This window comes from Triturus cristatus, chromosome 1_1 (assembly GCF_964204655.1).
Source record: "Triturus cristatus chromosome 1_1, aTriCri1.1, whole genome shotgun sequence".
Lineage (NCBI taxonomy): Eukaryota > Metazoa > Chordata > Amphibia > Caudata > Salamandridae > Triturus > Triturus cristatus.
In genome coordinates this window covers 117,648,460-117,720,548 of record NC_140579.1, presented here as the reverse complement: position 1 = coordinate 117,720,548, position 72,089 = coordinate 117,648,460, and the positions used below count along the sequence as shown (strand labels likewise).

Here is a 72,089-nt window from a genome sequence, read left to right as displayed (position 1 = left end):
ACCACTACAGCAGCAACAACAGCCACCACTACAGCTGCCACTACATCACCAACAACAGCAGCCACCACTGCAGCCACTACAGCAGCAACAAAAGATACAACATCAGCACCAACAACAGGAGACACAACTGCTGCCACTACAGCACCAACAACAGTAGCCACCACGGCAGCCACAACAGCAATAACAACAATAGCCACCACTGCAGCCACAACTGCAGCAACAACAGATACAACAACTGCACCAACAACAGTTGCCACAACAGCTGCCACTACAACACCAACAACAGTAACCGCCACTGAAGCCACAACAGCAATAACAACAATAGCTACCACTGCAGGCACAACAGCAGCAACAACAGTCGCCACAACAGCTGCCACTACAGCAGCAACAACAGTCGCCACAACAGCTGCCACTACAGCACCAACAACAGTAGCCACCACTGCAGCCACAACAGCAGCAACAACAGTTGCCACAACAGCTGCCAACACAGCACCAACAACAGTAGACACCACTGCAGCCACAACGGCAGCAACAACAGATACAACAACAGCGCCAACAACAGGTGACACTGCAGCTGCCACTATAGCAGCAACAATGGCTGGTACAACAGCAGCAACAACAGCCACAACTACAGCTGCCACTACAGCAGAAACAACAGTTGCCACTACAGCAGCAACAGTCGCTACAACAGCTGCCATGACAGCTGCCACTACAGCAGCAACAACAGTAGACACCACTGCAGCCACAACAGCAATAAAAACAATAGCCACAACAGCAGCAACAACAGATACAACAACAGCACGAACAACAGGTGCAACTACCGCTGCTACTACAGCAGCAACAACAGCTGCCACTACAGCTGACACTACAGCATCAACAACAGCAGCCACCACTGCAGCCACTACAGCTGACACTACAGCATCAACAACAGCAGCCACCACTGCAGCCACAACAGCAGCAACAACAGATACAACAACAGCACCAACAACAGTTGCCACAACAGCCACCACTACAGCTGCCACTACAGCTACCACTACATCACCAACAACAGCAGCCACCACTGCGGCCACTACTGCTGCAACAACAGATACAACAACAGCACCAACAACAGGAGACACAACTGCTGCCACTACAGCACCAACAACAGTAGCTGCCACTGCAGCCACAACAGCAATAACAACAATTGCCACCACTGCAGCCACAACAGCAGCAACAACAGATGCCACTACAGCTGCCACTACAGCACCAACAACAGCAGCCACCACTGCAGCCACACCAGCAGTAACAACAATAACCACAACTGCACCCACAACAGCAGCAACAACAGATACAACAACAGCACCAACAACAGTTGCCACAACTGTTGCCACTACAGCACCAACAACAGTAGACACCACTGCAGCCACAACAGCAGCAAAAACAGATACAACAACAGCGCCAACAACAGGTGACACTACAGCTGCCACTATAGCAGCAACAATGGCTGGTACAACAGCAGCAACAACAGCCACAACTACAGCTGCCACTACAGCAGAAACAACAGTTGCCACTACAGCAGCAACAGTCGCTACAACAGCTGCCACGACAGCTGCCACTACAGCAGCAACAACAGTAGACACCACTGCAGCCACAACAGCAATAAAAACAATAGCCAAAACAGCAGCAACAACAGATACAACAACAGCACCAACAACAGGTGACACTACCGCTGCCACTACAGCAACAACAACAGCTGCCACTACAGCTGCCACTACAGCATCAACAACAGCAGCCACCACTGCAGCCACTACAGCTGACACTACAGCATCAACAACAGCAGCCACCACTGCAGCCACAACAGCAGCAACAAGAGATACAACAACAGCACCAATAACAGTTGCCACAACAGCCACCACTACAGCTGCCACTACAGCTACCACTACATCACCAACAACAGCAGCCACCACTGTGGCTACTACTGCAGCAACAACAGATACAACAACAGCACCAACAACAGGAGACACAACTGCTGCCACTACAGCACCAACAGCAACAGCAACAATTGCCACCACTGCAGCCACAACAGCAGCAACAACAGATACAACAACAGCAGCCACCACTGCATCCACACCAGCAGTAACAACAATAACCACAACTGCAGCCACAACAGCAGCAACAACAGATACAACAGCTGCACCAACAACAGTTGCCACAACAGCTGCCACTACAGCACCAACAACAGTAACCGCCACTGCAGCCACAACAGCAATAACAACAATAGCCACCACTGCAGTGACTACAGCAGCAACAACAGATGCCACTACAGCTGCCACTACAGCACCAACAACAGCAGCCACCACTGCAGCCACTACAGCTGCCACTACAGCATCAACAGCAGCCATCTCTGCAGCCACAACAGCAGTAACAACAATAGCCACAACTGCAGCCACAACAGCAGCAACAACAGATACAACAACAGCACCAACAACAGGTAACACTTCCACTGCCACTACAGCAGCAACAACTGCTGCCACTACAGCTGCCACTACAACACCAACAACAGCAGCCACCACTGCAGCCACTACAGCTGCCACTACAGCATCGACAACTGCAGCCTCCACTGCAGCCACAACAGCAGCAACAACAGATACAACAACATCACCAACAACAGTTGCCAGAACAGCCACCACTACAGCTGCCACTACATCACCAACAACAGCAGCCATCACTGCAGCCACAACAGATACAACAACAGCACCAACAACAGGAGACACAACTGCTGCCACTACAGCACCAACAACAGTAGCCACCACGGCAGACACAACAGCAATAACAACAATAGCCACCACTGCAGCCACAACAGCAGCAACAACAGACACAACAACTGCACCAACAACAGTTGCCACAACAGCTGCCACCACAGCACCTACAACAGTAAAAGCCACTGCAGCCACAGCAGTAATAACAACAATAGCTACCACTGCAGCCGCAATAGCAGCAACAACAGATACAACAACTGCACCAACGACAGGTGACACTACAACTGCCACTACAGCAGCAGCAATGGCTGGAACAACAGCAGCAACAACAGCCGCCACTACAGCTGCCACTACAGCAGCAACAACAGTTGCCACAACAGCTGACACTACAGTAGCAACAACAGTCGCCACAACAGCTGCCACAACAGCTGCCACTAAAGCACCAACAACAGTAGCCACCACTGCAGACACAACAGCAATACCAACAGTAGCCACCACTGCAGTCACAACAGCTGCCACTACAGCTGCCACTACAGCCCCAACAACAGCAGCCACCACTGCAGCCACTACAGCGGCCACTACAGCATCAACAGCAGCCACCTCTGCAGCCACAACTGCAGTAACAGCAATAGCCACAACTGCAGCCACAACAGCAGCAACAACAGATACAACAACAGCACCAACAACAGTTGCCACAACAGCCGCCACTACAGCTGCCACTACATCACCATCAACAGCAGCCACCACTGCAGCCACTACAGCAGCAACAACAGATACAACATCAGCACCAACAACAGGAGACACAACTGCTACCACTACAGCACCAACAACAGAAGCCACCACGGCAGCCACAACAGCAATAACAACAATAGTCACCACTGCAGCCTCAACTGCAGCAACAACAGATACAACAACTGCACCAACAACAGTTGCCACAAAAGCTGCCACTACAACACCAACAACAGTAACCACCACTGAAGCCACAACAGCAATAACAACAATAGCTACCACTGCAGCCACAACAGCAATACCAACAGTAGCCACCACTGCAGTCACAACAGCTGCCACTACAGCTGCCACTACAGCCCCAACAACAGCAGCCACCACTGCAGCCACTACAGCGGCCACTACAGCATCAACAGCAGCCACCTCTGCAGCCACAACTGCAGTAACAGCAATAGCCACAACTGCAGCCACAACAGCAGCAACAACAGATACAACAACAGCACCAACAACAGTTGCCACAACAGCCACCACTACAGCTGCCACTACATCACCAACAACAGCAGCCACCACTGCAGCCACTACAGCAGCAACAACAGATACAACATCAGCACCAACAACAGGAGACACAACTGCTGCCACTACAGCACCAACATCAGTAGCCACCACGGCAGCCACAACAGCAATAACAACAATAGCCACCACTGCAGCCACAACTGCAGCAACAACAGATACAACAACTGCACCAACAACAGTTGCCACAACAGCTGCCACTACAACACCAACAACAGTAACCGCCACTGAAGCCACAACAGCAATAACAACAATAGCTACCACTGCAGGCACAACAGCAGCAACAACAGATACAACAACTGCACCAATGACAGTTGCCACAACAGCTGCCACTACAGTAGCAACAACAGTCGCCACAACAGCTGCCACAACAGCAATAACAACAGTAGCCACCACTGCAGCCATAACAGCACCAACAACAGCATCCACCACTGCAGCCACTACAGCTGCCACTACAGCATCAACAGCAGCCACCTCTACAGCCACAACAGCAGTAACAACAATAGCCACAAATGCAGCCACAACAGCGGCAACAGATACAACAACAGCACCAACCACAGTTGCCACAACAGCTGACACTACAGCACCAACAACAGTAACGGCCACTGCAGCCACAACAGCAATAACAACAATAGCCACCACTGCAGCGGCTACAGCAGCAACAACAGATGCCACTACAGCTGCCACTACAGCACCAACAACAGCAGCCACCACTGCAGCCCCTACAGCTGCCACTACAGCATCAACAGCAGCCATCTCTGAAGCCACAACAGCAGTAACAACAATAGCCACAACTGCAGCCACAACAGCAGCAACAACAGATACAACAACAGAACCAACAACAGTTGCCAAAACAGCTGCCACTACAGAACCAACAACAGTAGACACCACTGCAGCCACAACAGCAGCAACAACAGATACAACAATAGTGCCAACAACAGGTGACACAACTGCTGCCACTACAGCACCAACAACAGTAGCCGCCACGGCAGCCACAACAGCAATAACAACAATAGCCACCACTGCAGCCACAACTGCAGCAACAACAGATACAACAACTGCACCAACAACAGTTGCCACAACAGCTGCCACCACAGCACCTACAACAGTAAAAGCCACTGCAGCCACAACAGCAATACCAACAATAGCTACCACTGCAGCCACAATAGCAGCAACAACAGATACAACAACTGCACCAACGACAGGTGACACTACAACTGCCACTACAGCAGCAGCAATGGCTGGAAGAACAGCAGCAACAACAGCCGCCACTACAGCTGCCACTACAGCAGCAACAACAGTTGCCACAACAGCTGACACTACAGTAGCAACAACAGTCGCCACAACAGCTGCCACAACAGCTGCCACTACAGGACCAACAACAGTAGCCACCACTGCAGACACAACAGCAATACCAACAGTAGCCACCACTGTAGTCACAACAGCTCCCACTACAGCTGCCACTACAGCCCCAACAACAGCAGCCACCACTGCAGCCACTACAGCGGCCACTACAGCATCAACAGCATCCACCTCTGCAGCCACAACTGCAGTAACAGCAATAGCCACCACTGCAGCCACAACTGCAGCAACAACAGATACAACAACTGCACCAACAACAGTTGCCACAACAGCTGCCACTACAACACCAACAACAGTAACCACCACTGAAGCCACAACAGCAATAACAACAATAGCTACCACTGCAGCCACAACAGCAATACCAACAGTAGCCACCACTGCAGTCACAACAGCTGCCACTACAGCTGCCACTACAGCCCCAACAACAGCAGCCACCACTGCAGCCACTACAGCGGCCACTACAGCATCAACAGCAGCCACCTCTGTAGCCACAACTGCAGTAACAGCAATAGCCACAACTGCAGCCACAACAGCAGCAACAACAGATACAACAACAGCACCAACAACATTTGCCACAACAGCCACCACTGCAGCTGCCACTACATCACCAACAACAGCAGCCACCACTGCAGCCACTACAGCAGCAACAACAGATACAACATCAGCACCAGCAACAGGAGACACAACTGCTGCCACTACAGCACCAACAACAGTAGCCACCACGGCAGCCACAACAGCAATAACAACAATAGCCACCACTGCAGCCACAACTGCAGCAACAACAGATACAACAACTGCACCAACAACAGTTGCCACAACAGCTGCCACTACAACACCAACAACAGTAACCGCCACTGAAGCCACAACAGCAATACCAACAATAGCTACCACTGCAGGCACAACAGCAGCAACAACAGATACAACAACAGCAGCCACCACTGCATCCACACCAGCAGTAACAACAATAACCACAACTTCAGCCACAACAGCAGCAACAACAGATACAACAACTGCACCAACAGTTGCCACAACAGCTGCCACTACAGCACCAACAACAGTAACCGCCACTGCAGCCACAACAGCAATAACAGCAATATCCACCACTGCAGCGACTACAGCAGCAACAACAGATGCCACTACAGCTACCACTACAGCACCAACAACAGCAGCCATCTCTGCAGCCACAACAGCAGTAACAACAATAGCCACAACTGCAGCCACAACAGCAGCAACAACAGTTGCCACTACAGCAGCAACAGTCGCTACAACAGCTGCCACGACAGCTGCCACTACAGCAGCAACAACAGTAGACACCACTGCAGCCACAACAGCAATAAAAACAATAGCCAAAACAGCAGCAACAACAGTTGCCACAACAGCCACCACTGCAGCTGCCACTACATCACCAACAACAGCAGCCACCACTGCAGCCACTACAGCAGCAACAACAGATACAACATCAGCACCAGCAACAGGAGACACAACTGCTGCCACTACAGCACCAACAACAGTCGCCACAACAGCTGCCACTACAGCACCAACAACAGTAGCCACCACTGCAGCCACAACAGCAGCAACAACAGATACAACAACTGCACCAACAACAGTTGCCACAACAGCTGCCACTACAGCACCAACAACAGTAACCGTCACTGCAGCCACAACAGTATTAACAATAACAACAGCAGCAACAACAGATACAACAACAGCAGCAACCACAGTTGCCACAACAGCTGCCACTACAGCAGCCACTACACCGCCAACTACAGCAGCCAGAACAGCAGCCACAACAGCTGCCACTACAGCAGCAACAACAGTCGCCACAACAGCTGCCACTACAGCACCAACAACAGTAGCCACCACTGCAGCCTCAACAGCAGGAACAACAGATACAACAACAGCACCAACAACAGTTGCCACAACAGCAGCCACTACAGCTGCCACTACATCACCAACAACAGCAGCCACCACTGCAGCCACTACTGCAGCACAAACAGACACAACAACAGCACCAACAACAGGAGACACAACTGCTACCACTACAGCAGCAACACCAGCTGCCACTACAGCTGCCACTACAGCACCAACAACAGCAGCCACCACTGCAGCCACTACAGCTGCCACTATAGCATCAACAACAGCAGGCACTACTGCAGCCACAATAGCAGTAACAACAATAACCACAACTGCAGCCACAACAGCAGCAACAACTGATATAACAACAGCACCAACAACAGTTGCCACAACAGCCACCACTACAGCTGCCACTACAGGTGCAACTACATCCCCAACAACAGCATCCACTAATGCAGCACCAACAGATACAACAACAGCACCAACAACAGGAGACACAACTGCTGCCACTACAGCACCAACAACAATAGCCACCACTGCAGCCACAACAGCAATAACAACAATAGCCACCACTGCAGCCACAACAGCAGCAACAACAGATACAACAAATGCACCAACAACAGTTGCCACAACAGCTGCCACTACAGCAGCCACTACAGCAGCCACAACATCAGCCACAACAGCAGCCACAACAGCTGCCACTACAGCAGCAACAACAGTCGCCACAACAGCTACCACTACAGCACCAACAACAGTAGCCACCACTGCAGCCACAACAGCAGCAACAACAATTACAACAACAATAGCCCCAACAACAGGTGACACTACAGCTGCCACTACAGCAGCAACAACGGCTGGTACAACAGCAGCAACAACAGCCGCAATTACAGCTGCCACTACAGCAGAAACAACAGTTGCCAGTACAGCAGCAACAGTCACTACAACAGCTGCCACGACAGCTGCCATTACAGCACCAACAACAGTAGACACCACTGCAGCCACAACAGCAATAAAAACAATAGTCACAACAGCAGCAACAACAGATACAACAACAGCACCAACAACAAGTGACACTACCGCTGCCATGACAGCAGCAACAACAGCTGTCACTATAGCTGCCACTAAAGCCCCAACAACAGCAGCCACCACTGCAGCCACTACAGCTGCCACTATAGCATCAACAGCAACCACAACTGCAGCCACAACAGCAGTAACAACAATAACCACAACTGCAGCAACAACAGCAGCAACAACAGATACCACAACAGCACCAACAACAGTTGCCACAACAGCAGCCACTACAGCTGCCTCTATATCACCAACAACAGCAGCCACCACTGCAGCCACTACTGCAGCACCAACAGACACAACAACAGCACCAACAACAGGAGACACAACTGCTACCACTACAGCAGCAACAACAGCTGCCACTACAGCTGCCACTACAGCACCAACAACAGCAGCCACTATAGTATCAACAAGAGCAGCCACTACTGCAGCCACAACAGCAGTAACAACAATAACCACAACTGCAGCCACAACAGCAGCAACAACTGATATAACAACAGCACCAACAACAGTTGCCATAACAGCCGCCACTACAGCTGCCACTACAGGTGCAACTACATCACCAACAATAGCATCCACTACTGCAGCACCAACAGATACAACAACAGCACCAACAACAGGAGACACAACTGCTGCCACTACAGCACCAACAACAGTAGCCACCACTGCAGCCACAACAGCAATAACAACAATAGCCACCACTGCAGCCATAACAGCAGCAACAACAGATACAACAACTGCACCAACAACAGTTGCCACAACAGCTGCCACTACAGCACCAACAACAGTAACCGTCACTGCAGCCACAACAGCAATAACAATAACAACAGCAGCAACAACAGACACAACAACAGCACCAACCACAGTTGCCACAACAGCTGCCACTACAGCAGCCACTACAGCACCAACAACAACAGCCACAACAGCAGCCACAACAGCTGCCACTACAGCAGCAACAACAGATACAACAACAGCCCCAACAACAGTTGCCACAACAGCCGCCACTACAGCTGCCACTACATCACCAACAACAGCAGCCACCGCTGCTGCCACTACTGCAGCACCAACAGATACAACAACAGCACCAACTACAGGAGACACAACTGCTACCACTACAGCAGCAACAACAGCCACCACTACAGCTGCCACTACATCACCAACAACAGCAGCCATCACTGCAGCCACAACAGATACAACAACAGCACCAACAACAGGAGACACAACTGCTGCCACTACAGCACCAACAACAGTAGCCACCACGGCAGCCACAACAGCAATAACAACAATAGCCACCACTGCAGCCACAACAGCAGCAACAACAGACACAACAACTGCACCAACAACAGTTGCCACAACAGCTGCCACCACAGCACCTACAACAGTAAAAGCCACTGCAGCCACAGCAGTAATAACAACAATAGCTACCACTGCAGCCACAATAGCAGCAACAACAGATACAACAACTGCACCAACGACAGGTGACACTACAACTGCCACTACAGCAGCAGCAATGGCTGGAACAACAGCAGCAACAACAGCCACCACTACAGCTGCCACTACAGCAGCAACAACAGTTGCCACAACAGCTGACACTAAAGTAGCAACAACAGTCGCCACAACAGCTGCCACAACAGCTGCCACTAAAGCACCAACAACAGTAGCCACCACTGCAGACACAACAGCAATACCAACAGTAGCCACCACTGCAGTCACAACAGCTGCCACTACAGCTGCCACTACAGCCCCAACAACAGCAGCCACCACTGCAGCCACTACAGCGGCCACTACAGCATCAACAGCAGCCACCTCTGCAGCCACAACTGCAGTAACAGCAATAGCCACAACTGCAGCCACAACAGCAGCAACAACAGATACAACAACAGCACCAACAACAGTTGCCACAACAGCCGCCACTACAGCTGCCACTACATCACCATCAACAGCAGCCACCACTGCAGCCACTACAGCAGCAACAACAGATACAACATCAGCACCAACAACAGGAGACACAACTGCTACCACTACAGCACCAACAACAGAAGCCACCACGGCAGCCACAACAGCAATAACAACAATAGTCACCACTGCAGCCTCAACTGCAGCAACAACAGATACAACAACTGCACCAACAACAGTTGCCACAAAAGCTGCCACTACAACACCAACAACAGTAACCGCCACTGAAGCCACAACAGCAATAACAACAATAGCTACCACTGCAGCCACAACAGCAATACCAACAGTAGCCACCACTGCAGTCACAACAGCTGCCACTACAGCTGCCACTACAGCCCCAACAACAGCAGCCACCACTGCAGCCACTACAGCGGCCACTACAGCATCAACAGCAGCCACCTCTGCAGCCACAACTGCAGTAACAGCAATAGCCACAACTGCAGCCACAACAGCAGCAACAACAGATACAACAACAGCACCAACAACAGTTGCCACAACAGCCACCACTACAGCTGCCACTACATCACCAACAACAGCAGCCACCACTGCAGCCACTACAGCAGCAACAACAGATACAACATCAGCACCAACAACAGGAGACACAACTGCTGCCACTACAGCACCAACAACAGTAGCCACCACGGCAGCCACAACAGCAATAACAACAATAGCCACCACTGCAGCCACAACTGCAGCAACAACAGATACAACAACTGCACCAACAACAGTTGCCACAACAGCTGCCACTACAACACCAACAACAGTAACCGCCACTGAAGCCACAACAGCAATAACAACAATAGCTACCACTGCAGGCACAACAGCAGCAACAACAGATACAACAACTGCACCAATGACAGTTGCCACAACAGCTGCCACTACAGTAGCAACAACAGTCGCCACAACAGCTGCCACAACAGCAATAACAACAGTAGCCACCACTGCAGCCATAACAGCACCAACAACAGCATCCACCACTGCAGCCACTACAGCTGCCACTACAGCATCAACAGCAGCCACCTCTACAGCCACAACAGCAGTAACAACAATAGCCACAAATGCAGCCACAACAGCGGCAACAGATACAACAACAGCACCAACCACAGTTGCCACAACAGCTGACACTACAGCACCAACAACAGTAACGGCCACTGCAGCCACAACAGCAATAACAACAATAGCCACCACTGCAGCGGCTACAGCAGCAACAACAGATGCCACTACAGCTGCCACTACAGCACCAACAACAGCAGCCACCACTGCAGCCCCTACAGCTGCCACTACAGCATCAACAGCAGCCATCTCTGCAGCCACAACAGCAGTAACAACAATAGCCACAACTGCAGCCACAACAGCAGCAACAACAGATACAACAACAGAACCAACAACAGTTGCCAAAACAGCTGCCACTACAGAACCAACAACAGTAGACACCACTGCAGCCACAACAGCAGCAACAACAGATACAACAATAGTGCCAACAACAGGTGACACAACTGCTGCCACTACAGCACCAACAACAGTAGCCGCCACGGCAGCCACAACAGCAATAACAACAATAGCCACCACTGCAGCCACAACTGCAGCAACAACAGATACAACAACTGCACCAACAACAGTTGCCACAACAGCTGCCACCACAGCACCTACAACAGTAAAAGCCACTGCAGCCACAACAGCAATACCAACAATAGCTACCACTGCAGCCACAATAGCAGCAACAACAGATACAACAACTGCACCAACGACAGGTGACACTACAACTGCCACTACAGCAGCAGCAATGGCTGGAACAACAGCAGCAACAACAGCCGCCACTACAGCTGCCACTACAGCAGCAACAACAGTTGCCACAACAGCTGACACTACAGTAGCAACAACAGTCGCCACAACAGCTGCCACAACAGCTGCCACTACAGGACCAACAACAGTAGCCACCACTGCAGACACAACAGCAATACCAACAGTAGCCACCACTGTAGTCACAACAGCTCCCACTACAGCTGCCACTACAGCCCCAACAACAGCAGCCACCACTGCAGCCACTACAGCGGCCACTACAGCATCAACAGCATCCACCTCTGCAGCCACAACTGCAGTAACAGCAATAGCCACCACTGCAGCCACAACTGCAGCAACAACAGATACAACAACTGCACCAACAACAGTTGCCACAACAGCTGCCACTACAACACCAACAACAGTAACCACCACTGAAGCCACAACAGCAATAACAACAATAGCTACCACTGCAGCCACAACAGCAATACCAACAGTAGCCACCACTGCAGTCACAACAGCTGCCACTACAGCTGCCACTACAGCCCCAACAACAGCAGCCACCACTGCAGCCACTACAGCGGCCACTACAGCATCAACAGCAGCCACCTCTGTAGCCACAACTGCAGTAACAGCAATAGCCACAACTGCAGCCACAACAGCAGCAACAACAGATACAACAACAGCAACAACAACATTTGCCACAACAGCCACCACTGCAGCTGCCACTACATCACCAACAACAGCAGCCACCACTGCAGCCACTACAGCAGCAACAACAGATACAACATCAGCACCAGCAACAGGAGACACAACTGCTGCCACTACAGCACCAACAACAGTAGCCACCACGGCAGCCACAACAGCAATAACAACAATAGCCACCACTGCAGCCACAACTGCAGCAAGGCAACCTTTTTTGTAGAAAAGGTGGAGGCCATTTATCGCTCGTTCCCTGCTTCATCAGTATCTCTGGAGAAACTGGATTCTGGCCTGAAAACTACTCAGGCCTTACGCTCCTTTCCTGAACTCTCGATGGAGGAATTTAATAAAATCACCACGAAAGTTAAATCAGGTTCTCCTATGGATCCTTTACGACCTGTCCAATTCAGAGAATCTGCGACATTTTGCTTTCCTCCGTTACGTGATCTGGTCAATCTGTCTTTGATGTCTGGCTCCGTTCCTGACAGTTGGAAACAAGCGCAGGTGATACCCATTCTAAAAAAACCTGCTCTGGATCCTCTAAAATTTGAGAACTATCGCCCCATCTCCCTCCTTCCTTGGGTGGCAAAACTGACTGAGGCTCATGTTAACACTACTCTCTGTAACCACATCCATTCTGCTAATATTTTAGATCCTTCCCAGAATGGCTTTCGACCTGGCCATAGTACTGAGACCGCGCTTCTTTCTATGGTTGAGTACCTACGAACTTTGGTGGACTCTGGTCAAACGGCAGCCCTTGTGCTCTTAGACCTTAGTGCCGCGTTCGACACTGTTTCCCACGCAATTCTACTACAGCGTTTGGTTGAGGTTGGTGTTGATCACGTGGCACTTGAATGGTTTCGATCGTTTTTATCTGGTAGCCACCACTACAGCTGCCACTACATCACGAACAACAGCAGCCACCACTGCAGCCACAACAGATACAACAACAGCACCAACAACAGGAGACACATTTGCTGCCACTACAGCACCAACAACAGTAGCCACCACGACAGCCACAACAGCAATAACAACAATAGCCACCACTGCAGCCACAACAGCAGCAACAACAGATACAACAACTGCACCAACAACAGTTGCCACAACAGCTGCCACCACAGCACCTACAACAGTAAAAGCCACTGCAGCCACAACAGCAATAACAACAATAGCTACCACTGCAGCCACAATAGCAGCAACAAAAGATACAACAACTGCACCAACGACAGGTGACACTACAACTGCCACTACAGCAGCAGCAATGGCTGGAACAGCAGCAGCAACAACAGCCGCCACTACAGCTGCCACTACAGCAGCAACAACAGTTGCCACAACAGCTGACACTACAGTAGCAACAACAGTCGCCACAACAGCTGCCACAACAGCTGCCACTACAGCACCAACAACAGTAGCCACCACTGCAGCCACAACAGCAATACCAACAGTAGCCACCACCGCAGTTACAACAGCTGCCACTACAGCTGCCACTACAGCCCCAACAACAGCAGCCACCACTGCAGCCACTACAGCGGCCACTACAGCATCAACAGCAGCCACCTCTGCAGCCACAACTGCAGTAACAGCAATAGCCACAACTGAAGCCACAACAGCAGCAACAACAGATACAACAACAGCACCAACAACAGTTGCCACAACAGCCACCACTACAGCTGCCACTACATCACCAACAACAGCAGCCACCACTGCAGCCACTACAGCAGCAACAACATATACAACATCAGCCCCAACAACAGGAGACACAACTGCTGCCACTACAGCACCAACAACAGTAGCCACCACGGCAGCCACAACAGCAATAACAACAATAGCCACCACTGCAGCCACAACTGCAGCAACAACAGATACAACAACTGCACCAACAACAGTTTCCACAACAGCTGCCACTACAACACCAACAACAGTAACCGCCACTGAAGCCACACCAGCAATAACAACAATAGCTACCACTGCAGCCACAACAGCAATACCAACAGTAGCCACCACTGCAGTCACAACAGCTGCCACTACAGCTGCCACTACAGCCCCAACAACAGCAGCCACCACTGCAGCCACTACAGCGGCCACTACAGCATCAACAGCAGCCACCTCTGCAGCCACAACTGCAGTAACAGCAATAGCCACAACTGCAGCCACAACAGCAGCAACAACAGATACAACAACAGCACCAACAACAGTTGCCACAACAGCCACCACTACAGCTGCCACTACATCACCAACAACAGCAGCCACCACTGCAGCCACTACAGCAGCAACAACAGATACAACATCAGCACCAACAACAGGAGACACAACTGCTGCCACTACAGCACCAACAACAGTAGCCACCACGGCAGCCACAACAGCAATAACAACAATAGCCACCACTGCAGCCACAACTGCAGCAACAACAGATACAACAACTGCACCAACAACAGTTGCCACAACAGCTGCAACTACAGCACCAACAACAGTAACCGCCACTGAAGCCACAACACCAATAACAACAATAGCTAGCACTGCAGGCACAACAGCAGCAACAACAGATACAACAACTGCACCAATGACAGGTGACACTACAGCTGCCATTACAGCAGCAGCAATGGCTGGAACAACAGCAGCAACAACAGCCGCCACTACAGCTGCCACTACAGCAGCAACAACAGTTGCCACAACAGCTGTCACTACAGTAGCAACAACAGTCGCCACAACAGCTGCCACAACAGCTGCCACTACAGCACCAACAACAGTAGCCACCACTGCAGCCACAACAGCAATAACAACAGTAGCCAGCACTGCAGCCACAACAGCAGCAACAACAGTTGCCACTACAGCACCAACAACAGCAGCCACCACTGCAGCCACTACAGCTGCCACTACAGCATCAACAGCAGCCACCTCTACAGCCACAACAGCAGTTACAACAATAGCCACAACTGCAGCCACAACAGCGGCAACAGATACAACAACAGCACCAACCACAGTTGCCACAACAGCTGCCACTACAGCACCAACAACATTAGACACAGCTGCAGCCACAACAGCAATAACAACAATAGCCACAACTGCAGCCACAACAGCAGCAACAACAGATACAACAACAGCACCAACAACAGTTGCCACAACAGCTGCTATTACAGCACCAACAGCAGTAGACACCACTGCAGCCACAACATCAGCAACAACAGATACAACAACAGCGCCAACAACAGGTGACACTACAGCTGCCACTATATCAGCAACAATGGCTCCTACAACAGCAGCAACAACAGCCACAACTACAGCTGCCACTACAGCAGAAACAACAGTTGCCACTACAGCAGCAACAACAGTCGCTACAACAGCTGCCACGACAGCTGCCACTAGAGCAGCAACAACAGTAGACACCACTGCAGCCACAACAGCAATAAAAACAATAGCCACAACAGCAGCAACAACAGATACAACAACAGCACCAACAACAGGTGACAATACCGTTGCCACTACAGCTGCAACAACAGTAACCACCACTGCAGCGACAACACATACAACAACAGCACCAACAACAGGTGATAATACAGCCGCCACTACAGCAGTAACAACGACTGGTACAAAAGCAGAAACAACAGCCGCCACTACAGCAGCAACAACTGTCGCTACAACAGCTGCCATGATAGCTGCCACTACAGCAGCAACAACAGCTGCTACTACAGCGGCCACTACAGCACCAACAACAGCAGCCACCACTGCAGCCACTACAGCTGCCACTACAGCTGCCACTACAGCATCGACAACAGCATCCACCACTGCAGCCACAACATCATTAACAACAGATACATCAACAGCACCAACAACAGTTGCCACAACAGCCACCACTACAGCTGCCACTACATCACCAACAGCAGCCACCACTGCAGCCACTACATCAGCAACAACAGATACAACAACAGCACCAACAACAGGAGACACAACTGCTGCCACTACAGCACCAACAGTAGCAACCACTGCAGTCACAACAGCAATAACAACAATAGCCACCACTGCAGCCACAACAGCAGCAACAACAGATACAACAACTGCACCAACAACAGTTGCCACAACAGCTGCCACTACAGCACCAACAACAGTAACCACCACTGCAGCCACAACAGCAATAACAACCATAGCTACCACTGCAGCCACAACAGCAGCAACAACAGATACAACAACTGCACCAACAACAGGTGACACTACCGCTGCCACTACAGCAGCAACAACAGCTGCCACTACAGCTGCCACTACAGCACCAACAACAGCAGCAACCACTGCAGCCACTGCAGCTGCCACTACAGCATCAACAACAGCAGCCACCACTGCAGCCACAACAGCAGCAACAACAGATACAACAGCACCAACAACAGTTGCCACAACAGCCACCACTACAGCTACTACTACAGCTACCACTATATCACCAACAACAGCAGCCACCACTGCAGCCACTACTGCAGCAACAACAGATACAACAACAGCACCAACAACAGGAGACACAACTGCTGCCACTACAGCACCAACAACAGTAGCTGCCACTGCAGCCACAACAGCAATAACAACAATAGCCACCACTGCAGCCACAACAGCAGCAACAACAGATACAACTACATCAGCCACCACTGCATCCACAACAGCAGTAACAACAATAACCACAACTGCAGCCACAACAGCAGCAACAACAGATACAACAACTGCACCAACAACAGTTGCCTCAACAGCTGCCACTACAGCACCAACAACAGTAACTGCCACTGCAGCCACAACAGCAATAACAACAATAGCCACCACTGCAGCGACTACAGCAGCAATAACAGCTGCCACTACAGCTGCCACTACAGCAACAAAAACAGCAGCCACCACTGCAGGCACTACAGCTGCCACTACAGCATCAACAGCAGCCTCCTCTGCAGCCACAACAGCAGTAACAACAATAGCCACAAATGCAGCCACAACAGCAGCAACAACAGATACAACAACAGCACCAACAACAGATAACACTACCGCTGCCACTACAGCAGCAACAACAGCTGCCACTACAGCTACCACTACAACACCAACAACAGAAGCCACCACTGCAGCCACTACAGCTGCCACTACAGCATCGACAACAGCAGCCACCACTGCAGCCACAATAGCAGCAACAACAGATACAACAACAGCACCAACAACAGTTGCCACAACAGCCACCACTACAGCTGCCACTACATCACCAACAACAGCAGCCACCACTGCAGCCACTACAGCAGCAACAACAGATACAACAACAGCACCAACAACAGGAGACACAACTGCTGCCACTACAGCACCAACGACAGTAGCCACCACGGCAGCCACAACAGCAATACCAACAATAGCCACCACTGCAGCCGCAACAGCAGCAACAACAGATATAACAACTGCACCAACAGTTGCCACAACAGCTGCCACTACAGCACCAACAACAGTAACCGCCACTGCAGCCACAACAGCATTAACAACAATAGCTACCACTGCAGCCACAACAGCAGCAACAACAGATACAACAACTGCACCAACGACAGGTGACACTACAGCTGCCACTACAGCAGCAGCAATGGCTGGAACAACAGCAGCAACAACAGCCACCACTACAGCTGCCACTACAGCAGCAACAACAGTTGCCACAACAGCTGCCACTACAGTAGCAACAACAGTCGCCACAACAGCTGCCACAACAGCTGCCACTACAGCACCAACAACAGTAGCCACCACTGCAGCCACAACAGCAGCAACAACAGCTGCCACTACAGCTGCCACTACAGCACCAACAACAGCAGCCACCACTGCAGCCACTACAGCTGCCACTACAGCATCAACAGAAGCCACCTCTGCAGCCACAACAGCAATAACAATAGCCACAACTGCAGCCACAACAGCGGCAACAACAGATACAACAACAGCACCAACCACAGTTGCCACAACAGCTGCCACTACAGCACCAACAATATTGGACACCGCTGCAGCCACAACAGCAATAACAACAATAGCCACAACTGCAGCCACAACAGCAGCAACAACAGATACAACAACAGCACCAACAACAGTTGCCACAACAGCTGCCATTACAGCACCAACAGCAGTAGACCCCACTGCAGCCACAAAAGCAGCAACGACAGATAAATCAACAGCGCCAACAACAGGTGACACTACAGCTGCCACTATAGCAGCAACAATGGCTGGTACAACAGCAGCAACAACAGCTGAAATTACAGCTGCCACTACAGCAGAAACAACAGTTGCCACTACAGCAGCAACAACAGTCGCTACAACAGCTGCCACTACAGCAGCAACAACAGTAGACACCACTGCAGCCACAACAGCAATAAAAACAATAGCCAAAACAGCAGCAACAACAGATACAACAACAGCACCAACAACAGGTGACACTACCGTTGTCACTACAGCAGCAACAACAGTAGACATCACTGCAGCCACAACAGGAATAAAAACAATAGCCACAACAGCAGCGACAACACATACAACAGCACCAACAACAGGTGATAATACAGCCACCACTACAGCAGCAAAAACGGCTGGTACAAAAGCAGAAACAACAGCCGCCACTACAGCAGCAAAAACTGTTGCTACAACAGCTGCCATGACAGCTGCCACTACAGCAACAACAGTAGCCACCACTGCAGCCATAACAGCAATAACAACAACAGATACAACAGCATCAACAGCAGGTGACACTACAGCTGCCACTACAGCAGCAACAACAGCTGCTACTACAGCGGCCACTACAACACCAACAACAGCAGCCACTGCAGCTGCCACTACAGCATCAGCAACAGCAGCCACCACTGCAGCCGCAACAGCAGTAACAACAATAGACACAACTGCAGCTACAACAGCACCAACAACAGTTGCCACACCAGTTGCCACTACAGCACCAACAACAGTATCCCCCACTGCTGCCACAACAGCAATAATAACAATAGCTACCACTGCAGCCACAACTGCAGCAACAACATATACAACAACAGCACCAACAGCAAGTGACACAACAGCTGACACAACAGCAGCAACAACAGGTACAACAACAGCACCAACAACAGGTGACACTACAGATGCCACTATAGCAGGAACAATGGCTGGAACAACAGCAGTAACAACAGCCGCCACTACAGCTGCTAGTACAGCAGCAAGAACAGTCGCCACAACAGCTGCCACTACAGCAGCAACAACAGTCACCACAACAGCCGTCACAACAGCTGCCACTACAGCAGCAACAACAGTTGCCACTACAGTACCAACAACAGCAGCCATCACTGCAGCCACTACAGCACTAACAACAGTAGCCACAATGGCAGTAACAACAGATACAACAACAGCACCAACAACAGTTACCACAACAGCTGCCACTACAGCACCAACAACAGTAGCAACCACTGCAGCCACAACAGCAGCAACAACAGATACGACAACATCACCAAAAACAGTTGACACTACAGCTGCCACTACAGCAGCAACAACTGCTGGTACAACGGCAGCAACAAGAGCTGCCACTACAGCTGCCACTACAGCAGCAACAACAGTTGCCACAACAGCTGCAACTACAGCAGAAACAACAGTCGCAACAACAACTGCTACAACAGATGCCACTACAGCACAAACACCAGCAACCACTATTGCAGCCACTACAGCTGCCACTACATCACAAACAACAGCAGCCACTACTGTAGCCACTACAGCTGCCACTACAGCACAAACAACAGCAGCCACCACTGCAGTCACTACAGCTGCCACTACAGCACCAACACCAGCCACCACTGCAACTACTACAGCACCAACAGCAGCCACTACAGCTGCCTCTACAGCAGCAGCAACAGTAGCAACCACTGCAGCCACAACAGCAATAACAACAATAGCCATAACTGCAGCCACAACAGCAGCAACAACAGCACCAACAACAGGTGACACTACAGCTGCAACTACAGCAGCAATAACAGCTGGTACATCAGCAGCAACAAGAGCCGCCACTTCGGCTGCCACTACAGCAGCAACAATGGTCACCATAACAGCTACCACTACAGCACCAACAACAGCAGGCACCACTGCAGCCACAACAGCAGTAACAACAATAGCCACAACTGCAGCCACTACAGCAGCAACAACAGATACAACATCACCAACAACAGGTGACACTACATTTGCCACTACAGCAGCAGCACAAACAGTTGCCACAACAGCTGCCACTACATCATCAACAACAGTAGGCACCACTGCAGCCACAATATCAACAACAACAATATCCACAACAGCAGCCACTACAGCAGCAACAACAGATACAACAACGGATACAACAACAGGTGACACTACAGTTGACACAACAGCAACGACTGGTACAACAGCAGCAACAACAGGCACCACTACAGCTGCCACTACAGCAGCAACAACTGTAGGCACAACAAGTGCCACAACAGCTCCAACAACAGTTGACACAACAGCTTCCACTACAGCACCAACAACAGCCACTACTACAGCTGCTACTACAGCAGTAACAACGATAGCCACAACTGCAGCCACAGCAGCAGCAACTACACATATAACAACAGCGCCAACAACATCTGCCACAAGAGCAGCAACAATGGCTGAACCAACAGGAATAACATCAGTTTCCACAATAGCTGCCGCTACAGCAGCAACAACTGCTGCAACCACAGAAGCAACCACAGCAGGAGCAACAGCTGCCACAACAGCTACCACCACAGCAGCAACAATAGCTACAACTGCAGCCTCAACAGCAGCAAAACCAGACATGACAACAGCACCAACAACAGGTGCCACTACAGCTGCCACTAGGGCAGCAACAACAGCTGCTACAATAGCTGAAACAGCTGCCACTACAGTACCAACAACAGTAGCCACCACTGCAGCCACAACAGCTGATACTACAATAGCCACAACTGCAGCAACAAAAGATACAGCATCAGCACCAACAGCCACTATAACAGCTGCTGCTACAACAGCAACACCAGTAGACACAAGAGCTGCCACCACAGCAGCAACAACAGTTGCCACAAAAGCTGCCACTTCATCTGCAACAGCAGTAGCCACAACTGCAGCCATAACGGTAGCAACTACAGATACAACAATAGCACCAAAAACAGGTGCCACTACAACAGCAACAACGGCAGCCACAACAGCAACAACTACGGATACGATAACAGCACCAACAACAGCTGCCTCTACAGCTGCCACTACAGCAGCAACAATTGCTGCCACAACAGGAGCAACAACTGCCACAGCAGCAGTAGTAACAGTTGCCACAACAGCACCAATAGTTGCCACAACAGCTGCCACCACAGCAGTCACAACAATAGCCACAAATGCAGTTGCAACAGCAGCAACAACAGATATAACAACAGCACCAACACCAGGTTCCACTGCAGCAGCAACAACGGCTACCACAACAGCTGTAACAACAGCCACCACCACAGCTGCCACTACAGCAAATACGACAACAGCACCAACAACAGCTGCCACTACAGAGGCAACAACAGGAGGCAGAACAGATGCCAACACAACAGCAACAACAGTTGCCACAACTTCAGCCACCACTACAGCAACAACAATAACCACAAATGCAGCCAAAACAGCAGCAACAACAGACACGAAAACAGCACCAACAACAGGCACCACTACAGCAGAAACAACGCCTGGTACAATAGCAGCAACAACAGACACTACAACAACATCATCAACAGGTGCCACTATAACTGTCACTACAGCAGCAACAACAGATGCCACTACAGCTGCCACCACAGCAGCAACAACAATAGCCACAACAGCAGCAACTACTGATTTGACAACAACACCAATAACAGGTGCCACAACAGCTGCCACCACAGGAGCAACAACAATAACCACAACTGCAGCCACAACAGCAGCAACAACAGACATGACAACAGCACCAACAACAGGCGCCACTACAGCAGCAACAACGGCTGGTACAACAGCAGCAACAACAGACATGACAACAGCATCATCAACAGGTGCCACTACAACTGTCACTATAGCAGAGACTACAGCAGCAACAACAGACGCCACCACAGCAGTAACAACAATAGCCACAACAGCAGCAACTACAGATATAAAAACAGCTTCAACTACAAATGCCACTACACATGCAGCTACAGCAGCAACAACTACTGCCACAATGGCTGCCACAAGCGCAGCAGCAACAGCTGCCACAACTGTAACAACAGTTACCACAACAGCTGCCACTGCAACAGCAACAACCGCTACAATATCAGCTGCTTCCACAGTAGCAACTACAGTTGCCACAACAGATGCCACTATATCAGAAACAACAGTTGCCACAACATCTACAAATTTAGGTGGTATGTCATTTTGTATTTATCCATTGTTCATAGCTCACATTAACCATTGGCTAGGTGGTCAGAGTCTTGTGGGAAGAGGTTCCTCTGGTGTCAGGTCAACCAGGACCTAGTGGAGAAGGTTGCACATGCAACCTAGTATTATTCATCCTGCCACTGGTGAAACAGAAATTGAAAGAAACATGAGGTGGAGCCTGAGCTAGGAGGAGGGTTTGAGCAGGCACCTCCCTGAGCCACAAGTTAAATAAAGTCATCAATTGTGGCAAGGGAGGCTGCTTTTCAGGGTTCTTGACAGCAGTCAAAGTAATACAATGGGAGCTTGGTCCCTAAATGTGGGGGTAGGATCAGAGATATGGCTAAAAAAAAACCAATTTTGTTGCTATACATGATGCAATCACTTCAGATATCTGTGTGTCAAACTGGAGGATTGCTGATTTGAATTCTGGATGGTGCAATGGGAAATAGTGACATGCATATTTACAGTGCCATTGCATCTCTCGGTATGACAGAAAACACTGTGACTATGGGAGTCAATAAATGTTAAAAAGAATTACACGCAATAAAAATTAAGCAGCTGCAATTTAAACAAGCATTGGTATGGGGTGAACAACAGGACTGGCTAAAAAGTATTATGAAGCATCCAGTGCTGGCCACTTCAGAACACTTTTTTTCCTTCTGTCTGCTGGGGGGGTGTAGATGAAACAGGGAAAGGGATAGGAGGGAGAGAAGAAACAGGAGTGGAAGGGAAGGGAAAACAGAGACAAGTTGATGGAAGGGAAAAGAAGCAAGAGGGACAGGCCAGGAAGACAAGGACTGGAAAACATCTTCTTTGAAGGCATAAAATGATGCTACAAACACATTTTCCAAAATGAAATACTTTCATTTGAAAACTTACTATACATAAATCTGTGAAAATGATTATTTAATGATTTAACTGCACTGTGGGATTTATCTCTCCACAGAACACACACTTTAACTGAAAACATTTAAGTGTGCCATCAATGCTTCTCTGAAGTTAAGTCACAGAAATATTTGGCTATGTACCCTTAGTTATCCCGGGAGGGGATCAACACAGCAACGGGAGGAAGGGACAACATGGAAAATGAACGGGACGGAACAAGCAAACACAGACAATGGGAGGGAGCAGACATTAGAGCCAACTACAAAAGGTGCACTCTGTAGAGTGGCTCAACAAAAAGAAACAAATAGCTCCCAAATCACAAGCAGTGTTAGAACACAAGTACTTGTGTTATGCCCCATGGCAGGGCCACATGCAAAAAGAGGGAAGTGGCGACCACAGAGCTAACCAGCAGGAAGCATGTGATTTAGAGTGGATTTGAAGACAGCCAGTGGTAAGTCCAAGCCCACTAGCTATAAACAAAATGTCTTGAAGAGACAGTGCACACTCTGTCCAGGTGAGACTTAAAAATCTATTACACATGTCATAGGAAAGGCACAGGGTTTTTAGCCTGTATATTTAAGGGTCTGACAGTAAATAAAAATAGGAAAAGTTATACATTTACTATTTTTTACCATTTGGAATCTAAACGTAAAATAGCAAACAAGTGTAGAAATCGCTTCAAAGTGTTTGAGACCTATGTAAATAATTTTAAAGGGATTCTTAAAACATACAGAGGGATTATTGCTTTTCTTTTTCAACTCCCAGCTCTTGACCCTTTCACAGTAGAAAAAAGTAAACACATGGCCATTTTTGGTGAGAAAGGTGGCAATTGCTTCACATATTGTAAAATAGGCTGTTGTTAAGTGAGCAAAAAGATTCATGTTTAAAAAAATTATATTTTTAGTAATAGCCAAAAGACTGTACTTAGTGCAAGGCTATATTTACAGCTTTTTAGTAATAGGATTCTTTAAAGAACTAAAAAAAACCTTTACAAAAACTATTAAAAATCACCATGAAGACTCAAATGAATGAAATGTCTGTCAATTAAATGTAATACTATCTTTCAAGCTGCCTTTAGATGTGCGTATTAACAAAAGGCACACATTTACATGCTTGCAGGTAGCAGGCACCTTCTGAGATTACTTGTTTCTTTAGATGTCTCCCCATTTCCTCAGATTATAGTACAAGGGACACATCCTTCTCTTTCAGTCTGAGCCAACTGTTTTCACAAATATATAGGAACTGTTTTGTTAGAAAAGTAAAGCCGTGGAACAAACCTCCTGGCAGGTTCTACATACTTCAGCGTCTAGCTCTTGACTATCCCTGTTCAGCTGGTAGCTTCCATTGCCTGTGATGGCACTGACTAGACTGACACACACATCACAACACACACACACTGCTTTGTGGGCAGCTGCACCATGCACCCTGACTGACAAGGCTCCTGGTAAAACAGTCTTACAGGTTCATGGCATGGGCGAAATGCAAGAAATTCTAAACGCTCAGAAGCATGGACACATGGGTACAACCAACAACAGGGCCAGACGTGGCATGCAAGAAAAGCAGAGCGCTCATGACTATGGATACAACAAGGCCACTTGGACTCAGGTGGCACGCAAGAAAAACATAGCGATCAGCATCATGGACAATACTGCATAAGTCTGCACCTGGCCCTTGAACACAACTGGTCAGAGGTCACTGCTGCCAAGCATACCACATTCCTCTCTGTCTCACACATTTGCTTCTACTTTAGGGGGTATATTTAGGAGAGACTTGTGTCATGTTTGCACCACTCATATTGGTACATGTCTGACGGAAGCCTCCAAGTCAGATTTATGAAGTCACGCAAAGCCACATTGCATGGCTTTGAATGGCTTCATAAATTTGGAGTAAAGCAATGCAGTGCAAATCAGTGCGTTGCCTTACTCTGCGCAAGTGAGAGGATGTGGCCTAACAGGTATCGTGGTCGACCTCGGAGCAGGAGAACCTGCTTCGATCGTTGGCAGGGACGTTCTACATCCTGTGGTTCTGTAGAAATCATGTAACCTACCTCTGCATAACAAAAAAATTAATGTGTCTATCCGAAACACAACTGGTGCTCATCTCAAGTGCTCTGATACCTCAGGGTCTAGATCATGCTATAAAGACTCCCCCCAAAAAATAAAGGAGGTGTCCAATGGGTGTTACGGTGGGTGTCACCAAGCAAATCCCGTGGTTTTTGTTGCTCCTTCAAATTTGCAAGGACTTGTAAATCTGGGAATAAGCCCAGGTGGGTCATAATAAGGAGAAATATCTTTATTTCTCCTTGTTTTTCCTCTTTCTGCGTGTGCTGCACACAGAAAGAGGAAAATGACTCTATGGATTGTTTTTGTGCATGAAGGTGCCCCTTCCTGCAAATAAACAATCCTGCCTACAACACAGGCAACTTTGCACCATAGTATAAGGATGGCTTTGTTAGCGCTGGGCTGCTGAATAGGCGTCAACGCAAGGGGAAAGGACTGGATTGCCCCAAATTGTTTAAATGTGGTGCATTCCTGCCTCTGGAGCAGCGGGGCGCAGCGAGGTGACTTGCTGTGCGGAGCTGTGTGAGAATCTCGTAGATGTGCCCCTTTGTGCAATCAGGGAACATACAGGTGAGTTTGGTAACAATGAGTCTGCGCTGCTCATAGGGAGCTACAACAGATCACGAGTTGCCAATCCCACATTGCTCAAAACAATGAAGGCTGCAAAGATTTAATAAGAGATCAAATGCTCAAAATAATAGTTTGCCTGCGAGGGGTGTCTGTTACAACCCTGGGTCCTGCAGTCTTCACATAGTCTTAATAGCAGTGACTGCCAATAGGTACACTGATCTCTACTGGCCAGAAATAGTATAGCACTGACTTCAGTCATGGACACCTGAAGTCTTCCTAAGGGAATTATGGGACTCAATGGTCCACCTTGAGTGAGCCCTTGGAGGTGGTCTGTAATCAGCCTCATTCACATCTAGAACACTGTTGAAATGTATTATGGAAGTTGTGTATGGACAGCCAAGAACTGTGTTTTGCACCTAACATCCCTGACCCTTTTTCTTACATCTCCCAAAGGAACTACCACACTCAACGGGGGAGGCTTTGTAGGTGTCGAAGACCTGAGTGACTGGCAGATCATCCTCATCAGCCTGGGGGCTCTCGCGCTCCTGGCCACGCTACTCGGCCTCTGTTTCATGGTAAGAACAAACATGGCTGCCTCGTCCTCAGCACTGAGCCATGGCAGGGTGGTGGAAGTAGGACATGCTCAGTATGTGGGGAAGATTGTCGTGAATGTGGTCACTCAGTTGAACTCACTGAATGAAAACTATTTAACATGAGCCACTGAAGCAGCAGCCACTGAATGAGAGCCTCTTACGAAGATTTACAGAAACAGTGATAGCCAAAAAATTGGAATCACTTAATTGGAGTCACTGAAGCTAAGCCACTGAATGGGAGTCAGTGAATGATAGTCACTGAGAGTGACTCACTGATTATATGTCACTGAATAAGAGTATCTAAATGGAAGTCCCTGAATTACAGTTCATAAAAGTGAGTCATGGGATAGGAGTACATAAAGGGAGGTTAGGGACTGGGAGTCATTAACTGAGAGTCATTTAGGACGTAGCATTGACTGGGATCATTAGGAGTGGGATTATTTTGATCAATTAGTGGCCACTAACCAGATGTCACTGACTGGGAGTAAGTGCAGATAGTTCCCTAAATTAGATCCTGAATCAGTGGTAACTTCTGAGTCATCAATTGGAAACCAATGACTGCAGGCGTGTCATCTGGTCTTAAAGTTCAGAACCATGTTTCGTAATCAGAGATCTGGAGCCATAGATTGGGAGCCAGTTATATGAACTCATTGATCAGGAATCAGGATTATTGTTTGAGAGTCATTAGGCATGAGTGCTCTAGTAGAGCCAGAGTTTAGGAGTAAGTCATCATTAATCATAGGACACTAATTTGGAGTGCTTGATTGGAGTGATTGAATTGGGTTTACAATTAGGAATATCAATTAGAGATCATTGGTTAGGAGTCCTCAAACTGCTCGCATTGACTTGGAGTCGCTGACTCGGAGTTGCTGCTGTGGAGCTATCAACTGTGGTACCTGATAAGGTATCACTGGATGGCTGTCATTGACTCTCATCATTGAATGTCACATACTGGTAGCCATCAATTAGGAGTAATTGGTCATCATGATTGTAGGAAAGTTGCTTATTAGTAGGTGGGGGTATTCACCCTCAACTAGCAGTGATAACAGAATCACTAACAGGTCCAGTCAAGTCTCAGTAAATTAATCCTTTCTCAATCCTTTGTAGTTTAGCAAAAGAGCAGTCAGCTTAACTTAGGAGATAGGTATGTGCAATTTATAAAAATAGACAGTATTTCTATCTACAAAACAAAGCCAAAACAACAAATATCCAATGTAGGGAACCAGAGATAGGGATTTTCAAAGATTAATCAAAATCATTTGCATTCTAGCACCTAAAAGCTTAAAGCGCCACTCAAGGCTATCTAGTCACACTAAACTGGGACAAAATCAAAGTTTTAGGCTGACCACGATGGAGCACGGGTCGTATAAGCATACGGTAGGTCTGTGTCAAGAGTTTTTTTAGGAGCTTTTCTCTAATGTACGGGCTCTTAGGCGGGTCCTCGGGTGTGTGAGCCAATAATTTGCAATGATTGATTGGAGTGATTAAATTTGGTTTCCAATTAGAAGTATCAATCAGAGATCATTAGTTAGGAGTTATTAAATTGCGTTCATGAACTTAGAGTTGTTTACTTGGAGTTGTTGCTTTGGAGCAACCTGATAAGGTATGATTGAATAGCTGTCAGTGAATGTCATCACTGAGTCTCATATAATTGAAGTCATCAATTAGAAGTAATTGATAATCAATCTGATGGGATGAAGATCAGGAGTCTTTGAATATAACTCATTAAAGGGGGATAATTAATAATAAGAAGTCAACTGGAGTCATTTATTTGGAGAAAATAAATGGAAGTCAAAGATTCGGAGTCAGTTGAGAGTCATTGAAAGTATTGTATTGCCATCCACTGATCTGGAGCTGTGGATTGATATTGGTCAATTAGAAGTCCTCAATCAGGAGTCATTCATTAAGATCATTGGTTGGAGTCATTGATTTAGAGACAACAATTTAAGACAAAAGTTGAAAGTTTGAGGGCTGTTGATTGCAAGTCCTCTGTTTTAAGTTCTCATTGGTCATTATTGATTGGGGGTAATTAGTAGTCATCAATTGCCAGTCATTGTTTGGGGTCAGTAGGGCTATTGATGGATATCAACTAATGGGAATTTTTTATAGGAGATATTTGGTTTTCTAGGCTTCTCCATTTTGTAATAATTCCGGGTTTAAGAATCAATAAACAGGATGTTAAAAATTGTGAGTCATGGGCTAGGGAGTCATTGATTGCAATTCATCAACTGAGTGTTGTTTGCTTTGGATGAGTGCCCATAGAATGTCTGTGACCTCTGGATCCATAGTAGATTTCAGGATATCCAAGTAAGATACATTTATATACAATAATTCTGAGGGACATCATTTACATAGTCAATGGCCATGCTGAATATGAGGGTGAAACCAATATCGGGCATCCCAATTTCAGAATCTTTGTTGTGAGTTATTACTGGAGAGATGTTCACTGACCCACTGAGGGTGAATGATCATGGTTTTTGTGTGGACAATAGTAACAGGTGACAACCTTATTTTTACACATGTAGTGCAACAGTGATAGCAAAGGCTTGGTGATGCCCACTATAAAGAAGGTGCTTGTGCGGGGAAGTTCGCACCAGAGTATTAGATGTGCAGAAGAACCATTTAGAACATAAATCATCAGTGTTCAGCATTTCCTCCAGAGATTGATAGTAGGTTCCCAACTATATATACAACAGAACGTTTAGGGGATATTGCAATACTATGCAATACAACACCTTCACTGATCCCAATAGAGACTATTGAAATACACCTTCCCCACTGGATGCTTTGGGGGCAATTGCAATACTCCACATTCAGGACTCCTAACATTGCCAGTGGGTGTTGGGACGCGGTGTCCCAGAATTATATGGTCTTGGAGGATGGCCCATTCCGCTGCTAAACACCTGTGAGCCATCAGCGCTAAAAAAGCTCATCCTGCTGTCCCCGTTGCACAGAACACATGCGTGTGCCACACCTGGGCAAAACCTGGGATGGGGGGAGGGGGCCATCCTGCGCCTGTCAGCACCAGGAAAAGCCAGGTCAGGGCCACCCCCTTGGCTCTCCGGCTGAAGCATCATCCCTATATCTCTCTGGTAAGAGCATCACAAACAAAAACCATGCAGCACTCGACCTGTCATACCTGTAAATTGCTCTCGCTTAGATTGCTGTGAGCGGGTGTCATGATTTTATGCTAATGAACTCCGTTGGGTAAGGTGACGCTCAAAGAGGCAATAGGAAGGTGAAAGTCATGCTTCCATGGGGATGGGGTGCCAAAAATGGCAAAAAAATCCCTGGGCTCTAACACAGCAAATAATTATGTGATAGTTGGCATTGTTGTTTCAATAGAGGAAGCATAGGGCTTGCTTAGTGCCTCAACCTCACCTAAGCCCCCCAAACCTAGCAGGAGGAGGGCAGCCATTTTTAAAAAGAACAGCCTCTGCCCGGGAAACCACTGACTGCACTACTCAATCATATGGACAGTAACTGAAGGGGCAGTGCAGGTCATGGTGTGGGAAGGGATACTTCTGATGTAGTCCCACATGTTATGTAACTGTCAAAGCTGATGTAGTGCCACAGTGCCGTGTAAATTACAATGCTTCTCATGTTAACTTGCCAACCAGTACCTGAAATAGCTTCCTGTAACCGCCATAGCTCGCCAGCCCTCCCAAACGATGGTAACAAGGAAGCTGATGTGGCTAAATCTGTTGTAGCAGGGACTAGAAAGAAGTCCCTCAAGAAACAATTAGATGTTAGTTGTGCAAGCCATGAAGAGGTTGGTCCGCTTAAAGAAATGGTTAAAAAACTTGTCATTGAGGTCTCCACAATGCGAATAATCATTGAGAAGTTAATCGAGAAAATTGACATTATACGCTTATTACAAAAAAGTAAGGAGGTATTGGCCCCCAGATGAGCAGTGGGGAGCAATTTGCCAGGGATATCTTGCCCTAATGGAAGTTGCACAGAACATCAACTAATGACTGGGAAGGTCACGAGGAAGGGAGCAGATTGAAGCCAAGACCATACAATACCTGTTTCTAATCGGGACCCCTCAGGGCTTAATACAGCAGTGGCCCAGACAAATGTTCTTTTAGACCCCCACATGAGATAAAAGGGTGGGGAGGTTGCTTCCATATCCAATCAACTCACAAGGTGGGAGAGTAAGATTTAACCTGTGGGGGGACAATTTATCCCACAGAACGAACATTGGCCATAGGTCTGAAATGAATTATCCCGGCCATTTGACCCCAAGGGGAAGAAATAGTTGCAGAATTCTTATGATAAATGTTCCACACATTTCGCCAGAAACATGCGAGGATAAAGTGACGCTAAACAATGAGGTGATCCATTGGATCAGACAGCGAAGGAACTGTTTGTCCATAATTAGATCTGACATCCTAGCTGCCAACGGGCATTACTGTAGTGAAGCATTTGACTAGATCACTGTAGAACTAGCCCATTATGCATCTGGGGGCTGGTATAGTGAACCTGGATCAACCCACTTAACCGAATGGGTCAATGATCCAGTTCTAGTTCAATTTACTTAAGATAAGATCAGCACAGACCCTTTGGGGTCTTGGGCCCAAGCCTAATCTAGTGGAAACAGGACAGCATGACACCAAACCGCACAAACCCATAGGAGAAAGGATCATTATACGGCATGATGGGAGGAGGGATGCCACACCAAGCCAGGATGAACAGGTTGGTTAAAGTGAATGTCCACGTTGAAAGATCTAAAATTGCTAATCTATCAACTGCCCTCTGCGAGATCAGGGCTGAGATGAGGCAATCCCTTGATTTGAGCAAATCACCACTATTAACCTACAAGAATCTTAAAAAGTTGTCCTGGAACCTTTCAGGTTTCAAATCAAAACTTAACTGCGAAGAATGGGGGAATTCTATATATGGTTTTGATATGTGTATTTTTCAAGAGACCTGGACCACAAATTTGATCCATCGGGTAAGTTTTGCAAAGTTTAGCCTTGAGGCATCCCCTAATATATCGGGTAAGGCACCCGGAGGTATTATTATTTGGATTAAAGCATACCTGAATTGTTTCATCAAAAAATACAACTTAAAATCCAGCGATATCCTGGCTCTGAGAATGGTAACTACTAAGGGAAAAGAGTCTATTCTCCTGGTCAATAGATACAATATATTCCCTTCTCAGATCCAGGCTTCATCTACTATTTGAGACTCAGACTTAGGTCTGGGAATGTTTTGCAGGATGTGTAGGTTTGTATAAGCAGCATTTTTGAGTGCTTGTAAATAGTGCATTGCAGTAATCCAGTCTCGAGGTGATAAGCGTTGTAGCTACGACTTTCTGCAAGACCGAAGGAATGTAAGGGAGGACCTTCCTGAGGATTTTCAAGATGAAAAAACATGAGGACCTGATATGATTAATCTGGCCCTCGTATGATAATTTGCAGGATCCTTGAATGTTTCAAATGCAAAAACATCCATGTATCCAGATAGGGAAGTGCAAAATGGGCAGTTCAAATAGATTCAATGTAATATACTTAACAGATTCTAGTGGACAACCAAATGTATTAGTAGAATGCATGCAGGAGCTCATTTGAGATGCCCCTGCTGATGTGCAGCTGAAGCTGATCTAGTTCACATACTGTGATGTTGTAGCTCTCGAACAGTATACTGGGATGAGATCATTGGAATACCGTCTCGTACACAGTGATATGGGATAAATATTTCATTGGAATCATGTGTGCTGTCCTCTTTAAGTATCAAACAAGTGACAGCATTTATAGAGCTTGTGCTACTCTTGACTAGGTGCAATGCCAGGAGGAACTAGTAAATAGGGCTCATGCCAACCTAGAGAAAAGGTACACTACAACACTAGAAAAGGTAAACTACAACATTAGAAAAGGTACACTACAACACTAGAAAAGGTAGACTACACCAGTTACATGGCTCGAGATGGAGAGTGTGCACTTACATGGAGACCTATGTGTAGGCTTGAGTAACTGATTTGTAGCAAAAATATGGGATACGCCGATAGAAAATCTAAAATCCAATAGTAATGAATGCCCCCTTAGATAACCGTAACTACTGTTATATATATATATATATATGCTTATATACAGTGTAATGTTTCAGCTATGTTGGTTATATGCTGGTGCAATATTCATTGAACATCATATTTCTTGATCAATGACTAGCTGGATGTAAAGTAGAAAATACACAATATATGCTGCAGTGTGGCCCAGTGTTTGCAGGCACTGAGACTTCACATGTTGATCTTATGGGTCATTGGAAGGATGAGTGGGTCCAAGGAGGTTATTACTTCTTATTGATTTGAAAAGAGCATTTTACTGCATTTCATCCTGCCATGAATCACTATACCTTCTGTGCTGGGTACACACCCTGGATTATTGAGGGCGATTTGAATTAAGTTTTGGATACATCAATTAGTGCATAATATGTCCTTTATCTGATATCTGCTTAAAAGAATTATCTTTTCACAGCTCCAGGGTGTTAAAAAATAATTCATATAAAATCAGAATTTCATAAAGAAACATCTCTCCACAGCTCCAGCTGGTTCTTCTGTAAAGAGGCACTTTTTTAAAGATAAACCCTGCCCCTGTTAGTAACAACTCTGCCTGGCTCCAGGATGTCCTTCTGTAAGCAGGGCAATTTCTTATTATAAGACATGTCCCTGATAGAAACATCTCTTCACAGCTCTAAGGATGTTCTTCTGTAAGGGGGTCGATGACGATGATAAGACATGTCTCAGATAAAAATATCTTTCCACATTTCCAAGAAAAGTCCTATAATATCAGACTTTCCTAAAGAAACATCTCTCCACAGCTTGAGCACGTCCTTATGTAGAAAGGTTATGTTTAATGAGAGCACACTTCATTGATAGGATCATCCTGTGATAGCTAAAACCCCCTCCCCGTGGAAGTTGTGCTCTTTTGGTGTCATCCATCTTTGGTCTTAGACAATCTCTTCCAATGAATGCCATCACTCTTTGAACAATGTCAGTCTGTCTTGACCACCCCTCTGATGGTTGGTGTTGTTATTTACACATTTCTACTTACTTCTCTTTCAGTTTGCCTCAAAGGGATTATCTGTGCTGTTTGGCGGAATCTCTGTGGGCTCCTATTCCCCTGCAGCAGCCATGGCAAAAGCCATGTTGAATGCTCCCAGATACTACACCCACTATCAACAGTCTGGTCCTCAACTTCAGCACAGTGAACGCCATCAATGGCAACGGGAACCACCCCTCCACCACACCTTGGAGCACCACCATGAACACAGGGCACAAGACAACAGCCAAAATCATCGCGGCCAAGACAGACATGATGAGAATTTGGAATACAGTAGCAGAAATTTACGGTATTACCCATGAGGATCGTACCTAGAAATACCAGTCTGGATCTGAGTGGACATGTGTTTTACTATGGCTGCAACAGTAGATGGTTCTCAGTGTGGAAACTTTCTATTAACTGGTCAAAGACGCATTTGCTTTTAGACTCCCTCTTATGATTACCTCCTGAACTCTAGTGATCCAACCATGAGCTTCCAAGACCAGAGGCCTACAGCACACAATAACATTGGCCTAAGCGCCATTCCTTCCGCCAATTGGTCACAATTTCACGTGCTCCCAGTTTACTAAAGTAACTGTAACTTTCTACTATCGCCTTGGTTTAGCTGCTACTCCATTGGTACAAAGCCCTTTCTGGACCAGTGATCAACTCCAAACACTTCCTGGTGATGCAGAGGGTGCAGAGACCTCTACCTAATGAAAGAATTAGAGTGTGCACCCATTCACACACTTGTGCAGCAGTATTAAACTATGGTGAGAGACTCAACTCACACTCAGATGATCTCTAGGACCAGGAATAGGACTACAGCTCAGTGGCCCCTGCTTATCACTGAAGGCATATTGTGTTCTGACGTACAGTGCTACATATTTATTATTGATATTTATAATGCAGAGAATTGAATACTCTCTGTACATCTGTGATGCATTCAGACACTGACCGTGAATTAAGATAATATGGATGGTCTCTTTGCCTGAAATGAAAAAATAAAGAACTGATGAAGGACGGAATGCTGTATTATTCAAACATTCACCCCCAGTCACAGGGATCTGGGTTTAATCCATCACTCTTTTGCTCCCCACCCCAGTTTGGACGCAGCCATATGCAGATCAGTCTTGAGGCTGTTCCTCGTGGGAACTGTCCAGCCCAAACTGTCTGGCCAGGTCCTCCCTTGACCGGAAACAAGCATCCTGGGACTGGTTTCGGAGTATCACCCCTCATCAGCCAGGGTGCATGTTTGACAATGTTCAGCATTCCTTCCACCATCTTTTTGTGTTGAAATGAATGAATACCATAAATCAACACCATGGAAAATGCAGTGCTGTCTGTGAGGACCGTCTAGAAACCCTGCATGTGCACCTCAATTAAAATGAAGTTACATGACAAATAGTCTGTTCTGGTTCCTCTCTTAATTTGTGCCAATGACGTTTGTATTAGCCCTGGGGCATTGAGCGCTGATGGGGGGGGTGGGGGGGAGAATGTACCAGAATGTCATAACCAAAATATGGTCTGACAGACAGTGCTTTCTTGGAGCAGGTGGTTGCAAGTGGAGCCCAACAGCGCTTATTCTTGGGGACTTGCACTAATTTCCAGCAAGAGTAAGAACAAAAAAGACAAAAGAGGAAAGAAGAGAAAGATGGGAAACAGTGACAAAGGGAGAAAGCAGGATTGAAACAGAACTGTGAGAGTGAGGTCAAAAGTCCAAGAGTTTATAATGCTGGATGAAAGAGTCATGGGATGGAATCAAGGCTACACAGCTTTGATATTCAGCACGCCTGATAATCATAATGTCCTTCTGAGCAGAACTTTAAGCTACATTTCTTTTTTTTTTTTTACAAATTAGGAACTATAGGAAGCAATTTTGTTTCCAAACTATTGTTTGAAAAATCCTCCTTAATAAAAGCTACACTCAATAGGACAATATTTTTGTAAACAATAGCCTGACAGAAGTGTGGGCCATCATTCTACTAACACTGCTCAGTTAGTTGCTCATGTCAGGCCTATGAGTTAGTCTTGCTTAAGACTTCACAAGGTCATCAGGTCATCTGACTGCTATCTGTTCCTCTTCTCTGTGCTTAAGTGATTGGGTAAGAAGAGGGTAGAGGTAAGAAGAGGGATGGCAACTGTATAACCCTAACGTGACAACATTCCTTTGTAGGACAGCAAGCCATCCCTGAAAGGGGCATGTATGTATGGTAGGATGGTTGACTTCACAAGAGAGAATTCCCTACATAACTGGTTCCAATCACCTTCCTAATTAGACTTTTGATTATTTCTCCATGTCTCATCAATTTCAAGATTTAGACCCACCCAAATGTACTATTAATAAAGAGAACCTAATGTGTTATCTGTAAAGCTGCTACAGAAAAACCAACAACTACCACTAATAAAGAGATGAGAACTGTAGGAGCAATAAACACCTGACTATGAAAACGTCAACCTACACAACCCAAGATTTTAACAACCTGACATAAATGACTCTATTAAGATCAATCACCACACTGTTTTTTTCCTTTCTATTTTTATTTATTCAATCCATGTCACAAACATATAACATAATAATTGTAATCAGTACTGACAAAAGTTGTCAATAAGTGCCGTTAACAGTCAAAAGATAAATTTACAAGGGGGAGAAACAGCAAGACAAATTTTATTCATATTATCATCAGGCAACCTAAATCAATTATCTATTTCATATACTGAATCATAGACTCCCATATCTGAGTCACAAGTTTTTTCCATTTGGCCGATTTTACAGCATATAACTATATTCCATATTGAAAACATGATACAATTTTGCCCGCCACATCTCAAATGAAGGAACCTCTCTTTGAAGCCAACATGAGGCAATACAAAGACGAGCCACCGCTACAGCAATAAATTATAAATATTTAAATTTGTACATTGGTTGCTCATTAAAGCTATTCCCCCAAATCCCTAATAACATCATTGTCTTTGTTATTGATATAAATGATATAGAGATGCCTGTGACTTCTTGCAAGAACAGTGCTATTTGTTGCTTGAATTGCGACAGTGCTGTACATTCAAAGAAGACGTGCACAATATCTGCTCGATCACAATGACATCTAAAACATTTACCGATATTTTTCCCACCCCACTTCATCATACGTTCAGGTGTGTGATATAAATCAAAAATAGTCTTAAAATGCTGCGATTGTAAATTCAATGATAACAGTATTTTTCCTGCTATATCTATTGAAGTCTGCATCACCTCTCCCTCAACCGCTAAACGTACAGCCCATTTAAGGTCATGAGCTACTAGGTCATCCTTTTGATATTCAATTAGCATATCATATAATACCCCAATCTTGGCCTTTCTTCTAATAAGCCTCTACCATTGGAAGCATCATAAATCCCTCATGCAGGTGATGTCTAACTAGATAATCACGCAATTGCAGGTGCTTAAAAAAATCATGATATTGAAGATGATAATTTTCAGCTAGTTCCTCAAATGAGCATAACACCCCTCCCTTGTATAAGTCACCCAAATATCGGATTCCCTGCATCTTCCAACACAACATCTTAAAATCCCAAAATATTTCCGGAAACCTGACAGCTGAATCAAGTGGAGTATAGTAGTTAATTTGTGGAATGTTCAGACACTTACATGCCCTTTTCCAAGCCTTGTGGACAGAAATCATGGTCTTAAACCTAGTTTTTTTTATAGTAGCACATTTCTAGCTTCTTCCCCTAACATTAGTTGATATATTGAAGAGGATTCTGCCACTAACGCGTCTTTCCCTGTCAGTAAAATATGTATATTTTGCAGTATACAAACAGTAATAAAAACAAAAATTCGGGACAGACCAGCCTCCCCTATCTAGCGGTAGCATCATACGTATAATACCCCACAAGAAAGCCCTAGATACACGATCGAATGCCTTTTCGGCATCGAGAAATATTAAGCCCAACTTTTTATGATGCACATTAGCGAAATCAATAAGAGTAATAATTCTGTGGATATTATTAATAGTACTTCTACCAGGAACGAATCCATGTTGGGACATTGAAACCAAGAGCGTAATAACCCGCATTAACCTATTAGCTAGAATCTTGGGATAGATTTTTCTATCCGCATTTAACAAAGATATTGGTCTATATGACCCTGGTATATTAGGGGATTTGTCCTTTTTTTTAAACACAGCAATATTGGCTACATCCCACGACGGAGGTGCATTCCGCAGCTGCGCTTCCTGAAAAACGCTCAACATTTCAATTTTCACAACTGAAAACAACGACTGAATTGTTGAATCTAATACTGCTTGCTCCTCAACACTAATCCGATTCAATATACATTTTTGACAAAAATTTTCAATAGCTAATTCCTCCAGATCATGTTGTTTATATAGCTCTTGATAAAACTCATGAAACACCCCCATAAAACCCTTCTCTGTTTCAACCGTGTTGCCCGCCACATCAATCATAGCCAAAATTCTATGAGAGGATTGTCTAGCTCTAAGTCTCTGTGCAAGATGCCTCCCAGTCTACTCTCCATCTTCATAACTAGTTTGTTTATAGATATTATATTAAATGGCGATTTCTTTGCACCAGATCGCATTGATTTTTGCTTTAACAGACGCTAACTTACTATTTATAGCTTTAACATCTAACCCCTGTCTAAGGATCATTATCAATTCCAATTCTGCTTCCCGAAGCTCATCCAGCAGCTTAATGTTGCTGGAAGTTAACCTCTTGAGTGCCCATGACGAGCTGGTCTCGTCATGGGCCGCGGTTGCGCTGTGCCCATGACGAGACCAGCTCGTCATAAACCCCGCCCGCTAATGCAACGGCCGGCACAGGGCGGGGAAAGGGGCGGGCACTCAAGGGGTTAATGTTTGTCCTTGTTTAAGTTTAGCTAACCCAAAACTAAAAGCCTTGCCCCCGGATTCCAGCTTTAAGAGTGTCCCATACAATAGGATCCGAGGCAGATCCCCTATTGACATCAAGAAAATCCCTTTCCACCTAATCAGATGATCTCAAATGCCTTATCAAACAATAATTTCCTGTTAAAAGAGAATGTCCTTCCGCCCTTCCTCTGCCTGATCATATATAAATCCAGGAAAAGAGGACCATGATCCGCAGTGATTCGGGGCCAAACCTGCATTTTTGCACCAACTATGAGTGCCCTAGGCATAAATATATAGCCTAATCGTACCAATTTTTGATGTGGATGTGAGTAGAACGTAAATCCAGGATCTGCCAGATGTATTGTCCTCCATGTATCCACTAACCCATTGTTAGACCTGACATCCTTGGCGTGGGTTTTTCCCCTATCTTTTGCCTCTGCTACCTGGATTTTGATGCTATGCTGGATTTCGTTTTTGCTGGTTTAGATGCTTTGGACACTCTGCCACTGCTAATCAGTGCCAGAGTGTAAGTGCTCCCTGTGTAAAATATCATATTGATTGGATATACCTGATTGGCATATCTGTATCACCATGAAGTCCCTAGTAAAGTGCACTGTGTGTGCCAGGGCTGGTGATGACAGATGCTACTAGTGGGTCTGCAGCGCTGATTGCGCCACCCACCTGTGTAGCCCTAAAATGGTGTCTCAGGCCTGCCACCGCAGGCCTGCCTGCAGTCCCCGGACTGCCATGTCCTCCTGGCCAGTGTCCACACTGACCGGGCCTAACCCTTCCCTTTTTATACACGTCAGTCATCCCTATGGAAGGCCCAAGGTACCCCTCTGGGCAGGGTGCAGTGTATGTAAAAGGTAGAGCATGTACTAGTGCAGGTAACATGTTCTGGTAGTGAACAACGGCCATTTTGTGTGTTCACTGCTGCAAGGTTATCTTGCTCCATAGGCTAACATGAGGGTGGCCGGTGCCAATGGCTATCGGCCCATCTTCTCATAGGAACAAGATAAGACATGAGTGTTTGATATCCCTGAGCTCAGCATTTAATAACACATCTTTTAGGAGAGGTTGTTTTTAAATCCTGAGTTGGAGAATAGTACTTTTTAGAGAGTAGCTGTTCTCTTGTCTGACCCTTCTGTGTGCCTGGGCATGCTTGTGGATTGACTGTCTGGCTTGCAAGTGACAGGGGCTGGGGATTCCCCGGGAGGTTGGCTGAGTCAGCCCTCTGCTGAATGGCGACATTTGCAAGGAGAGTGGAGGGAGGAGATAGCACCTGGGAGTGAATAGGGCTGTGCCTGCCTACCACACTGCTGGCTCCACCTCCTGCTGGGCGGCTGACGACTCTGCCCCTCACTCTGAAAAGAAAGCAGAAGCCAGGAAAACAAAGTGCTCCAGCAACACCCAGAACTGGATCAGACCGGGCTCAGGACCCACTTGCACAAAGACTTCAAAGACTTTTAGGGGTATAAGTACAAGACCCCTGACAACAGATTTTTAGATTCTACCATCAAGAGGAACCTCTGCTGAAAGACGGACCGCTGAAGAACTAAAGGAAGATTGCCGTGCTGTGTGCTCTAAGGGCTGACCTGTTCTGCTGGACAACTGAAGCTGAGGAGGAGAAGGGGTCTTGCTGTGTGCTGACCCTACCCACTTGACTAAACAAGACTTTGCTGTGTGCTGTGTCTTAAACCGAATCTCCAAGGGCCTGAGAAGAGCTGGCCTCCTGTTTCGCAACCCAGGGATAGAAAGGTTGCCAAAAACTCAAGACTCTGCTGTGTCCCCCCCTGCGCTGCTGTGTGCCGCAGAGACCGTGGACTGTTCTACCAAGCTTCTCAACATCTGCCTGTGAAGTGGGCTGGCTGCTCTCTGTCTTGCTGGAGAGTGCCGCGCTGACCCAGGCCTGACACCGGTTGCCGCATCAAGAAGACCGACGTGCTCATCGGCACGTGCCTTGCCGCGACCCAGAGGCCTGAAGCAGATCAAGAGTCGTACTTCCATGCTCTACGAAGCCGCGCTGTGAGTGGCTGACTCCGGTGACGTCGACATCGTCACTGGGGGCTCGTCGAGGGAGTCGTGGAAACCTTGCACCGAACAGCCCGAGGAGCGCTTTTGACAACGAGTGCAGCGACACCGCCGGAGCAACGTAGCTGCCTAAACATCAAGAGCCTACAAACTGATTCATTCTCAGTGAGTATCGAATCACACAAGAGACTAGAGACTATCGTCTTACGATCCCGACCAACCAAGAAAGCGAATATTGTGTAAACCTGTGATGCTTGATTCCAACTGCGGAAACTAGATAAAGATATATTAATTTTGATATAACTCACCTGTGTGGTCTAAGTTTGTGGTGTACGGGAGGGGTATCATTGTGGTGTCTACGTGCAAATACCTTACACATTGCCTTGGGGATAAGCCTGTCTGCTCGAGCCAAGCTACCTAGAGGGTGAGCAGGGGTTATCTATTGTGTGTGACCCTGTACCCTGACTAGAAGCAAGGGTCCCTATTTGGTCTAAGGTGTATACCTCTGCCAACTAGAGACCCCCAGATCTAACATTGGTGGTCAGCGGTGCGGATTTAGAACCAGTATTTGCACTTGACCTGCAGTGATTCTTCGTACATCACTAATCTAGTAAGCAGTTGCATTGCACGAAGTTTTTGCGAAGACTATTCTTGGAGGATCGACGAAGCATCATGTCTCTGAATGGAGTAGGTGAGGAGTCGGAATTGCAATTCGAAGTGAAAAAGTTGCTCGAATATAAGAAGGAGCAACTAAAGCAATTCTGCAAGCAGCTTGGATGCCCAGTGAAGGGCGGCGCCAACAAGACGGAGCTACAGAAAGCTCTAAGGGCCTGGTGGGAGGCCAAGAATGGCGCAACAGAGGAAGCTACTGGAGGGGATGGCACACCGGAGCACGGATTCGGATCCGATGATCTGCCAGTGAATAGGCCAGCGTCGAGGGCTGGCAGCACCCATTCCAGTAGGAGCCTTTCTCCAGAGGAGCTGGAGGAAAATCAGAGGATTAGGGCCCATGAGATTGAACTTTTTAAGCTCAAAGCTCAAGCAGAAGAAAGGAAACTGCGCCTTGACAGTGAGAAAGAGGCGGAGGAGAGGAGGAATGCTCTCGATTTGGAAGAGAGAAAACCCCAGTTGGCCCATGAGTTGAGCATGAGGGAGCTGGACATTAAAGCTAAACAGGTAGAGTCCAGTCCGAATGGTGGCAGCGCACAACCAGTACAGGCGGGTAAAGTATACATACCGAAAGATTTGGTGCAGAATTATCAGAGGGGTGAGGATATCTATGCATGGTTTAGATCCTATGAGCTTGCCTTGAAGATGAATGAAGTGCCTGAGAAGAGTTGGGGAGCAGGTTTGTGGAAGCATTTTGAGGCCTCTGGGAGGGATGTCTTAGCACCCTTAGAAGCAGCAGGTACCTTAACCTACCCCACTATGAAGGAGGCCTTATGCCTCAGGTATGGGCTTGCACCAGAACAGTACCGCCAGAAGTTTAGGAACTTCAAGAAGCTTGATTCAAGTACTTGGGTGGAGTGTGTGAGTATGTACACGCGTGCACTGGAAGGTTGGATAAAGGGCAGCAAAGCTACTGATTATGTGGGGTTGTGTCACTTGATTAGTTGGGAGCACTTGAGTAGTCTATGTGTTCCAGAGCTGCGCCAGCATCTTTTAGACAGCAAGTTAACTGATCCCAGTGAGCTTGCTAAGGAGGCAGACCGCTGGACTAGCACCAGGGTCAACAAAGGGGTGGTAAGTATGCCAGCCAAGGGTGGACAGGGTCCCCAGCAGAAAGGTGGGGAGGACAAGGGTAACAGTAAGGAGTTCTCTAAAGGGCCCCAAAACAGTTCCCAGGAGAAGGAGTCCCAAGCCCCCAAGCCTAAGAGGTCTTGGCCCCCTAAGGGCAACAGACCACCGCCTACTTGCTATGCTTGTAGGGAAGTGGGGCACATCGCCCCTAAATGTCCCAAGAAACCCCCAGCACCAGCTGCTGCTCCAGTCCCAGGGTTAACTAGTGTAGCTTTGGGAGGGGATTTGATTTCCAGTGGGGAAGAGGGATTAGCTATGATGACCCTTGTCTCTTTAGGAGACCAAGAGATGGTCCAGGATACCTTGATACCCGCTAACACTAAGAAATACGGGCAAAAGGTGACCATCAATGGGAGGGAGATAGAGGCTCTGAGAGACACCGGGGCGAGTGTGACATCTGTCAGGTGTCAGTGGGTGTCTGAAGAGCAAGTCATTCCCAATGTGCTCCGCCCAGTAGTGGCCGCTGACACTTCAGTGCGCCTCTGCAAGATGGCGCGTGTTCCCTTTACATGGAGGGGAGTCTCTGGTACCTTGGAAGTCTGTGTCAGTGATGCCTTGCCGGTAGATTGTCTGTTGGGTAACGACCTGGAGAGTTCTCCATGGAAGGACGTAGAGCATCGAACTCACTTGGAAATGTTAGGACTGCCAGCGTGGATCTGTGTATCCACACGTGCCATGACAGCCAGTAAGGGTGGATTAGTAGAACTGGAGCCTGGAACAATGGCCCAGGAACCTGCCAGGAGAGGAAGGGCAGAGGGCGCGGGAAACCGGCCCCCACTGTTCCCACGGTCCAGGAGGAAGCAGAACCTGAGGGGGATGCCCTGGAACCTACAGGGGAGCAGGTGGCCGAACTGGGGGAATTGCCTGAGCTGACCCATTGGCAGCAAGAGGGTGGTCCCTCCAGGGAGGAATTCTGCCAGGCTCAGAAGGAGTGCCCTTCTCTCGTCGGTGTGCGGCAGCAGGCTGCAGACCAGGCAGCAGGCCTAGGGTCCAAGGAACATTTGATTTACTGGGAGGATGACTTACTTTATAGTGAGCCTAAGTTCGCTGAGCCCGGTGCAGCCCGTGTGCTGGTGGTACCCGAGCACTTCAGGAACTTCTTACTGGGTCTGGCTCACGACGTGCCTCTCGCAGGACATCTGGGGCAAGACAAGACCTATTACCGGCTTGTCACCCACTTCTACTGGCCCCAGATGAAGAAGCACGTCGGTACCTTTTGTAAGTCCTGCCAAACATGTCAAGCCAGTGGTAAGAGCGGAGGGAAGTGCGTGGCGCCCCTCCAGCCGTTTCCTGTAGTGAGCACCCCTTTCGAGCGGGTGGGCATTGATATCATAGGGCCTCTGGATCCCAAGACCGCCTTAGGCAACAGGTTTATCCTGGTCTTGGTGGATCACGCCACCCGGTACCCGGAAGCAGTCCCTCTCAGGACAATCACAGCCCCCGTGGTGGGCCGTGCATTGATGGGGATCTTTTCCCGCGTGGGGTTCCCCAGAGAGGTGGTCTCCGACCGGGGTACCAACTTCATCTCTAGGTACATGAAGCCTCTGTGGGAGGAGTATGGGGTAACTTATAAGTTCACCACTCCTTACCACCCTCAAGGAAACGGGTTGGTTGAAAGGTTCAACCGCACCCTGAAAGGTATGATTATGGGCCTAGCGGAGCCCATGAGACGGAAGTGGGACGTCTTGTTACCATGCCTGTTGTTTGCCTACAGGGAGGTGCCTCAGAAGTCCTTAGGGTTCAGCCCCTTTGAACTGCTGTATGGCCACCCTGTTAGAGGACCTCTCACACTGGTGAAGGAGGGGTGGGAAAAGTCCCGTGGGAAAACCCCCCAGGATGTGTTCAGCTATGTGCTGGCCATCCGCAACCAAACGCAGCGCTTCAGGAAGCTCGCTCAGGAGAACCTAGAAGCCAGCCAGGAGGAGATGAAAAAATGGTATGACCAGAATACCACTCTGGTTGAATTTCATCCTGGGCAGAAAGTGTGGGTAATGGCGCCGGTGGAGCCTTGTGCGCTCCGTGACAAGTGGACCGGGCCATATGAGGTGGTAGAGCGCAAGAGTGAGGTGACCTACCTGATCAACATGAAGACTCCTAGGCAGCCCCTTAGAGTCTTGCATGTGAACCGCCTCAAACCCCACTTCGAGAGGTCTGAAGTGACGATGCTCATGGCTACAGATGACGGTGGGTAGGAGGATAGTGATCCTCTCCCTGACCTCCTGGCAACCAAGGAGCAAGACGGGTCAGTGGATGGTGTGGTCCTCTCGCCCACCCTGACCCCAGAACAGCAGAGAGACTGTCGCCAGGTGTTGGGTCAGTTTGCCTCACTGTTCTCCCTGACCCCAGGTGTCACCAATTGGTGCGTCCATGATGTGGACACTGGAGATAGTCTACCGGTGAAACAGAAGTTTTTTTTTTTTTTTTGTTTTTTTTTAAAAACCTTTATTTGCGCATATTAAAAGAACAAATACGGGCCTACAACCGTCAGGCCGGCCACGGTACATTTAAGCACTGGTACAAACATTACATCCCCTGTGCATCAACGGTCAAGATTAGCAACGAGTCGTGGGGTATACACTGGAGAGATCCTTGACACCAGGGGAAGGAGAAGTGAAGGTTAATTTTAAGGTTTTTCAAAATAATTTTATCAGGGAAAAATCAGTAAAGAATGAGAACCAAGGAGATTCGAGTCCGCAAGATAGCTTCACCACACGGGAGAGCAGCAGCATCATTAAAACGGTCATGGAAGGAAAACCTAAGGCAGTGAGGCGATGCAGTTATATAACAGGATAGTCACATGAGTAAATATGCACCCCTCCAGAGCCGCCCCCACTCAATCCACCCCACACCCGGACCCCGAATCGAAACAAGTATAGCGCAGAAACAGAAAAGAAAAAGGCCCATAGAACTAAGTAGAAACAGTGAATTACCCCCCCACCCTACACCAATGCGGAGGCTACGGCCTGCCCCCCCCCAGCATAGTGCCTGTCGCCCAATGAACCCGAAATATAGACAAGAGAGAAAGTAGGAATAGAGTGAAGAAAAATAAGAGAACAGAGAGGTAAGTGGGGAGGAGCCTACGTTACCCCAGAGCGCCCAAAACCATCGGCCAGCTATGGCCTCCACACACTGAGAACCCACTACGCCAAAAGCGGTCGTGGGAAGATAACATGTCACAACAATTGAAGTGAAGGCGGACAAACCGCGACGAGTGCGCACAACATATGCAAACAGTTCCAGTCCCAGTCCAGCCCATCCGTGAAACCATGGCGATATAAATCAGTTTAACCCTGGCCCGATCGCGGGCTTAAGATTACACCAGCCCCTACATGAAGGCCCCGCCCCCCGTGCAGACAAAGACAATATGGCCGCTTGGGAGAAGATGGTGAAGTAGAGTCACAAAATGGCCGCCGACCATCTATTGAGGTCCCCTTGTACACTACATAAAGTCCAAACCTGGCATGTAAAGCACAGGAGTTCCAAAGAAGAGAAGCAGTAGGCCGCCATGAACAGTTCCTCGAGGACGTCAGGTGTCGCTCTGCTGGATACCCTTGCAGGCACAATGAGGCGTGCAACAACGAAGCAGGCAGCAATAAACGGGGAGACAAAGTATCCGCAATTGAGCTGGAGAGCGATGGATCCTGGGTGCCGGTAAAGCCAGAGGCAGGCACCAGTGTAGCACGATCATAAACAGCCATTGCGTCCCCGCAAGAGGACAAAAGCACTGGCAGAACCACACCTTGTTGATGACGAACGGGGCGCTCACGACCCGCAGCCGACAGTATGGAGTCAAACCGCTCACTCAGCGCTTGCAAGCCAAGACACATTTGTAGACGCAAGTCCCGCAGGGCAACCAGAACGGAGCCGCATGTCAGCGGAGGCTGCTCCCCCCCATCGGTAGCAATCCGGGACGGCACTGTGGAGCTGGCGTCTGGTAGAGGGAGGGCGAAGCGGGCAGCGGGCGAGACCGGAGTAACATCCCCCAGCCGCGAGCAGGCAATCATCGCCATGTTTTACCGCAGCACGGTACGGCGGCCAGGGGGGGAGGTCGTAGCAAGGAGGCAATTCCCCTCAGGTCTGCGCCGCAACAGGGAAAAGCCGACAATCGCTGCCCTTCCCTCGGGTTCTCTCCGCAGCCGACTAGGCAATAGAAGAAGGGGGTCTGCAGCCTCCCACAGCGCGGTCCACGGAACGGGGCAGGAGACCCGCCGCACCGGGGCTTACCCTGTAGCTCCAGCCCATCAGCTGCGGGGCGCAGGAGGTGTCTGGGCGTCCCTCCCCCGGCTCATCCGGCGACAGTCCGTGGTGTGAGGTGGGACCGGGACCGTGGGGCTCAGGTTTACGCTAGCGGGTCCGGTAACTGCGGAGCTTCCAGGGGGCCGGCCAAGGCCACAATAGAGCAGGGGTCCAGTGCGGAGAACAAAAGCACCAAGAACTCCGGCGTCCGGGCGGGCTAAGACTCCGGGAAAGCGGCGGCGCGGTCAGCGCGTCGTCGCACACGTTGCACCTCGAAAATCGGCGAGGATAGGAAGCAGGATGATAGCCCGAGGCCAAAGGCCGACGGAGCCGGGCGCTCAAGCGTCTGCTCCGGTCGCCATCTTGGCTCCTCCCCCCGAAAACAGAAGTTTTACAGAGTAGCTGACAAGGTCAGGGCCAGCATCAAGGAAGAAGTTTCCAAGATGTTGGCGTTAGGGGTAATTGAGCCCTCTAGCAGTCCCTGGGCTAGCCCAGTGGTCCTCGTTCCCAAGAAATCTGCTACACCCGGTGGCCCGCCAGAACTTCGGTTTTGCATGGACTACCGTGGGCTCAATGCGGTCACCAAGACTGACGCGCACCCCATCCCCAGAGCTGATGAGCTTGTGGATCGGTTGGGAGCTGCCAGATATCTCAGCACCTTTGATTTGACTTCAGGGTACTGGCAGATTGCCTTAACTGAGGGGGCTAAGGAGAGGTCGGCATTTTCAACACCAGAGGGGCACTTCCAGTTTCGCGTCATGCCCTTTGGGTTGAAAAATGCCCCTGCCACCTTCCAGAGACTGGTCAACCGGGTACTGACCGGGCTGGAGCAATTCAGCGCCGCGTACTTGGATGACATTGCTGTGTTCAACTCCACTTGGGAGGAACACTTGCAACACCTCTGTGAAGTGTTGAGGGCACTGCAGAAGGCAGGCCTCACTATCAAGGCCAGTAAGTGCCAGATAGGGCAGGGATCAGTGGTGTATTTGGGACACCAGGTGGGGAGCGGCCAGGTGGCGCCCCTACAGGCGAAGATTGATACCATTCTGGCTTGGGAACCCCCCAAGACGCAGACAGAGGTGAGAGCTTTTCTAGGACTCACCGGGTATTACAGATGGTTCATCAAGGGATACGGCACCATTGTTGCCCCCTTGACAGAACTAACCTCTAGAAATCAGCCCAGGAAAGTGAATTGGACCGAGGCCTGTCAAACTGCTTTCGATGCCCTGAAAACTGCAATGTGCACAGCACCGGTGCTTAAGGCGCCTGACTTTTCGAGTGAGTTCGTAGTGCAGACAGACGCTTCAGAGCAAGGCGTGGGAGCAGTACTCTCACAGATGGACGACGAGGGCGGGGACCAACCTGTAGCTTTCATTAGTAGAAGGCTACTTCCCAGGGAACAGAGGTGGAGCGCTATTGAAAGGGAAGCATTTGCTGTGGTCTGGGCCCTGAAGAAGCTGAGGCCCTACCTGTTTGGGACTCACTTCCGTATTCAGACCGACCACAGGCCCCTCAGATGGTTAATGCAGATGAGGGGTGAGAATCCAAAACTGTTGAGGTGGTCCATCTCCCTACAGGGAATGGACTTTACGGTGGAACACCGTCCCGGTACAGAACACGCCAATGCTGATGGTCTGTCCAGGTTTTTCCACCTTAGTGATGAGAACTCCCAAGAGGGTGGGTAGTTCTCCCCACTTTCAGCTGGAGGGGACACGTGTTAGACCTGACATCCTTGGCGTGGGTTTTTCCCCTATCTTTTGCCTCTGCTACCTGGATTTTGATGCTATGCTGGATTTCGTTTTTGCTGGTTTAGATGCTTTGGACACTCTGCCACTGCTAATCAGTGCCAGAGTGTAAGTGCTCCCTGTGTAAAATATCATATTGATTGGATATACCTGATTGGCATATCTGTATCACCATGAAGTCCCTAGTAAAGTGCACTGTGTGTGCCAGGGCTGGTGATGACAGATGCTACTAGTGGGTCTGCAGCGCTGATTGCGCCACCCACCTGTGTAGCCCTAAAATGGTGTCTCAGGCCTGCCACCGCAGGCCTGCCTGCAGTCCCCGGACTGCCATGTCCTCCTGGCCAGTGTCCACACTGACCGGGCCTAACCCTTCCCTTTTTATACACGTCAGTCATCCCTATGGAAGGCCCAAGGTACCCCCCTGGGCAGGGTGCAGTGTATGTAAAAGGTAGAGCATGTACTAGTGCAGGTAACATGTTCTGGTAGTGAACAACGGCCATTTTGTGTGTTCACTGCTGCAAGGTTATCTTGCTCCATAGGCTAACATGGGGGTGGCCGGTGCCAATGGCTATCGGCCCATCTTCTCATAGGAACAAGATAAGACATGAGTGTTTGATATCCCTGAGCTCAGCATTTAATAACACATCTTTTAGGAGAGGTTGTTTTTAAATCCTGAGTTGGAGAATAGTACTTTTTAGAGAGTAGCTGTTCTCTTATCTGACCCTTCTGTGTGCCTGGGCATGCTTGTGGATTGACTGTCTGGCTTGCGAGTGACAGGGGCTGGGGATTCCCCGGGAGGTTGGCTGAGTCAGCCCTCTGCTGAATGGCGACATTTGCAAGGAGAGTGGAGGGAGGAGATAGCACCTGGGAGTGAATAGGGCTGTGCCTGCCTACCACACTGCTGGCTCCACCTCCTGCTGGGCGGCTGACGACTCTGCCCCTCACTCTGAAAATAAATCAGAAGCCAGGAAAACAAAGTGCTCCAGCAACACCCAGAACTGGATCAGACCGGGCTCAGTACCCACTTGCACAAAGACTTCAAAGACTTTTAGGGGTATAAGTACAAGAACCCTCACAACAGATTTTTAGATTCTACCATCAAGAGGAACCTCTGCTGAAAGACGGACCGCTGAAGAACTAAAGGAAGATTGCCATGCTGTGTGCTCTAAGGGCTGACCTGTTCTGCTGGACAACTGAAGCTGAGGAGGAGAAGGGGTCTTGCTGTGTGCTGACCCTACCCACTTGACTAAACAAGACTTTGCTGTGTGCTGTGTCTTAAACCGAATCTCCAAGGGCCTGAGAAGAGCTGGCCTCCTGTTTCGCAACCCAGGGATAGAAAGGTTGCCAAAAACTCAAGACTCTGCTGTGTCCCCTCCTGCGCTGCTGTGTGCCGCAGGGACCGTGGACTGTTCTACCAAGCTTCTCAACATCTGCCTGTGAAGTGGGCTGGCTGCTCTCTGTCTTGCTGGAGAGTGCCGCGCTGACCCAGGCCTGACACCGGTTGCCGCATCAAGAAGACCGACGTGCTCATCGGCACGTGCCTTGCCGCGACCCGGAGGCCTGAAGCAGATCAAGAGTCGTACTTCCCTGCTCTACGAAGCCGCGCTGTGAGTGGCTGACTCCGGTGACGTCGACATCGTCACTGGGGGCTCGTCGAGGGAGTCGTGGAAACCTTGCACCGAACAGCCCGAGGAGCGCTTTTGACAACGAGTGCAGCGACACCGCCGGAGCAACGTAGCTGCCTAAACATCAAGAGCCTACAAACTGATTCATTCTCAGTGAGTATCGAATCACACAAGAGACTATCGTCTTACGATCCCGACCAACCAAGAAAGCGAATATTGTGTAAACCTGTGATGCTTGATTTCAACTGCGGAAACTAGATAAAGATATATTAATTTTGATATAACTCACCTGTGTGGTCTAAGTTTGTGGTGTACGGGAGGGGGATCATTGTGGTGTCTACGTGCAAATACCTTACACATTGCCTTGGGGATAAGCCTGTCTGCTCGAGCCAAGCTACCTAGAGGGTGAGCAGGGGTTATCTACCGTGTGTGACCCTGTACCCTGACTAGAAGCAAGGGTCCCTATTTGGTCTAAGGTGTATACCTCTGCCAACTAGAGACCTCCAGATCGAACACCCATGATCCCTCAATACTTGAACTAAGGCCTTAAAAACTTTAGGTTTGAGGCCCAAATACTTATATTTAGGACTTAAAATTTGCCCCTCTAAATGAATATTGAAATCCCCACATAAGATTAGCGGAGTGGGCCAAGATGCCAATTCAACATTTAGATCTTCCAATATACCAGCGTCATCAACATTCGATCCATAAACAGAACAAATAGTAAGCTTAATTGTTTCTATTAAACATTCAGCAATCACCCATCTCCCATAATTATCTATCTTTACCCTCCCTGTCCCAGTAATGCCACCATATACCAAAATAGCGACTCCCCGATTGGTAGAGGTCTCCCTTGTTGCAGCAAGAAGTGTGTACCCTAATTCTTCCAACAATTTGCTCTTAGCCCACGGTATATGTGTTTCCTGGATACACAAAATATCTGGTTTTATAATGCGTAGTTCTGTGGCAATCCTACGCCTTTTATTACTATTATTTAGACCCCAAACGTTAAAGGAGCATATACGAATTCCCTTAACTGCCATATCTCCAATATCCCACAAAGTAAACCAATAATAGCTGACTCATGCTTAATTTTAGTCTTAATCCTGGTCTGGTACTTTTTGACCATTCTGAAAAATCAAAGATATTTGCAAATGGATTGATTTTTGTGAAATGCACCCCCCACCATCCCCTCACAGCACACCCTCACCCCTACCAGTGCCCCCACCCCCAGCCCTCCCCATACCCCCACGCCTTCCCCATTCCCTCTCCCCAATTTGCAGGCAAACGGGCCCATGGCCCTATTGATGTATAGTGAATTCTACCCCTGTGTGTTCCCCCTTCCCCCCCATCACAGTCTGGCTAAAACAGAACTAAAATTAAATGCATTGCTTGGATTTCCCATAGATTACTACATTCTAAAACCATAAACCGTGCACATATCCCAAGCATAATACTGACACCACCAGATTATACCAGGTATAGAATTCCAAACCATTATACAGGGCTGTGAAGGAAATGGAGGTAAAAAAAACACAGATACAAAAGTAAACATTATATTGAGGCCAAGTATTCCTTCGCTGTTGATTTTGTGGTAAAGAAGCGTGTTTGACCTTTCACCATCACTTTAAGGGTGGCAGGATTTAACAAGACCACTTGCGCTCCTTTCCCCTGAAAGGGAGTGATTAACTGACGTAGCTGCCACCTTTTCTCCACAGTTTGGTGGCAGAAGTCCAGTCGCGCAAAAAATTGAGTTCCCTTCACAGCCCGCATTTTATCTGGCCGTGCCAGGTCATATATCACCTGGCGTGCCAGAAAATTACTCAGACAGATCAAGATTGCACTCGGTCTCACATTGTTATCACCGGATTTTGTGGGTCTCTGTTTGAATGGGAACCTGTGCGCCCTCTGCACTTCATTAGACCAATTCTAGTCTTTTAGTTCTGGGAAGGCTTCGTGAATAGTTCCACGACAAATTTGTGAATATCCTGTCCCTCAATGCCCTCAGGAATTCCTAAAATCCGCAAGTTATTTCTCCGGATACGATTTTTCAAATCTACCATTTTGGCTTGCATATCTTCTTTGTAATGCAGCTAATTATCCACCAATGTCTTTTGTCTCGCCATGTCGTCTTCCAATGTGGAAATTCTTGCCTCCGCCTCTTTCAGCCTTGCCGTGAACTCAGAACAAGATTTAGCTATCCGCCTGATGGCGTTCTGTAATTTTCGACAAGCAACATGTGTTTTAGTGCTTTCCGTGCGAGTCTCAGTCCTATGATCTATAATGCACTGATAAATCGATTCTAATTAAATCTCCCCACGCTGATTTAATGCTTGAAATCATTCATCTCCATCATCCCCCTTAGCCGTTGCTAGGTGTGGTTCAATTTCCGTAGAGCTAGAAAAGCCATCACTTACATTGACCTGGCCTGCAGCTTCAACCTCATTGTAGGCCCTTTGTTTATGTACCATAGTCGTTTTGAGCTTGTCCTCATCCGGGTTTGAAGTATTGAGCTCACTGCCAGAACTAATCCCAGATCTTTCCCCCAAAATGTTTTTTAGGCCTGATTCCTCATCCTCATCAGATGAATGGTCCGTCAAAGAGAATAAATTACCTTCCCCTGAGTCGCTCTCCCTATTAACACCTTCAGGGCCTGGATCAACTATTATGTCTGACGTAGTAGTCTCCTCTTGTTGCCCTATTTGTACTGTTGCAGAATTAATCATATTCACGGTTCCTCCTATATCCGCAGGTACTGTCTCCTGATGCATACCTTTTTAATTTTACTGGTCGTTATGGTCCTCCTTCCTCTGTGCTCCCTCAGAATACTCACTCAGGGTTATTTCCTCATTAACATTAATTTCCTTAGCCAGACTCCGAGTAGATACTGCAGTAAGTTGTTTCTTTTTTGGCAAAAAAATTTGATGTATCTGGGTTCGCTGGGTTAGCTCCTGTTACTGAGCTCTTGTACCACAGTCTCTACACACTCTTTGTCTACCCCACCTTTTGTACAACTAATGGAAAGTGCAACCCTACTCACTGCATCGCCTACTGGCTTAGTTTTATTATTTATTTATTTATTATTTATTATTTCTGGTATTTATAAAGCGCGACACTCATCCCATAGGATATCAAGGCGCTATAAGAAAAAAGGGGGACTATTGAGATTTATGCAGAGGGAGTTAGTTTTGTGGAAAAAGGTGGGTTTTTAGTTTTTGCCGGAACTGTAGAAGGTTTGTAGTATGTCTAAGATCCATGGGTAGCTCGTTCCATCTTTTGGCCGCCAGATATGAAAAGGCTCGTCCACCTGTCCTTGCCCTGAAAATGCGCTTAGGTTTTGCCAGGGCTGAGTTATTGGACCTTAGGTTTCTGTTTGGAATATAGAATTCGATTTTACCTTGCAGGATTGTGGGGCCTGTTTTGTGGAGGGCTTTATGCGCGTGACAAAGTATTTTGAAGGTGGCTCGTTGACGCATTGGTAGCCAGTGGAGTTTTCTCAGGCATGCGGTTGCCGAGTCTCGTTTGCCTTTGTTGCATACCAATTTGGCTGCCTGGTTTTGTAAGACCTGTAGGCGGGAGAACAGTTGCTCATTCATCCCTTCGAATAAGGCATTGCCATAATCCAGGCGACTGACCAGAAGGGCCTGGGTGATTGTGCGCCGGCAGTCCAATGGGATCCAAGAGAAGATTTTGGCCAGGAGTTTCAAGATTGCAAAGCCTTTGCCCCAGAGTATGCGTACATGGTCTTTCATGGACAATGCGTCGTCCATCATGATGCCAAGGTTTCTGGCGTACTGTTTTGGGGTGGGGGCTGTTCCCAGTGACGATGGCCACCACGTATCGTTCCATGATAGTTTGGCTCTTCCGAACAGTAATATTTCGGATTTTCCGGCATTGAGTTTAAGGCAATGGTTGCTCATCCATTCTGCCATTTCGGAGAGACAACTATGTAGTTTTTTCTTAGTTGTTTCCAGCCCTTCGTCCATAGTCACTATCAGCTGTGTATCGTCGGCATATGAACATATGCCGATGCCCCACTTTCTTCCAATGTCGGCTAGAGATGAAACATAGACATTAAAGAGAGTGGGGCTTAGTGAGGACCCTTGTGGGACCCCACAGCCAATAGGACGGAGTTGTGAATGAAATTGACCCATATGCACTGCTTGGGTGCGGTTACTTAAAAATGATTTGATCCATTTTAAAGCTGTGGCTTGTATTCCTTTACTCTGGAGGGTTTTTAGTAGGCATTTGTGCGATACCGTGTCAAACGCCGCTGACAGGTCTAGCAGTATCAGAGCCACAGATCCTCCTTGGTCTGTGATGCATCTGACACTGTCCGACACTGCCAGCAACGTTGCTTCGGTGCTGTTGTTTGCTCTAAAGCCAGTTTGGGTGGGGTCCAGGAGTGAGTTGTCCTCCAAGTATTTGGACAGTTGTGAGTTGACCATTTTCTCCAAAGCCTTGGAGAGGTAGGGGAGCTGGGAAATTGGCCTGTAGTTCTCTGGGTTAAGAATGTCGGATCCGGCTTTCTTCAAGAGGGGGGTTACAAATGCGTGTTTCCAGGATTCTGGAAAGGACGCAGAGGTGAGGGACTGATTAAAAAGTTTGGTGATGAGGGGGCAGAGTGTTGGTACGATTTCTGAAAATACAAAATATGGGCAGGGGTCTGCAGGAGAACCGGATTTAATTGTTTTGAGAACCGCTAACACCTCCTCTTCGGAGAGTGGATGGAAGTTGGTTAGGCATGGGGAGTTGCCTACGTCTAGATAGATGTTATCTTTGTCGGATGTAGGCAAGTTTTCGTCAGGGCTGTCCGATGGGGTCATGATATGGGAGGAGGTAAAGGTAGAATAAATTTTGTTAACCTTTTCAGAAAAAAAGGTGCTAATCCGTTCGCATGCCTCAGTTGAGGGGGTGAGGGTTTGTGAGGTACTGGATGGATTGCTGAGCTCTTTTACGATTTTGAACAGCTCTTTAGCGGAGTTGTGATTATCGTAAATTCGTTGTGTGAAGAATGCTTTTTTTGCATCTCGAATGGCAGAGATGTATTGTCTCCGCTTAGTGATGTAGTTGGCTCTTGTTTCGGAGTCTTTAGTTTGTCTCCATTGGTGTTCTGTTTTTTGACATTCCCTTTTAAGGCTTTTGAGGATGGGGGTGTACCATTTTTCATTGATGGATATTTTTGTCCTTATTTCCCGCAGGGGTGCTAGTTTGTCCAGCGTTTGGCGGATGCCGGTTTCTAGCAAAACGACGTTGCTACAAATAAGTGAATCGTCTGGTAGTGAGACTTCTATTTCACTGAAGTGTTTTTGGAAATTGGAGTCATTGATCAATCTCCAGGCTCTGTTGGTGGTGATGGGGGTAAATCTAGTCTTTGCGGGTTTACCGGGGAGTTTAAAAGAGAATGAAAGCATGGAGTGATCGGACCAGGGCAGGGGGAGGATTTCTTTGATGCAGGTCGACTCAATGTTAGTGAAAAGGAGATCCAGGGTATGCCCTGCTATGTGCGTAGGGCCCTCGACCAGCTGTTTAAGTTGCAGGATTTCCATGTCGTACTTTAGCTGTGTTGATCCAGGGGCATCGGTGTTTTCGTAATGGACGTTGAAGTCCCCAATGACCATGTAATTTTTGTGTTTCAGGCACGATGGGAGCAGCTGGTTCAGTAATTTGGCGCTAACGCTGGTTTGTTGTCCTGGCGGATTATAGACGACTGCACCTGCTAATATGATAGAATTCTCTGCGAGAATTTTAAATGATAGTAGCTCATGTTCGGGATAGACAGTAATTGTATCCGTGAGACATGTTAGGTGGTCTCTGAAAATCACGGCAACTCCACCTCCTTTCTTTTTGCCTTGTCTGTTTTGTGTGATTATTTTATATTCAGGGGGGAGGGCGTTGGCCAGGTCTGGAGCACTGGCGTCGGTTAGCCATGTTTCAGTGACAAAAACCAGATCCGGGCTCTTAGATGTTAATATGTCCCAGATGTCTAAAGCATGTTTGGGTAGAGATCTGGCATTAAAATATAGGCATTTTAGTTCCCGCTGGTAACTGGGGGAGAGTGTATGATGTTCCATTGAAAGTTGACCCATGCTGGCCCATCGACATGAGCGGCATGAGATAGGTCCATAGGATAGACCAGGGCCAGTTTGAATGCATGGGAGCGGTTTGACCGCTATGGTTGTTTTGTTAAGAGCTAGCAATTCCTTGCGGTTATAGCGAATAATATCAGCCATGGCTGGGCTGGAACCTGTAGGGGGTATAGCCCCTAGTCCCGTCCGGTCGCGGACGGGCGCAGACGGGCTTGCCTTAGGCGCGCCTTCGGCGCGCCATCGTCACGCCCGCTGCGCCCGCCCGCTGCGCGACCGGGGGTTGCACATACTTTATAGTGCCCTGGAGTTGTGGGATAGAGGGCGTGGCCTGAAAAAGGGGCGTGGCCTCGGCTCGTGGCGGGAGGTCGCGAGGGGGGGAACGCGTGTGACGTCAGCGCTGGCTCCGCTGAGTACACGGCAGTTCTGTCCGGTAAGTGGATTGGGCACACAAGTATACAGTGACAGTAATTTAAAACAAGTTATTCGGTGACACACAAGTTTAAAAAAGCAAATGATCTTTCTCCCGGCTTCCGCCTCAGGAGTCGACCCTTTATCTTTGCGAGCGCTCAAATCACGGCGCTTTTATGTGCGCGAGTGTTTATTTGTTGGGGGCGTGGCCTGAAAAAGGGGCGTGGCCTCGGCTCGTGGCGGGAGGTCGCGAGGGGGAGAACGCGTGTGACGTCAGCGCTGGCTCCGCTGAGTACACGGCAGTTCTGTCCGGTAAGTGGATTGGGCACACAAGTATACAGTGACAGTAATTTAAAACAAGTTATTCGGTGACACACAAGTTTAAAAAGCAAATGATCTTTCTCCCGGCTTCCGCCTCAGGAGTCGACCCTTTATCTTTGCGAGCGCTCAAATCACGGCGCTTTTATGTGCGCGAGTGTTTATTTGTTGGGGGCGTGGCCTGAAAAAGGGGCGTGGCCTCGGCTCGTGGCGGGAGGTCACGAGGGGGGGAACGCGTGTGACGTCAGCGCTGGCTCCGCTGAGTACACGGCAGTTCTGTCCGGTAAGTGGATTGGGCACACAAGTATACAGTGACAGTAATTTAAAACAAGTTATTCGGTGACACACAAGTTTAAAAAAGCAAATGATCTTTCTCCCGGCTTCCGCCTCAGGAGTCGACCCTTTATCTTTATCTTTATCTTTTACCTCCACGACCAGACTTTGGAGGCATGTTGTTGAATATAGTGGAGTACAAGCACCTTATTTGATAACAGTGTCTTACATCTCCAGATTCTCTGAGGGGTAGACCAGAAGAAACTCCCCTAAAAACATTATTGCTGCTAAAGTTAACCAAATATAATCGTCTTTTTCAGTTGCCCGCTGATATCAAAAAGTCCCTTTTTCCCCCCTCTTTTCTGCCCCTCTCAAACAGTCGGACTTCACTAAAGCCACCAACCATGCTCACTACCATGATCTTCACTGCCACAGCAGCCCCCCAAAAAAGTCTTAGAAGATTGAGGCGGTTTAGGGCGAAACAATGTAGCAGCTCACAGTGACAATTACCGTTCTTTAGAAACCAGATGAAATTTCAGGTGGTGAGGCAGTTTAAATGGAATAATATAGCGACACACTAGTTACCGTTAACGTTGTTACCACAAAACAGTTTTCATAAGCGATTCAGCACATAGTCCCCTTTAAACACGCTTACCGGGTGTACTCCGGGAGTTCTCTTTTTTTTACTCCTTTCTGTTGAACCTCTAAACCGTCGGAGTCTCCCTTCCTCGTAGCGTTCCTTCCAGTAGCGCTAAGGACCTCCCGCCGCCGCCACGACTCGCAGCTACAGCGCTCACACACTGCACATGCTGAACACGCTGGAGACTCTGCGGCTTCTCAGCCCCAACGCTTCCGCTGAACTGGTAATCAGCAAATCGCCAGAGTCACCATCAGTAAGTCAGCAAGTTGATCGCTATGTGTAGCAGATCTTTTCTACCTTTATCCACACTCCTCCTTAGCTGAATCACGATGCCTCCTCAGCTGTGCAGCCGTTGGAAGGGGAACCCCGCCGGAGCCCCTCACTCACACGTCCTGCTTGGACGCCCTCTTGCCCACATTTACCACACTGACTGTAAGAATTATATCCAAACCCAATATGAATATTTTGACCACCTGATACTGAGGGCTGTAATAAGATCACTCACCACACTGACTGTGAGACCTATATATCAGACACAATATTAAGAAACTAACCACCTAATATGATCAATCACCACCCTGACTATAAGAACTCCAATTAAACCCAATGTGAGTATTATAGCAACATGAAACTGAGGACTATAATAAGATCATTCACCACCTTGACTATGAGACCTATAATCAGACCCTGTGTTAAGAATATAACCACCTGAAACTAATAAATATATAATCAATCACTACCCTGAACTCCAATCAAACCCAATGTGAGTATTATAGCAACATGACACTGAGGACTATAATAAGATAATTCACCACCTTGACTGTGAGACCTATAATCAATCAGACCCTGTGTTAAGACTATAACCACCTGAAACTAAGAAATACATGATCAATCACTACATTGACTGCAAGAAAGACACTGACACTCAATGTGAGTATCACAACAACCTGACACAGAGAACTACAATAAGATCAATCACTGCACCAACTGTAAGACCTGTAATCACACCCAATCTTAAGATTATACCCACCTGACATCAAGAAATATAATGGAATCCATCACCACGCCGACTGTAATACCTACAATCAGACCCAATCTTAAGATTATAACCACGTGATACTAACAAATGTAATACGATCGATTACCACTCTGACTGTAAGATCTATTATCAAACCCAATGTGAGTATTATATCCATCTTACACTGAGGGCTATGATAAGATCGATGACCACCCTGACTCAATGGACTATTAACAATCAATCAATCAATTAATCAATCAATCAATCAATCAATCAATCAACTCGGATTTGTAGATTGTGACTTATCACCCACAAGGGTATCCAGGTGCTGGGTTCTTGCTGGGATCAATCAAGGAGCCAGGTCTTGAGTCCTTTTCTGAATTTATAGACAGAGGATTCTGTTTGGATGTGCAGGGGAGGCTGTTCCCGCACTTGGCGGTAAGGTAAGGTAAGAGAAGGAGCATCCTCCACTGTTGCTTCGGTGGATACAGGGAGTGTGAGCGTGGGCGAGCAAGGCAGAGCACAGGTGTCTGGAGGTATGAGGGAAGTTCAGGCAGTGGTTGATGTATACTGGTCCTTGGTTGTGGAGGGCCATTTAGGCATTTTCCTCATCTTGAATTGGTATTGTTTCTGTATGGGGAGCTAGTAGAGGTTGCTGAGGCGGGGTTTGATGTGGGTTCCTTTGGGGAGATCAAGGATAAGTCTGGCTGCTAAGTTCTGTATCATCTGGAGTCCCTTCAGGAGTTGGGTGATGCATCCTGCGTAGAGTGCGTTGCCGTAGTCCAGCCGGATGGTAACTATGGTTTGAGTGACGGCATTCTTAGTGTTGAAGGGGAGCTATCTAAAGATCTTTCACAGCATGCATAGAGCGTGGAAGCCGGCAGAGGAAACTGCGTTGATCTGGGGTTTCATGGTGAGTTTGCTGTCCAGGATGATGCAGAAGTTGAGGGTGTGGTCTGTAGGTATGGTGTGGTATTATCAAACTCAATGTGAGTATTAAAGCCTCCTGACACCAAGGACTATAATGAGATCAATCGCCATGCTGACAGTAAGACTTACAATCACACCCAATCTTACAAATATAACTGTGAGGAACTGAGTTTTTAATTGAGAAGGACATGATCCTTCTCAAACTTCTGCTTCAATCCCAGTCAGGGATAAACACACCTGTCACAAAATTAACCTGTGCCAATCCTCTTGTAGCATGGCACAAAAACAGTCGGCCTTAACCTAAAGGCAACGAGTAGAGTATTTATGCAGCACCCAAACAATAATAAAGTGAAAACACATCATAAGAAAAATCCCACACGCATTAAGAAATATAGAGTAAATTGTCATAAATTATTTGATACCAAAACAACAAAAATCCAATCAGTAGAACTAGAGATATGTAATTTTAAAGATTTAGATAAAAAAAATAGCTTAAAAGCACAAGGTGCCTACTGTGATTATCTGGTCACACAAGACTGAGACAAAAGTCACAATTTAAGGCTGACCATGATGGAGCGACGGCCACATAGGGACCTGGTTAGGCCTGCTGAGAATTGGAAAATATGTTCATGATGCCGGCGCTGCATAGTAGCGGTTCCAAGGATTGATACAGGGTCCTGCATTGAGTTTTATCATGCTGGGTCACTTCTGATGAGGAACTGCAAAGGCTGCGATACGAGGTTCAGTCATGCTACAAAGCGTTGCGTTCATTTCAGCAAGGATCTGTAACGGCTGCCAAATGAGGTGTATTGTGCTGTGTCAGTTACGATGAGGATCTTCGAGGGCTGTGATGTGAGTACCATCATGCTACATCAGTTCTGATGGAAACCACAGCTGGGCTGGCAGAGCATCATTATCCACACTTGCAAGGATCCAAAACTGAAGAGGCACCACGTGGGGGTGGTGGCGGGGGGTAGGACTCATAACAGGCAGAATCCACGGGCAGGGTTCAAGATGGTTGGATCCTTTTCTTCCTCTGAGCTGCTGATCAGGAGGCCAGTCAATTAGCTCTTGGAGTCACTGTGGTGGTCCCGGCTTAGAGGCACAGGTCTAGTGCTTTGTACTCAGGTAGCAGGGTGGCATAGCAGTCCTTCTTGCAGCAGAGTAGTCATCTTTCTGTGTCTTCCACAGATTCAGAAGTGATCTGAAGAATGGGTCAGAAGTTCTAATATTCATACCTAGCGCCGAATTTGAAGTGACATAAGTTTATGTTAATGTTAGTGTTAAAAATATCTTGTAAAGCGCACGTACACCGGGCGGTTTCATGGCTCTGTAGGAGAGAAGGCAGCAATCGATACCCAGGAGAACATCAGTTGTAGGCTTGCTCAAAAAGCCAGGTTTTGAGGGATCTTCTGAATTTCATCAGATCAACACAGGCTCGGATCTCTAGGGGGAAGGAGTTCCAAAGTCTGGGGGCGAGAGTGGCAAATCTGCAACCTCCTAGGTGTTTCCACCTAAATGAGGGGGTGTGGAGAAGTGAGAGGTGAGCTGAGCGTAAGATGCGAGAAGGGTTGTGCCTAGATATCAGGTTGTTAATACATTTTTGACTTTTACCGTGCAGAGATTTAAAGATCAGGCATCCAGACTTGAAGGTGCAGTGTTGAGACACGGGGAGCCAGTGTCGCTTCCTTAGCAGGGGAGTGACTGGTTGCCTTCTGGGTTGATGTAGAATCAGTCTGGCCGCATGGTTCTGGACCAGCTGCAACCGTTTTAGCAAGTAGAGAGGCATGCCCAGGTAGATGGAATTGGCGTAATCCAGGTGTGATATGACGGCAGCTATCACAACCTGGGTCAGGGCTTCCTGCGTAAGGAGGCGGTGCATCTTCTTGATTTTTCGTAGTTGGAAGAAACATTTGGAGACTACCAGACCCACTTGTGTTTTGAGTGAGAGATCGCTGTTTAGTGGGACTCCAAGTGTTTTTGACGAGGAGGAGGGAGAGGGCGGGGGACCCATCTCTGGAGGCCAATAATGCGGGCCCCAGAACTTATAGCTGTCTCCTGTAAGTACCAGCTCAGTCTTCCCAGGATTCAGCTTAAGGTGGTTTTGGTCCATCCATAGTTGAATGTGCCTCATGGTGGTCTGAAAGTCGGTGATTGATCTGTCAGTGCTCTCAATCGTGAAAACCAGTTGAAGGTCATCTGCGTAATTGAAGACAGTCACCTTCCTGTCTCTGAGGGACTGAATCAGGGGGAGGATATAGAGATTGAACAAGTGGGGTACAGGGAGGAGCCTTGCGGGACACCGCAGGTGATTCTCTGTTTGGGGGCCAACATCTTATTCAAACGGACGGCCTGAGACCTGTCCTCCAGGAAGGAGCTTATCCAGCTGGCCGCTGTTCCTTGAATGCCAGCTTGTCTAACACGGTCAACCAGAATAGTATGGTCGACCGTGTCAAACGCGGCGGAAAGATCCAGAAGTACCAGAGCCTGTGGGGAGCTACTGTCTGCGCAGTCACGGAGGGTGTCTAGTACAGCTAATATTACTGTTTCAGTCGCATGGGCAGGCCGGGAAAACCGCCTGATGAGGCTCAAGATGATTGGACTCTTCCAAGAAGTTAGATAAGCATCTAGCCACGTGTGCCTCTAAAACTTTCGCTAAAAAGGGGAGCAAGGAAATGGGGTGGTAATTAGACATACAGGTGGGGTCGGCTCCAGGTTTTTTCAGAAGAGGGACCACGGTGGCCTCTTTAAAAGCTGTAGGAATGTGGCCAGATGAAAGAGAGTCGTTGAGGAGGTTGAGGGCAGGATCTGGGAGAACAGAGAGGCAGTTTTTTAGTATGTGAGGAGGACAGCTGTCAGTGGGGGCTCCTGATCTGACTTTGGCTAGGAGCTCTTGGACGGTCTCCGTGCTAATGGTAGGAAAACTATTAATTGTACATTTGTTTTTATAGAGAGCGGGAGGAATCGTGTTGGAGTGTTTGGGGATACTAGCTTTAATGGTCGAATATTTGTCAATTAAATAATCATTAAGTGAGTCGCACAAAGTTTGAGTGGATAGCCTTGGGGAGGACTCTGGCTGGGTTAGTCAATTCATTCATGATAGTAAAGATTTCTTTGGAGCTTTTGTTTGAATTGAGGATGCGTGAGGAAAAGTGGGTAGCTTTGGCCGAATGAATGGCCTTCATGATAATGATAATGATAATGACATTTGTAAAGCGCAACAAATACCCGGAGGTGTCCTGGCGCTATCTAGATCCTCTGAGACTGCTGGCGGAAAAAGACGGAAAATAAAAATAAAAGACCTGCTCATTGTGAAAAAAGCCACGTTTTTAGTATTTCTTAAATGGAATGGCAAATCGTTCCAGGCTTTTGATGCACCATAAATGAAGCTTTTGCCACCCCATCGTGCTTTGTTTATGCGTGGCACCAAGACCAGCTTGGCTCCTTTTGACCGCAGTGTTCTTTCAGGAATATACCATAGAAGTCTGTGCTTTAGGTAGTCTGGACCAATGCCATGGAGAGCCTTAAAAACCAGGCAAAGAGCCTTGAAACGTACTCGACTTTTGACTGGAAGCCAATGTAATTTTTTAATATCATTGGAAACCGAGGAAAATCTCGACGTTCCTGAAAGCAGTCTGACTGCAGCGTTCTGTAACATCTGCAATTTATTCAAGGATCTTTGTTGAACATTTAAATAGAGCCCGTTGCAGTAATCCAGTCTTGTCATTACAAGGGCCGTAACCACAGTTTGTCTGCTTTCCCAGGGCAAAGAAGGCAGCACTTTCCTCAACATTCTGATAACGAACATAGTTTTCGATACCCCCACATTCACTTGAGGCTCTAAAGTGAGTCTTTCATCAAGTATTATGCCCAGGTTTTTTACCTTTCTAGTGGGAACAGGGAGAGTGCCCATCGAGTCCGGCCACCAGCTGGGTGTCCAGAAGTTGGTGTTGTTACCAAACAATATCACCTCGGTTTTATCTGAGTTAGCCATCCAGCTGCCCACTGCTAACATACACTCCCGAAAGCGTCCTTCAATACCTGCCTCTTTCCCAGGTGTCAGAGATACCACAATTTGCGTATCATCCGCATAGGAGGTAAGGCCAAATCCAAATGCATTTATGACAGGGGCCAACGCACTGACATAAACATTAAAAAGAGTCGGACTGAGAGATGATCCCTGAGGGACCCCACAAGGCGATGTGAAAGGTTTGGACTGAAAGTCCCCCAGGGCCACAATTTGTTTTCTGTCCGCAAGGAAGGATCTTAAAAGATCCAAAGCTTTCCCACGAATACCACATGTTTTTAAACGGTTCATCAATATTATGTGATGGACCATGTCGAAAGATCCAAAAGGATCAGTGCCGCCCTGTCTCCCTGATCCACAGCTTTCCTGATCTCTTCTGTAGCTTTAATGAGTGCAGACTCTGTGCTGTGCCCTGTTCTAAAGCCATATTGGGAGGGATGCAGCACTTGAGTCTCTACTAGGAAGCAACTTAATTGTTTGTTCATAATTTTCTCGATCAGTTTTGCCGGTAGAGGGAGTCTGGAAAAATGGGCAAAAATTATTCAGATCTTTGGGGTCCAGGCTCGGCTTTTTTAGAAGGGGCAAAATGGATGCCAATTTCCATCGTATAGGGAAATAACCTGTTGCGAACATCAAATTAAAAATGACCATCAGTGAATCTACAATTGGGCCTGGGGACAGTTTAACCACCTCAACAGGGCAAGGATCATAAGGTGAACCTGAATTTACCTCCATGAGGGTCTTTTGTGTGTCCCAGGGGAAAACTAACAGGAATTTATCGAACGTGGGGGAAAGAACCCCTATTGATGTGGATTCCTCACTGGCCATGTTCGCCTTGCTTGTACTTGCTTCGCTGAAGGCCGAGAAAATAGCTTCCACTTTAGACAGAAAAAACTTAGCCAATTCTTCACAGAGTAATTGGCTTGGTTGAACTATAGCCGGCGTGGGCGAGGCCAAGGTGGCAACCGTTTTAAACAGTTCTTTAACTGAGTTCTTTGATTCTTCAATGCGGGTAGCATAGAATTTTTGTTTAGCCGTGAAGATTATCTGTTTATAGTTCTGCAGGCTGCGTTTGTAGGCCTTTTTCTCCGTTTCCCTGTAGCTACTTCTCCACTTCCACTCGAACTGTTTACAGATGAGTTTTTGATTTCTTAGTTCATCCATATACCAGGGGGTGGACGGATGAGTATTTTAGGGTGGAGAATTTTAATAGGAGCTAATATATCACATGCCTGCTCCAGCCATTCTGTGTAAACTTGGCAAGCCTCTTCCACTTCCAACGGCAGTTGGGTCGCTGAGGAAGTCAGAAGCTCCTGCAAGGTGGTTTCCTCAATTTTATTCCAAACTCTTACTCTTATTTGATCCTTAGGGCCTAAGCCAATCATACTTTATTCCATGAATCATATCTCAAATTGAACAGCAGCCTGATCGGACCACACCAGAGGTAGGAGGCCCACAAATTGGAGATTCTGTTTATTTGAAAAAATCCCATCCAGGGTGTGCCCTCCCGTGTGCGTGGGACCTACTACCCGCTGCTTCAAGTCAGCGCTCACATCAAGTTGTTTAAAATTTTCGTGTCTGTTTCCGACATTATTTCCAAGTGTAAGTTAAAATCTCCCATAATTGTAAAGGCCTCTGAAAGCGCCCCCTCTTACAGTAAGATACCCAGGGAAGCTAAAAAAGGATTTCTCGTTCCAGGCGGCCGATACAATAGACACCCCTTAAAGGTGTGATGGTGGGATAGACTAAGGTTAAAAAACAGAGCCTCACAGGTATCTATAGGAATAGGCTGAAAGGCTGCCTTAATCGATTGATGATAGATCACTGCCAGGCCTCCGTCTTTCCTCATTGGCCTATCTAACGTATGGCACAAGAACTCTGGAGGAGTGGCCTTTACTATGTCTGGCCCCGAGGAAGCATCTGTCCAAGCCTCAGTAATGAAGGCCAATTTGACATCCAGCTCCTCAATAAGCCTGGCACATTCTAGGCTATGTTTAACTAGGAACCTCGCATTCAGCAAGATGTGTTTAATGGATTGGGTCTCCTTACCAACTACCCCTGTCCTCTTATCTTCTCTCATGCATATGGGCAGATTTAGAATACGGGGTATGCTTGTTCTACAGCTGGGGCAGACCTCTGTGACGGTCGCCGGTAGAGTATCCAGTGGTAGGCATATGCAGTCCCTGGCTCTGTCTGTCCCCCTTAGTTCCATCAAGGCCGATCTATCATAGCTGAGAAAGGGTCCCGTTACTGAACTGTGACTTCCAGGGGACCTGGAGCTGGGCGCTGGCCAGGCGCAGACAGGCTTGCCTTAGGGCGCCTTCGGCGTGCCAGCGGCACGCTCGCGCCAGCCTGTGCTTTTGTAAGCGAGTCAGGGAAAGCCTATTTATTTATTTATTTATTTACGGGTTTTGTATAGCGCCCGAATCACCCCATACGGGGTATCTCTGCGCTTTAGACTGCTGATTGGCCACTGAGGGAAGTATGATTAGAAAAGATGTGTTTTCAGTAATTTCCTGAAGACCCCTAAATTGGTACATTGGCGGAGATGTAATGGGAGGAGATTCCAGTAACGGGGTGCCAGATAGGAGAACGCCTTACCTCCCATCCGGGCAAATTTGATGCGAGGGATTTGCAGGTATGCAAGTTGGCTGGATCTCAGTAATCTAGTGGGAATGTATCTAACAAGTTTCCGAGCAAAGTAGCCAGGACCCAAGTTATGCAGGGATTTAAAAACCATGCAACAGATTTTGAATCTGACCCTCTTTTTTATAGGGAGCCAATGGAGGTCGTGAAGCAAAGGAGCTGAGGGGGTCCTGGGAAGTGCGTTATTTACTAATCGGGCAGCGGTGTTCTGGACCACCTGCAGTTTGCATAGAGATTTTTCTTTCGCTGCAATTAACAAAGCATTGCAGTAGTCCAATCTACTGATAATCAGTGATTGGACCAAAGATTTACGGGTAGATAAGGGAAGAAAGGGGCAGACCTTACGCAACATGCGGAGGGTATGAAAGCAGATGTTGGCGGTACTGTTAACATGTTCTTCAAAAGTAAGATCATTGTCCAGGCGCACACCCAGGTCCTTTACAACATCTTTAGGGGACGGGGCAGAGCCCAATTCCTCTGGCCACCAGCTAGGGGACCATCTTAGTTTTGCCTCTCCAAACAACATGATTTCTGATTTGTCAGAATTTAGTTGTAAATAATTTTCCCTCATCCAATGCGCAACTCCTTTCAAAGCCTAGTCCGCTGACCCGCGTTCCTTCCAAGATGGCGGCCCCTCCCGCCTCTCACTCCGTGTCAGTTCCCGGCCCCCAGCCTCCAGACGTGAATGAATGAAGGTATTCAAGGTAAATGTTTAAAATATTTAAAAACAATTTAAAATGGGTTAAAAGCAGATTATGCAATCTCGGCGGTGTTAAAGTGCAAATAGTGCAAGCTAAATCAGCAGAAAAACATTCAAATGTGCAAAATACGCAATAAACGCTGCGTGCCTTCGTCAGCTACCTCCAAACTTCTCCCGGCTCAAGCCTCTGGAGATCTAGTGTTGCGCACTCGCGCCAGCCTGTGCTTTTGTAAGCGAGTCAGGGAAAGCCTAGTCCGCTGACCCGCGTTCCTTCCAAGATGGCGGCCCCTCCCGCCTCTCGCTCCGCGTCAGTTCCCGGCCCCCAGCCTCTAGACGCGAATGAATGAAGGTATTCAAGGTAAATGTTTAAAATCTTTAAAAAGAATTTAAAATGGGTTAACAGCAGATTATGCAATCTTGGCGGTGTTAAACTGATAGTGCGAGCTAAATCAGCAGAAAAACATTAAAATGTGCAAAATACGCAATAAATGCTGCGTGCCTTCGTCAGCTACCTCCAAACTTCTCCCGGCTCAAGCCTCAGGAGATCTAGTGTTGCGCGCTCGCGCCAGCCTGTGCTTTTGTAAGCGAGTCAGGGAAAGCCTAGTCCGCTGACCCGCGTTCCTTCCAAGATGGTGGCCCCTCCCGCCTCTCACTCCGCGTCATTTCCTGGCCCCCAGCCTCCAGACGCGAATGAATGAAGGTATTCAAGGTAAATGTTTAAAATCTTTAAAAAGAATTTAAGATGGGTTAAAAGCAGATTATGCAATCTCGGCGGTGTTAAAATGCAAATAGTGCAAGCTAAATCAGCAAAAAAACATTAAAATGTGCAAAATACGCAATAAACGCTGCGTGCCTTCGTCAGCTACCTCCAAACTTCTCCCGGCTCAAGCCCCAGGAGATCTAGTGTTCATGTATTCTTTCCGAGCTGTGACATACTGGAGCTTCATTTCTGGGGCATAGTTACGTCGCCACTGCCGCTCTAGTTGGCGTAGGGTCAATTTGTGAGATTTGAGTTCTGTAGAGAACCATCTCTGAGCGTCTGCACGGCGGGCAAGTTTAACTTTCTTAAGGGGGCCATGCGTATTACTGGCTGCAAGCAGCCCGCTAGAGAGATTCGCTTCAGAAATGTTGATGTCGGGGTGAGGTGACGGAGCTGTTTTAGTCAGTGTGTCAAGAAATTCCTTCCTATCTAAGGCATTCCATTTCCTGGCAAGTCCACCAGCGACCGTCGGAGCGTTCCTGATGGTAGTGAGAGCAAACGTAAATGTAATTAAGTAATGGTCAGACCATAAGCAGGGGAGCGTGATGGGGCAGTTATAGTCAAACTGTTATTTCAGATTTGATCAAGGATGTGCCCTTTTTGGTGGGTGGGCGAGGGGACCAATTGAGTGAAGTTCAGGTTGGTGAGGAGGTCGGTCAGTTCAGTAGAGTGTGGACCTTTGTGAGGGTCATTGAACCAGTAATTAAAGTCGCCCACAAGAAGTACTTTGGCGTGGTCAACGACAAGGTTGGCGATCTGTTCGCTCAAAGATAGGGGAAATTATAGCATATGGTGCGGGGGCCAATAGACTAGTGCACAGACAAAGGTGTCGCAGGAAGATTCCAATTTGATTACTAGGTTCTCCGACTCAGGGAGGTTAAGACAGGTCAGGGCATTGACTTTGAATTTGGCGTGTATAACTGCTGCGACCCCCCCTGCCAGGTTTGCCGGGGAGCCGGTTGGCATGAATGATGTAATAGTCTGGGGGAAGCGCTGTATGTAGTTTATGTAGCTTATGTAGTTTCACCTTTGAGAGGTGTCTGGAATTTCCTGCCTCCTTGCCCTGTTCACAGTCTGTCTAGGGGCCAATAGGCTAGTGTGAAGTCCCTTGTGTGTGTGCTGAGCCAGTAGATTTGAAGTTAAAGTATAGTAGATGATAGCTCCACACCCCTACAAAGTCTGAGATGGAGACTCCTGCAAACACCCAGACCCTCTATTGTGATGCTGTCTAGAAGGAATACATAAAGACCAACTGGAAACTACACCTAGTTGTGTGACACAGGAACAGGCTACAGGCACCAAATGGTTAGAACAAGAAAATGCCAACTTTCTAAAAGTGTAAGGAACTAGAGCGGGATGCACTAGACAGGGACTGCACTACTATTGAAACTCAAAACTGAGTAAGGAACAAGTTAAACATCATTTATCTGTTTAGCAAAGCAGAAAATTGTGTACATCATCAAACCATCAATAATTATAACTGTCATAGAGTAGCGTGTTGTTACGATCTGTGGGTTTTTTGAATAAGGAGGTGACCAGATGGTTAGATGATAGTTCTATGTGTACATCCAAGTACGAGATTGAGTGTTTATCCAATGTATGTGTAAACTGGATTCTAGGGTTGAAATCATTTAAAGCCGCCAGTTTTGTTTCCAATACCTGTCTGTTACCTTGCCACATGATAAAAATATCGTCAATATATCTACGATATATGACGAGATTATCTGTCCATTCACTATCATTAAGGATGTTCTCCTGTTCAAATTTCATCATATAGATGTTTGCGTAGCTGGGAGCTCCCGCAAAACCCATAGATGTTCCGTGAGTTTGAAGTTCCTTACGCTTTTGAATTCAGGTGGTGGGTGGAACCACCTCAGGGTCAGCACACTAAGCCTTATTTAAGTTTAACAATGTTTTAAATTTGGTATTACTACAAATATCCGAGTGCACACCAGCTGTTAGCTCTTCCCCTAAACTTTCTAAAAGTGACACTTTCAGAATTGTGGCTCAAAATCTGACATTACCATTAAAGAGGATCTTTAATTACATTTGATCAGTCACCAAACCTGACTTTCCTACCTTTTCCAATCAAACGTTAAACACTTGCTGAATGTAATAATGTAACTCAATGTTATCCTATAGGAGAGGTAGGCCGCACTGTAGTTAAAAATGTGTTTTTCACTACTAAGACATGTACAACGTAAAAGTATTTGTCCAACTTTTAAATTCCAATGCACCCTGCCCTATAGGCTGTTTACGCCTACGTAGGGGTGACTTATTGTCAAGAAAACTGTTGCCAGCTTTTTTAATGGCTCACCAGTAAGGAGAAGATTCAACCTATCCTTGTTCCCTCGATGGCTGAAGTGGCGTCCGCATGCCTGGTTGCTTTTGCAGAGACTCATATATTTCCTTGCTTCGGTAAAAAGATGAACATTCAACATGGCTGCCGCCATACTCTTGTGTTAGTGTTCAGTAGTGTTCTTGTTATGCGCGAGCAGTGGAAAACGTGTACTTCAACTGTTCTGCCTGAAAAGAGAGCAGCGTTTCTGTTTGGTGCTTGCTCTGAAAGGAAATAGCGTTTCTGTTTGGCGCCTGCTCAGTCAGAAAATTACCACAGAACTGATTTTTGTGTGCACACCAGGTAATTCCCTTAGTGCAGACTAGGATCTCAGTCTTTTTGAGATCAGTGGAGATTCCAGAGAAGCCGATAGGATTCTGATGCTCAGAGTCGTCATCGAAAAAGGACATTTCGATTTTTGACAGAGAGACATTGTTTCAGTAATGCTTAGTGAAGGTATTACAGACCATATTGTCAACATTGTCTGTTTGCCTTTCCCAGTTTACAGAACTCCTCAAATGTTCTACCTAGGAGTGGTTCTCAGTATTTAAGCTTCCTTTTTTCCCTCTGCAAACCTTACGCTATATTCTCTATTGATGTTGAACTGTGAATATCTGTAAAAAAACTACATAGGGAACTCACCTTTGACAACATAAGAGAGAAGCAAGCCTCCCTAACAAATTCAGGTAGTTGAGTGATAGAAAAGGCACACATGGGAATGAATGTATTGCAGACAGAGAAGGTAGGGCACATTAACTAAATATTCTTATTCTTATCCTTACTGCAGGTTCTGTCCATTGCTTCTTCCAGATTAAGAAAATATATATGGCCAAATAAATATCTCGAAGAGACGCTCAGACAGAATTCCTGAATTCCTTAATTCCTGAATCAAGAGGTGGTCTCTCTTTCTCTTCCCACTCCCCTTTCAACATTGTGGGTGTTGGTGCAGCTCACACCTAGGAAGGGGGTTGAGGAGACAGCATCTGCTCCTGTGGAATTTTAGCACTGTAAGTTATTTTTGTGACAGATTGAAGTGCCCTAAAATGTACACCCAAGCAAGATGACTGAAGGTTTGGATGGTAATGCCCTGGCGGCTGTTATATGTAATATGCAACAACAGTTGAATCTTGCTATTGAAGAGAACAAGGGTTTGAGGGAAGAAATCAAAAGATTCCAGATAGAGTCTCAGCAGCTCATGCAAAGGTTAAATGATATAACTATGGGAACTTCCTCCAGGTCAAGTGGTGTGGGTGGTAAACCCTTCTCTAATCCAACCCCAGAGGTAAACACCCAGGTCATCCTTTCCATTTCCCTGATTATGCCTCTTGCC

At 47.5% G+C, this 72,089-nt stretch overlaps 1 protein-coding gene across 1 annotated transcript; it reads left to right on the top strand.

The window, feature by feature from the left end:
- The first annotated feature begins 20,927 nt into the window (after window positions 1–20,927).
- On the top strand, window positions 20,928–35,461 carry LOC146869714 (uncharacterized). Its single transcript, XM_085654563.1, has 3 exons — window positions 20,928–23,125; window positions 27,107–27,228; window positions 34,313–35,461. Exons 1-3 carry the CDS (start codon window positions 21,370–21,372, stop codon window positions 34,610–34,612), a joined length of 2,178 nt encoding a protein of 725 aa, XP_085510689.1. The 5' UTR covers window positions 20,928–21,369; the 3' UTR covers window positions 34,613–35,461.
- The last annotated feature ends 36,628 nt before the right edge of the window (window positions 35,462–72,089 follow it).

What these genes read in the sequence shown, in the direction of transcription:
- LOC146869714 (XM_085654563.1), top strand. Translation starts at nt 21,370, where the DNA reads ATGGCTGAACCAACAGGAATAACATCAGTTTCCACAATAGCTGCCGCT. An exon ending in AACATCTACAAATTTAGGTG is followed by an intron (nt 23,126 to 27,106) that starts GTATGTCATTTT and finishes CATCTCCCAAAG; the next exon opens with GAACTACCACACTCAACGGG. An exon ending in TACTCGGCCTCTGTTTCATG is followed by an intron (nt 27,229 to 34,312) that starts GTAAGAACAAAC and finishes CTTCTCTTTCAG; the next exon opens with TTTGCCTCAAAGGGATTATC.